Here is a 70282-nt window from a genome sequence, read left to right as displayed (position 1 = left end):
CAAGATTATTAGTATACACAAACTCAATTCCATCATGACTGTGCTTTAAGATACTAATCAGATGTATTACTGTCTCTTTGGCAGCAGCAGCAGCACAAGTGTGATGGAAAAAGATTTCTCCACCAGGCTTCAACACCCGTGACAATTCCTCCAGCAGTTTATCACCAGGAAAATCTGATGACTTACAGATGGATATCACAAAATCAGTGGATGATGAATCCACTGCCAAAGAACCTGCCACATATCAACGTAAAAAAAAAAATAAGAAACTTGAATCAATTTTAAGCAACACAATAGTGTGCAAACAATACACAAGGTCCTAAAAGAGGTTAAAGACTTGTTAATGCCAGTTACTGAATTACATCATTTAAAAAATAAAAAGCTGGGACCTTGTGGTTTCAGGTCCAAGTTGCAACCAGCAAGCACATGCTGCAATTATAAACTAATGATGCACCATCAAGCATCAATATCTTAAATGTGAATTGTGAAGGTGATATACAAAGTTACAAACAAACAGGGTATGGGACTCAAGATGTAAAGCATATATATTAACAGTTACAGATTAAGAGAATGGTAGAGATGGAAAGGTACTTAGTGATGCAGCTTGATTGATGATCAAAGGATTAAAATCCTCAACCACCTCCTTCTTGACCATTCTTACAGCATTCAAAACTTCATCCAGTGACACCACGACATTGTCAGTGATTGCCAACACACTACCTTGCACAACTTTTGTATCCTACAAAATCAGCAAGCAAAATTAATAAATAAAATCAGAAATCATTATATGTGTAAAACTGTTTCTATGTTTAGATACTATATTCTCTTTCAATATAGTATCCAAACCTGATGTGTAGATCCTGCAAGGGGAATACGGTAATTACAACTGGCCCCACCTCAAGGATAAGCCATGGAGGGAGTTGTCAGCGCATCAAACGGCACATCCATGGGTATGATTTATTCAAAACAGGCAATTGGTAAACTAATGAATTCATCTTTGATCCTTGATTTAAATATCAAAAGCAGTCGAAACTAACGCATAAACCCACATGGATAGAAAATACCGAGATGAAAAAAATCAATATTATAGATATTCTAAAAGAAAGGGGGGTTTTAGGATGGAATCTCACCATTTAAGCACAACCAGTATGGCTTCTGTACGACTGATCAATAAGAAACCAAACGAAAGGCGAATTAGGGCCTGCACGTATACGGATATGAATGCGCGGATACAATATTACGGCAAATTGACGGAGGCGGCGACGGGAAGCGATGGAGAAGGGCAACTTTGATAGGAAAAAAAAGAATGAAAATCTTGGTTGCGTGAAGCCGTTTAGTACTTCGACACATGTACATTAAAGAAATGTGGATATGGCCCGACCCGGAAAGGTTAGACTTTCTTCATAGGATTTTATTTACAAGAATACATAAATTTTAGAAAAAAAAAAAATTTTGGACAAAATTTCACAAATGTTCTTTGTAGTTTTAAATTTATCCTCAAAATACTCTTTTCATTTTTTCCATAAATGATCTCTAACTATGGATTTTGGAACGTTAGTTAGCGATTCTTATAACTAACACTATTAGTTTTTGGACTAATACTCAGAAAAACCCTTAATTTTCATGAAATATTCGGTTTTACCCTTTTGTATATTTTAGGTTTATTATAGCGAAATTTTGTATAGATTTTAACATTCTTGCCCTTTTAACATAATACATCGTTAGTAGCCATTTAACTATACATGTGGCGTGCCACATGGCGCCGAATGGGCTGACATGCGCCATATAGGTGCTAAGATGGATTTCCCTAAGCTAACGAATGGTTGATGTCGTTACTCCTGAAGTTTAATATATAATGTATATCGCTGACAGATTTTGAATATTATTATTATTATTATTATTATTATTATTAGTGAAAGTGTACATGTAATTATAAATACGTATTTAAATGTATAACTTACATTTTTATATGGATTTATACATTTTAAAAACATATAAATAAATATAATTATGTTTTTTAATGTATAAACATATATAAATACATATAAATATGTTTCTAAAATTTATAAATACATTTTTAATATGTATAAACCGTATATATTATTATTATTATTATTATTATTATTATTATTATTATTATTATTATTATTATTAGTGAAAGTGTATATATAATTATAAATACGTATTTAAATGTATAACTTACATTTTTATATGGATTTATACATTTTAAAAACATATAAATAAATATAATTATGTTTTTTAAAGTATAAACATATATAAATACATATAAATATGTAAATATGTTTCTAAAATGTATAAATACGTTTTTAATATGTTTTTAGAGGATGTCCAAAGATATTAGAAGACTCAGATCCACATTTGCGCCAAGAAGAGGGCGCGCGGACATTTTTAGGTCTGCAGTATTAAAAAAAACAAACAGTCTGCAACGGCTAATGTCTGCGTGTTACATTTTTATACGGATTTATACATTTTAAAAACATATAAATAAATATAATTATGTTTTTTAAAGTATAAACATATATAAATACATATAAATATGTAAATATGTTTCTAAAATGTATAAATACATTTTTAATATGTTTTTAGAGGATGTCCAAAGATGTTAGAAGACTCATATCCACATCTGCGCCAAGAAGAGGGCGCGCGGACATTTTTAGGTATGCAGTCTTAAAAAAACAAACAGTCTGCAAATGCTAATGTCTACGCGGCACAGACAGAAAAGGCTACGCGGATCTGCAGACAAAAAACAAACACTACCTTAGACTTTCTTCATTGGATTTTATTTACAAGAATACACAAATTTTAGATAAAAAATTTGGATAGAATTTCACAAATGGTCTTTGTAGTTTTAAATTTATCCTCAAAATACTCTTTTCATTTTTTACATGAATGATCTCTAACTATGGATTTTGGAACTTTAGTTAGCGGTTCTTATAAATGATATTATTAGTTTTTGGGCTAATATTATAAAAGCCTTTAATTTTCATTAAATATTCGGTTTTACCCTTTTGTATATGTTTGGTTTATTATAGCCGCAATTTTGTATAGATTTTGACATTCTTGCCCTTTTAACAGAGTACACCGTTAGTAACCAATTAACTATACATGTGGCGTGTCATATGGCGTTGAATGGGCTGACATGCGCCATATAGGTGCTGAGATGGATTTCCCTTAATATAAAAAAACATATAAATAGGAGGAAAGCAGAGGGATTTGAAGTCGAAACCTACTAGCACTATCCTACAAGACCCGAATGACCTTCCACTAAACTCACGAATGGTTGATGTCGTTACTCCTGAAGTTTAATATATAATATATATCGCTGACAGATTTTGAATATTATAATAATAATAATAATAATAATAATAATGATAATAATAATAATAATAATAATAATAATAATATTATTATTATTATTATTATTATTATTAGTGAAAGTGTACTTATAATTATAAATACGTACTTAAATGTATAAGTTACATTTTTATATGGATTTATACATTTTAAAAACATATAAATAAATATAATTATTTTTTTTATTTATAAACATATATAAATACATATAAATATGTAAATATGTTTCTATAATGTATAAATACGTTTTTAATATGTATACATTTTTATATGGATTTGAACTCGGGACCGTATCGCTTCCGTTTGTTTCATCAACCTTGCAGCTTGCGGATATTTTTATGAATTGAAGGCACTATTGGCTTCTCGGTTTCGATTGTTGTGTGACAAACTCTCAATGCTTATTGATGTGATATTGTGAGTTTTAGGGGGATGTTAGCCTATATATTATTAGCCCACTTGTTTATGGGTTCTTTAGCCTTTAGTCCATTAGGGTTTTGTTTATATCCGCTTTATTCTTTGTAGTCTTTATGTTTTCATTGAAAACCCTTGTAATTTCTCTTTATCATTAATCATATGGCAATGTTATCATAAATCACTTGAATTTGTTTTAATCAAGTAGTTGGAGTTGTGTTGGAGATACTTATTTTTTCCTAATTGAAGGTTAGATGTGATGTTGCTATGGTTCCTAAAAATATTATCATTGTGACAATTTTGCCCCTGGAGATTGTACTTGTTAGTGTTACTATTCGCCCCGCGTTATAAACAGACCCTAGTATTAAAACCTTGGATACCAAATTTCTTCGAGTACTCTAGCAGTCTCAGGTTAGTCATTTCTCTGATCATTGTAATTTTTTAAAATTATTTATTATTATTTTATCGGGAAAAAAAAAAAAGTTGTGTTACCCCTTACAAAAATTTATGGGTCCGCCCCTGATGATGATGGTGAATTTTAGAGCTTGTGTTTGTGAACAATAAACAAACAGGTCAGCATATTGTATATATGATGATGTTTCTTTCCAAAATGTTTTGGACATGACGGTTAATTGGAAAAGTGACAGAGGTTGTTAGAACAGGTGAATTAGGGTGCCTGCTTCTTTTTGATTTAATAAACTTATTCTTAATCTGGCAAGCTAAGCTATATTATATATGAAGTTGATAACTTTATGTAATATCTATCTGTATGATGCAGGTTTAACACCAGGTGAGATGAGAAGCTCCTGGAGTTGTATCATGGGAAATTGGGACAAAATGTGGATCCTGTATTTGAGGAACTTCTGTACTAAGAAGAAGATTTATGTGCTCATTTCTTCTTCTTCTTCTTGTGTATTTTTTTTAAATAAAAAAATGAATCTCCTTTTGGTTTCTTTCTATACTGTATGAAATTATAGACTACATCATATATGTGTTTCAGTGTTTGTTTCTAGGAATAAGCTGTGAATCCAATGATGATCATGGAAAACATGCGAGGTGTTATCATTATTATTGCAGCAATCAGTGAGTGAGTGAGTTGTACCATAACCATTTAATTTAATTTGATCCATCCAACAACTGCAACTGTAGGGTTGAATAACTTCCGAATGAATGATCTGTGTACTTTTGTTTTTTGTAAGTGAACCATTTTTCGTGTTGTATTGTATTGAATTGTGAAATTGAAGCATCGTTATCTTTATGGTACGTTGTTTCTTCCTCATGTAGATATCATGCATATGAGACTAGTATCGCATCCATCAATCCATTATCCGTATGTATGCAAGCAATCTTTAGTGTGCACTACAATTCACAATTCACAAACATATAGGGGAGAAGCCATTCTGCATATGTCCATGTCATGTGTAATCTGACATGTACCCATGTGCATGTGCATCTCATGCTCTCAATTGACCTACCATGTTACTTGTTTACCAATATACTTGTTTGGTTACTATTATTATTATTATTATTATTATTATTATTATTATTATTATCTGCACCCAACCCAGGTTCATGTATGGTGGACACAGTGAAAGTAGCTTAAATTATATTTACATATGAATATAAAGTTGTAAGTTTTTATGTTGTTATGCTCATAATTGGCCTCTTGGTTTAATTATAGAAATTCAAAAAGTTTCTTTTCAGTTGTGATTATTTATTTGATCTTTTACTTGGTTTGGTTTGGTTTGGTTTGAAGAAGTGTATATATTCGTTTTGAGAATTAAAGTGATACTGATGGGAATGAAGTGAAGGCTGACCTTTTAAGAAGAAATCTAAGATACTATTATTCTATATAATCACGACAAAGACAACTTACCCTTATAATCACAATTGCTTTAGATGTTGATAACCCCGATTGATTACTTTATTAATTACAATTACTTGACAAGCCATTGCAACCACACCTACTTTGAGATGCATATTCATATTACCCAACTTGTTAACAAATGATGTGACTACATTAAGTAATGTCCCTATTTTTTTATTTTTTTTTAATTTCTGTTAGGTTGAGTTGCAATAGTCTAAGAATCATTTATGTACTACTTGTTCATGAAAATATGATTAAAGTAATTCTTTGGTTAAACTTGTCATCTCGTTTGGACCATCAATCAAATGTTGATGTTGCCTTTTTGCAAATTAAAGAGAGTATATTCAGTGTCTTTATACATACTGAATAAGCGTATAAATTACGAATCTTTTATTAGACTCACTTGACTCTAGTTAAACATGGCTTACTTATGTCCGTTTTAGGTGATGGTGATGGCACCACAAAATACAAATGGTAAAGGTCTATGATGCCTTCCTTATAAGTTATTTTTCCGATAAAGGACTATCAAATTAATTGACAGAATTTGTTAGTTAACAAGAAAACCATTTCTAATTTCTAGTGATTAACCCTCTTGTACTAAAATTAAGAACTAAGCTTTAATTACAATATACCACATTGGATGCCTTGAAAGGATGTAAATGACCGTTGAATCCTCGCATTGACCTCAATAATTTTTTGATCCACAATCATAATGTAGTGTAGTATATTCTACTCTATACACACTTATTCATTTCTCAAATGTCATTTGTACCCTTTTGCTTTTATTTTTATATAAATTCTACATATCGATACGATCATATATCCTATTTTCTATTTTCATATATGCGATCCCATAAAAGAAAGATCAGTAACTTACAAATTCCATCACTGCTACGCTCAGATCTCGAATCTAATAATTAAAGGTTTTTTTATTTTACACTGTTGTTGGGTTTTGGCTTTTTGTTTCTTCTTATAAACAATTTTTTTTTAATTGAAAGGGCAAACTTGGAAATTCACCATGACAATGTCCACTGCAGCAGTGCACCTTGCTGTCTTCTCTCATGTCCAGCTCATTAAATCCTGATGGGCTTTGGATATGGCCCACAAAACAAAAACACAACCACATGGAAATTATTATTTTAATTTGTTTCTTGAAATTATTCTCCATATTTTATTTTACAAGACGATAAAAATATCAGTGTCTCCATCTCAGACTTTGCTACAAAAACCCATTCCCATTCATCATCCATTGCTCCTTCAAACTCTCCCTCCCTTTCTCTAATTTCCCAGTCCTACTTTCAAGAATTAATTTCTAATCCCATTTTCAAGAAAATGAGAGAAATTCTTCATGTACAAGCGGGACAATGCGGAAACCAGATCGGAGGGAAGTTTTGGGAGGTCGTGTGTGACGAACACGGCATCGATGCCACCGGGAAATATGTCGGTAACAGTCACGTTCAACTAGAAAGAGTGAATGTGTACTATAATGAGGCGAGTGGCGGTAGGTATGTACCTAGAGCTGTGTTGGTGGACCTAGAGCCTGGTACGATGGACAGTCTGCGTACCGGACCATATGGTAATATTTTTAGGCCGGATAACTTTATCTTCGGCCAAAATGGTGCCGGAAACAATTGGGCTAAAGGGCATTACACCGAAGGTGCCGAGTTAATTGACTCGGTTCTTGATGTTGTTCGTAAGGAAGCTGAGAATTGTGATTGTTTGCAAGGTATAATTTATAATGAAATTGTTTTTAAACGGCAAAATCTTATATTTGAAAAAAAAATCTGAAAGACGTTGATTTTCGTTTACAGGTTTTCAGGTATGCCATTCGCTTGGAGGGGGGACCGGATCCGGTATGGGTACCCTACTAATATCGAAGATCCGTGAAGAGTATCCGGATCGGATGATGTTGACTTTTTCGGTTTTCCCTTCACCGAAGGTGTCGGATACCGTTGTTGAGCCATACAATGCCACCCTTTCTGTTCACCAGCTTGTCGAGAATGCTGATGAGTGCATGGTTCTTGATAATGAAGCACTGTATGATATATGTTTCCGTACACTCAAGCTCACAAACCCAAGCTGTAAGTCAACTAAATTGTTTTTTAAGAAAATTATTTTTAAATGGTAGTATTTCAATACATGTGTTTTTATTAAAAGATAATTAATTATATTTATTCTAAACTGTCGGTGACAGTTGGAGACCTGAACCACTTGATTTCAACAACGATGAGCGGCGTCACCTGCTGCCTCCGGTTTCCCGGTCAACTGAATTCCGACCTCCGCAAGCTCGCCGTGAATCTCATCCCATTCCCTCGCCTCCACTTCTTCATGGTCGGATTTGCACCGTTAACCTCTCGAGGATCACAGCAGTACCGTGCCCTAACTATCCCTGAGCTCACTCAACAAATGTGGGACGCTAAGAACATGATGTGCGCCGCCGACCCCCGCCATGGCCGTTACCTCACTGCCTCCGCTATGTTCCGTGGAAAAATGTCAACTAAAGAAGTCGACGAGCAGATGATCAATGTGCAAAACAAAAACTCTTCATATTTCGTGGAATGGATCCCTAACAACGTGAAATCGAGCGTCTGTGATATCCCACCCACCGGACTCTCGATGTCGTCGACGTTCATGGGGAATTCGACCTCCATTCAGGAAATGTTCCGGAGGGTTTCTGAGCAGTTTACGGTGATGTTTAGGAGGAAAGCTTTCTTGCATTGGTATACAGGGGAAGGAATGGATGAGATGGAATTCACTGAGGCTGAAAGTAACATGAATGATTTGGTGTCTGAATACCAACAGTATCAAGATGCTGTGACCGATGAAGTTGAAGAAGATGAATATGATGAAGAGGTTGAGGAGAATTAAAAGTCACATTTTCTGAAATTCAAACTCAAAGGTATGTAATATTTTAAAGGGATTGATTTGTTTGTGTATTTTGGCCTATTAGGCATTCTCCAATGTTGTTATTCTTGTATAATTCCTTTCTTTTATCCCCAATAAAGTGTTCCACTTTTATCTTCTAAGTAGTTTGACTTTTTGGGATGCAATATAGTTGACCAAGGTCTATATGGGTAACATTACGACCGATACTAAAAAGTTATCAGTTTTAACCCGAGCCGATATTACCATGTTGACCAACTTGCTCTAAACAAACAAATCAAAATAAGATAAATCAAACATATAGGGCGAAAAAAAGTTAATGGTGCAGTTTCATAAGAGTATGAACAAGCCAATATTATCCACTGTCGGTAGATTACAGCATTGCAAATTAAACATCTACAATCAACACAAATTTGAATCGACAGTTGAATCCTTTATCTACCCAAGATTTCTGTATGAACTCAGAGATCACTCACTTGGCATCAAGGGTAAAGATGTGTCATTCAGCACCTTGATAACACAATGCTAAGATAGTAAAAAGAAGATACAATCAAATCAAGCGCAAACTCAAACTCAAACATTATAATCACACCCTTTTCTTTCATCAAGCTTTCTTTGTTACGTAAAAGTGACGCCTTTTTCTGTCAAGAATCAGTTTTCTATCAATCCCCTTTTGATGTTTTCTTGGATAATGTAAAGGGCAAAGAAAGCATGGGGGAATTTATAAAGTTTTTCAATTAAAAACCATCAATTCAAGTGATGTTCTTTTTCTCTTCAAGGACTGAGGCTTCTTTGAGTGCAATTTGTGCTTCATTTTCCCTCTTCAAAGCGAAAAGCGCAGCAGCTTGTAGGTAGGATGCTATATGCCAAATTGGGGATATGACTTGTGTTTGTATAGCATCATTGAGTGCCTCATCTGGCATATCACTCATAAGATATGACAAGCTTCGGCGAGCATACACTGTTGGTGAAATCATAGTTCCTGCATCGATGAACTGAAGAGGAAAACACTTGCAGATTAAATCCAAATACTAAGCAATGTTCAATTGGCTACTTTTTTCAAAGTATAATCACCTAATATGAAATTAACTGAAAGTAGGATCATGCCATAATACACCAATAAATGAAACTATGTTGCCATTTCTTGCCTTTAGCCTCTTAACCATTGTTTTATGAAATAAATCACCATTGAGGGGTATTTAAGGCATTTGTTAGTGTTCAATTTTTGCAAGAATGATGATTTGCTCATAATAAAAAAGCCAAGTAAGACGGTTTCTTTTTGCACTATTGGAGGAAATTTTAAGACATTTGCGATAATTAACCTGAGTATAGTAGTCTATTGCAGTTTTGAATTCTTTATGGCGAAAAGCCACATCCCCTTTCTTCTTGGAATTCAATGTGTCCTGCATCTGACTTGTCCACATATGGAATGAGAGCTGCAAGCCAATTTCAAAAAATCATGACTCATGAGTGCCATGAAAGTTGACTTTGAAAAGAAAAGGTCAAACCTCAGCTGTTGCTCCCTCATCATCTTTGTAGGCTAAATTTTCCAAGATTTCATGTATGGCTGTCAAATCCATTCTCAAGCAGGCTTCACCGAGAGGGGTTAGGGGCATAGCAGCAGCAGCACCACCTTGTGTTATCCCCATTAATAAATGAGAAGGTTGCTGTGAAGTGATATTTAACATAATAAGCGGTGAATGGATAAAATAAATATAAATGGTGTTGAAAAGATACCTCTGTTTCCTTTTGTAGAGGAACCAAAGCAGAAACCAATGACTTTGGATTTGGGCGCTCACGTGGCTCGTATTGTAAGCATCTTGAAGCTAACCGAACCAATTCGGTTCCCTCATCATTAGAAAATTGCCCTTCTAAGCAAGAGTCAGTAAGCATTTCAAGGTTCCTGTCCCTTATAAGGTCAAGAGCCTGATAAATCAAATCCACATGCCATTCGTTCATTATTAGATAATAAATCGATTGTAACATTTTCAAAAAGTACAAAAATTAAATCACCCAAATATACAAAAAATTTGGACATCTAGAATACATACATGGCTAGGCGGAATGTGTTTTCCACTTAGTAGGTCAAGCAAAAGGGTGCCAAAACTATACATCACACTTTCCGGTGTTACCCTCCCTATAAATTCAAGGAAAACAAGTGTTAAAAAGATCGAGAAATAATAAATAAAGAAGTTTCTTATAGAGGTGAGGAGGCAAGACTTATCTGATAAGCTATAGATGAGTGTGTGTGTGTGTGTATTACTTAATGCAGAAAGAACGACTTAATAAATAAAGAGAGCCAGGAAAACGAGGCTTTCCCCATTAAGTCCTAAAACTTGTTACAAATTTGATCCCATTTATTTGTGCCATAAGTAAGAGGAAGTACTAAGTACCAGTCCTTAAATACTCGGGAGGGGTGAAAGCCAAATTTGTACTGTAACTCTTTCCGTCTCTACTGTTCTTCATCAATCCAAAGCAAGAGAGTCTAGGGTTTGCATCCTGTAACAAAATACACGGGTCACATAAAATAACCATGAATCGTATGGGTTATATAAAAAAGCAACAATGAAAGGGTAATAACTAATAACATAACATACATCATCAAAGACTATTCGATACGCATTCAGATCATGGTAAAGAGCGCGTCCTTTACTTGTACAATATTCTAAAGCTTCTGCAAGATATAACGCCACCCTTAATCGCATTGCCCATTTCATAGGCTGTGTTTCCCCTAATTCAAGAATCAATATGCAAATGTAATAAGTAAAAAAATTGGATCAAAACAACGAGAAATATTTTTTTTTTAAATCCACAGCACTTACAATGAAACAAGTGCTTTGCAAGTGTTTCATGTGGCATAAACTCAGCAACAAGTAGTCTTTCATCGCCTTCACAACAACATCCAAGTAGATTCGCCAATCTAGGGTTTCTGAGTTGACCAACTGCTCTTGCTTCATCCTGTTATATTTTATGCAAGAATGAATGATTTTGAACAAAAAAGGTTTTTTTTTTTGGGGGGATTTATATTTTCAAAAACATACAAAATAGAATCTTGTATGGTATAATGGTACCAAAGATGTACATACCAAGAATTGCCTGGAATCAGGCCATGCAGATCTATTGAAACGTTTGATGGCAACCTGTCTTTGGTTTTGCAGCTTTCCTTTATAAACAACGTTAGGGGCTTTTTCACCATGTTCAGAGACTATATTCTCAACAGCAAATCCAGATGTCGCCATTTTAAGTTGTTCGATGGAGAATTCATGAAATGATGGCAAATCACTTGCCTCGTCTGCCTCTTCTTTTTCTGAAACAAAACAAAAAATGGTCAAAAAAAGTCTTTTAGGCAACAAAAGGAGGCAAATTAGGAAGATTTGCATACCGACATCATGGGATTTGGCAATCACTCCATTCGGTTCTATACTACAGCAACAGCAACACGCGCAGAGTCTTGAAAACTCACAGCCCATTGCAGAGTAATCTTTTAAACTTCCAAATTGATCGAGTTGAACATCAAAACTCCTGCTGAATTGGATGGTTTATTCAGTTGTAAAAGAAAGAGACTTTAACTTTACGCTCGCTTGGGCGTAACCCAACTTTTATGTACCAGTTCTTAAAAAACACCTTTAAATTCAGAAAATGACCAATAACACGCACAGATTGATCAAGTTGATTATGATTGTCAAAAATCAAAGCATTTCACACTTCAATTTTCCAAATTAAAATCCATTTCACATTCACATGACACGTCCCCATCATAATATCTGGAAATTTGCATTAATATCAGATAATAGAGCGTACACGTATATCAAGTACCTTTATCAGCAATCAAGAAAAATTAAGTGGAACTGCAGAAGTACCAAATTAGGGTATTAAAGTCCAAAACCCAGATCAGCAGAGCTTCATCTTCCAAAGAAACAGGCAAAAATGAGCTCCTTTAAGCTGAATAAGATCAACCACGTATGGGTAACTATCAAGAAATTCAAGAAAGGGAGAAAAATACGGACTTTTTCAAACCTTTTGATTCAATTTACATGAGCCGCTGCAGCTCATGGACCCAGTAGGGTAAAAGTCTCAAAAGGACAAACTGGGTCTTTGTTTCTCTCTCCTCTCACTAAAATTATATGCGTGTTGAACGAATCAAAAAGATGATTGGAGAAGAAATTTGGGGGGTTTCAGAATATTAATAAGTTAAGCAGTGTTGTAGATGAAATGAGATGCGTACGACCATTAAGATTTGCAGATCTCTTGCCACTTGATTTCAAGTTTGCACTCAATTACTCTCTTTAATTTTCCGTTTTCCACCGACTTGATCTTTTTAATTTGTAATTGTCCTGTCTGAGCATTAGCTTACAGAAACAACCCATGACCATGAGAGGTACTTGTTATATTTTAAAATAATTGAAGTGCTTTTTATCATGTTGTTTGGCAGTTTTTGGCTTTTTCCCGTGAAATACTCCAAAATAATCTAATAAAAACCATATTTATGATCTTTGTTAATTAAAATCACAAAGTGAATTTTGTGTTATAAAAATTAAGGAAATTGAGTAATCTAACAATTTTTTTATTGTTTTTTTAAAATATAACAATTTTTTTTTAAAATTGAAAAACAATCATCTAGTTCGGAATGAACCATTCCTGAGTGAGGTTATCCAGCACGCCCGTCCATTCCGTATTAGGTTCCGGAAAATACATACCATTGGTACTATATAATTCATTCTATAATACATACCAGAATATCATAATATTTCAAAATCAGTGGACAAATATTAAATGACATCCGATCCCAATGAATGTTTGGTTTTACAGGTAAGTTCTTGACGTATTTATCTGTTCTTAATTAATTTTCTTATTATAAGTTTAAAAACTTTAGCTGGAAATGCGAAGAATTTGCCCAAAATACACACACAAAAAAAATAGAATATTATGTTAATTAGTATCAGATGCCTTAACTAGGTAGTTTTATAATATTGCTAAGACTATGATTATTAAAATCATATGGATCTTTTTGTGGTGCATCGGTGGTTCATTTTTTGATAATTTGTGTGGTTTTGATCCCTATGGTTGGCATTTTTGTGTGATTTTTGTCCAGACCCAACAAATGATGAATATGTCATTCGATAATTATAACTTTTTAATTATTTTTAATATTTTCTTATTATTTTAAATAAAAAAAAATCTAACCTACCCAAACCCTCCTAAGTCACACCCCACCTCATATTCTTTCTCATTTTGGACGTCACCACCACCATCTGCGCTACCCTCTTCACTGAAACATTACATCCTCACTGGAACACCGTCATTCTTATCACAAACCTGGAAACAAGACCAACCCCCTCTTTCTCATTCCTAATAACATAAGCTTGGGTTTCCACCAACACCGCCAACATTAGGGTTTGTAGGTGTGCCGCGGAGATGAACAGATCGACCAACATCGCTACCCCAAAACCAGTAATTTAGGGTTTCCACCAACACCACACGACTAATTGGCGTTCCGACTTGTGCTTTTATTGTGAAGCATAAAGAAAAGCCAAAAGAGAATGCATTTTGAGTGGGTTTTATCATCGACGATTGTGATCGTGGGGATTTACTGACATAGGGTTATAGGTAGATTATAGATTTTTGGTGGTGGTTGATATTGATAAGTAGAGTTCACTTGAGTTGTTGGGTATTCCAACAGTTCTACGACAGCAATATAAAGAGAATTGATGGAGAAGAGAGGTTTCCAATGGGATTGAGGGAGATTGTGGTTGTATGTTAGAAATGAATTTACCAATGGGAGAAAAAGAATGATGAGATTTGGGTTTGTAAGTATACGACAACGAAGATGAACCCTAGTGTAAGAACCAGAAATCTAGAGAAAATTGACTTTTAGTAAAACATCGACCAAAATGGCAAATTCATCAGAATCATATGAGATTATGAAGTTGTGACTTCATGAAAATTGCCAAAAAGAGTTGAAGTCGCTTAGAAGATGTTAGATGAGTAAGCATGGAAAGATGCATTTTTGTCAAAAGGGTAAAATGGGACCAACTTTGTGACTTAGTAAAGTAAGGTCTCGTTTGATAGTTTCTGTCCCGGAAAGTGTTGTTTGCGTAAGTGTTGTATGTGAAAGTTTTCTGATCGGTAAATAAATCATGCTGTTTGATTGTACATCTGATTGATTGTGCTGAATGATGAAAAATTGGTAATATTACCTTGCATTTCTATACTGTGATTGATCAAAATTATACAATAATCATTTAAAAATCCAAATAAAATGTCGATTAAGTTGTTTTTAGTTTATTGTTTTTCAAGTTGATGTTATATTATTATTCTTTCTAGCAATTTTTGTTTTTTTATAACTCAACGTGTGATTCTTGACACGGTTTATATCCGACAATGGTGGGATAAATGATTTTTTTTTAAATATATTAGGATGATGGTGATGCTGTTAAAAAAATAATCCAATAAAAATGAATTATAAAAAATAACTAAAAGAAATTAATAATCCAATAGAGTAATAATTCAATAATTAAGAAATTAAAAAATATTTAAAAGAAATTAATAATCCTAGAAAGAAAGATGCAGGGTTTGGAGCACAAATGTCTTTCCGGCCTATTCAGCCAGAAATCTATGGTTTTGGGGTTTTATGGAAAAGACATATCTTACCGGGAAATACCTATTTTTTGTGCATATCAAACAGTTTTTTCCGGTCCATTCAGCCACAAATATATGTTTGGACCTGGAAATATGTCTATCAAACGGAACCTAAACAATTTACACTTGTACTAGTATTGAATTATTGATGAACAACGGTAAAACAAAATATATGATATGTTCTGAAACCTTTCTATTGATATTTATATTTGTACTAGTATCGATAAACAGCGTTAAAACAAAATAAATGAAACATTTCTATTTTGCTAATTGCTTTAATTATAGTTTTTTTTTTTTTTAAACTTCGTCCTACGCGAAGCAAGGAAATATCTCCTAATTTCATTCAATAATCGTTGCTTTTTTAAGTGTTGTATCATTGCATATAAAAGGGCATTTTAGCAAAAGACAATTAACAAGATGAATCTCATTTCGGGTTTACATAAAAAAGGCATCTGATTTCATGTTTGCATAAAAAATTAACAACAATTGTTTTCACGAACCCTAGAAAAGACAATTTCATGAACCATAGAAATTTTGATTTCATGAACCCTAGAAAAGTTTAAGGCGCTTACCTGACGGGGGAAAAAGGTTGGAACGAAATATACAGTGGGAAGAAGGAGGCGAGCTTGGGCCTGAGTCCGACCAAGTCGAGGAGGCTGGCGGCAGGAGCCGACATAAGCAGAATCGAACAAAAGGATGAAGACGGAAACAGTTCTGTTTGGATGGCGGCTACATACGAAGGAGACGAGACGTTGAAGAAGACCGGTGGAGGGAGACGTCCATGGTGAATGGTGATGCTGGAGGCGCTGCTTCTGAAAGAGAAAAATAAAGCGTGTTTTTTTGGTTTAGGTATAGAGTACAAACCTTAGAAGACATTGTTTCATGTATGTGCCAAGAAGACCTCGCGTAGATTTTTTGAGGTCTGTGGACTTCCGAAAAACCAACAGTCTGCCATGACATATATCTGCGCATGGTCTGTGCGGCGCATATAGAAGTGGTCACGTAGATCTGCAAGCAAAAAACAAACAACACCTTAGTTGGAGAATATAAAAGACTATTGCATGAATAAATTTGTACTTTCTATTTTAATCACACAACATAATACGCTAAAGAGTTACATTATATAAACAAAATATAAAGTTAATATATAGTGGTATTTAAAATTTTAGTTAGACAAATTATTATAATTTTTTATGAATTAAATCATACCCGCCTACGAATAACAATATTTGAGATTTTTAGCATAAAAAAATTTCTTTTAGCCCAATACAACAACTCAAAATCAATTGGGACGGGGGTAATTAAGAACCATCACGTTTGCCTTTGTTGACATCCATATTCAGACTAACTACTTCATCTATTATATGAAAAAAACAATTTAATTGATCGAGTATACAAGATACTACCAGTATTTAAACATATATCATTTATTAGTTAAAAAAAAACAATGATATGAGAGCCATTGCATAGTTAATGTCATAAAAACTATTATATATAATCTTTATTTTCGTTTTCTATTATGTTTTGAAAAACTTTTTATTTTCTTCTCGTTAGTCGGTTGTTCATATAGGTGTGTGAGTTTGGTTGATATTTTTTTAACAATAAATTTAATATACTCATAAACTACTCATTAATTTTTTTTATTTATGTCAACGATGGGACTTGAACATTCCACCTCAATGGGGGAGGGTAACATCTGATACCGTTAAACTATAAGACCTTTGATGGATTTGGTTGATATGATGTTTATTTGTCATTATTCTATTTTAGCCCCATTTTTTTCATATTTCATATTATTTATTGATTTTTTTATTAAAATCACTCTTCATATGTCTTTATATGCTAATTTGTTATTATTCTGTTTGACATTTTGACTAGATTGATATATGCAAGTAAATTGTGATAACCGTCAAATTCTGGTCAATTCAAAGTCAAATAAAATCAACAAGTCAAACCGATCAGCTCAACTAACCCTTGTGTACTTGGACTTACGTTCAGTATTTACTAAACAACTCGCTATTCTGATAAGAAAACATAAATCGAAAAGTAGTTACAACTAGATCTCTTTAACCTAAAAACTGTAGTACGTGGCGAGCCAAACCGATAAAACAATGATGCTTACTCATCGGGAGTGTGTAAGATCCTTAAACGAGGCTTAACAGGGTTTACGAACCATGCATTGCGATGCCGGACACTTACAACTGTCCCACATGGAACCTCTCTCAATCCTTTTCACTCTATCTCTCTCTATGTCAAATCTCTCCCAAATCTCTCCAAGTATGTGAAATCTCTCTCAAATATCTCTCGGTAATAGAAATCTCTCCAAGAATGTCAAATCTCTCCCAAATCCCTCTAAGCATGTGAAATCTCTCTCAAATATCTCTCTGTATGAGAAATCTCTCCAAGAATGTCAAATCTCTCCCAAATCTCTCCAAGTGTGAGAAATCTCTCCCAAATCTCTCTCAAAAGTTTCCCGTAACTTTTTGGAATCATTCGGGTCATTCCGACCCTTAACCGGGTCAAAAACGGCTCAAAACGAGGCGAAAACGAGAAAAAATAGGCTTTAGGAACCGAAACCAAGAGAGAAGCTTCTTAGGACCCGAAGGTCCTCTTAGGGACTGAGAGCAAGAGGAGCCGAACCGAACCCTCCTGAACCGAACCGAACCCTTCTGAGCCGAACCGAACCCGAAGGTACTGTTCACCACTAACCGAAACCGAACCCTGCTCAAGAGGAACCGAACCGAACCTCGCCCTGGAAGAACCGAACCGAAGGTACTGTTCACTACTGTTCACTACAGTCCGTTCGGTTCTGACTTCTCGCCTTTCATCGCCGGACCGAACCCTCGCCTTCGCCTCTCACTTCCGGTTCGCGCCTTCTCGTTTCTCACCTCCTCGCCCCTTCGTTTCCCTCTGTTCGTTTCCGGCTACAATCCTCAGCATGGACCGAGTCTCGGCCTAGGGACCGAACCTCGGCCTAGGACCGAGAGGTCTCGCTGGGAACTCATTTTCTCCCGGTTTTCGCGTAGTTTTGCGTTTAAGGCCCGTTTTTAATTATTTTAACGTGGGAATTTCACCCAAAATCATATTTTAACATAATAAACCCTAAATATTCACAATTTAATCATATTTTCATAAAAATCTTTATTTAGATAATGAAAGCAAGTGGGTAAAGTACAAAGAGGTGGAGTGTTGACTTTGCTTTACCTTATAACACAAGCAACCACTCCCACACCCACTCTATGACCAGCCACACCTCCCCACCTTACCTAGGTCACATCAATGTCCTTTCCACTCAATTATCACTCTTTCCCACGTTTTTGAGAGCTGAATATTCATCCTCTCTCCTCACTTCTCTCATTTGCTCTCATTTCACAAGAAGATCAAACTCTTTCCTCTCTCACTTTCTCTCTCTAGAAATTCGAGATTCAAGGGCTGATCTTGAGTTTTTCCTCCACATTTGGTAAGCATAATCCATTCTCTTTATGATTATCTCACTTATTTCCACTCAAATCATGGATATCTTAAACAAACTCTCTCATAATTGTGTTAGATCTTCGAATCTTCAAGTGATTCTTCAAGTGTTCTTGGGTTGAACACTTATCTTCTTCAACACTTACCTACTGAAATCACTTAAGGTGAGTCCATACCCCTACATTTTCATGTTTTATCAAGTTTTCAGGGGGGGAATACAAGTTAAAACATCAAGAACATAACTAAATATTTCTAACAGCCTTCATCAGAAAAGTTCAACTCCATTCACGGACTGTTTTGGGCATCTTAAACATTTTTGTTTTCAAAACTGTACAAGGTGCAAATAGTTCAAGTTTGTAGCTTTAAAATGACTACTTGCACATCTCCATACGATTTTTCTACAATTTATGGTGATTTTTACAAAACTGCCTATCATTTCAAACAACAATCCGGACCAGTCTGTGATTATGGACTTTTTCACCCAAGTTAGAGGTCATTAAAAATTGTGATAAAAATTATGAGCAAACTAGACACATTTTGTGAACTCTCAGAATTTACGGATCTAGTTTTCGACTTCGTATGATTTTTCCAAAACAGGGCAGAATTGCTAAATTTTGCCAACAGCATGTAAATATCATAACACTTTGTATTATGTTGAGCAAAGTGTATAATCATAAGTTCTAATATTTGAATGTGTTTCCTTGCTAGTTTATCATTATGAACTGAAACTAAGTCATTCATATTAATATTATTCATTCATTTAGAACACGTATTATGTAACTATAAAAGTATAGTTTGATAAATTCACAACACTAATACATTTCCATAAAAGAATTCATACATATTATATACATTTTAGATGAACTATAATAGATATAGTTTATGATACATCACTCAACACACTTATACAAAAAGGGGTACAAATACAAAGTGCCGGGTCTCTATATAAAAAGGGGTACAAATACAAAGTGTCGGGTCTCTATACAAAAAGGGGTACAAATACAAAGTGACGGGTCTCTATACAAAAAGGGGTACAAATACAAAGTGCCGGGTCTATACAAAAAAAGGTACAAATACAAAGTGTCGGGTCTCTATAAAGAAAGGGGGTACCGATACAAAGTACCAGGTTCACTTAAGTTAGTTATTATGATATTAAAACTATATTGCATCTAGAACTGTTAGACTTCAACTATAATCGTTGAGCGTACATGTTTGAGTCCTATAAGAATTTTGTCTCGATTGGCCTAGAATTAGTGATGCCTGCCTCATCTCCTGTTCCTTGTTTGGTTGTGGACCTAGGGCAGACCCACTATATTCAACGTTTTATCTAATTTAAACCTTATATAACTTATATACGTTGGACGATTATAGAGGAACTCTACGGGTCATTCTAGGGTTCATTAATGCATCATATAGGAATATTTCTATTCACACTTAACTAAGAAAATATTGGATTTTCTGGAAATCAAACTATATCGATTTTACAAGGAAAACGGTTTCTACTTCAAACAAAACTCTTATGAACTCACCAACTTAATTGTTGACACTTTTAAAACTACTTGTATTCTCAGGAAATCAGTGAAACAAGAAAACTTCATCGCTTTGAGGATGGGACGTTAAACCGTCAACAATTTATTTTGTCATCATAATGTAATTGCTTTTGAAACATATAAACATATACTTTGGTGTAACTTTTGCAATTATATATATGGTGGTTGTTTTTACTTTGAGCACTATTATACACGTTGTTGTGATACTGTACATGAAGTCCTCCACCCCCAGGCGTTTCCGTCATCCTTGGTTTGGGGGTGTGACATAAATAAAATTAAATACCGTAATTTTACAAGTTGATGTTTTTGGTGCATTTTAACACCTAGTTTTCATGATGTTTCTAATTTCGGGATATCGGATCGTAATTTGATCGAATAAAGGTATTGGGTTTCAAAGGAATAGAGTTTAGACCCTATCGGATATTAATAATGTTGGTTAAAATGATTAAAGTCATCGAATTATGTGTAACGCCCCGTTTATTTATTTAATAAATAAATAAACTAATGAGCGAATAGTAACCCTAAAATAAATAATTATATGTAAAAGGATTGTCTCCCAGGGCTAGTTGTCATAAATTTAGAAGTTGAGGGCTAAAGGGTAATTTTTGGACCTTAATTGAAAAGAATTTGTCAAGCAAGGGGAGGTTTTGTAAATTCTTGATTAGTTTTGTAAAGATTTTAGAAGATGGGGGCTGTCTAGTAAATCCAGACTTATTATGAAATAAATTTATGGATTCAGGGTTTAAATGGTAAATATTGGCCTTGCTTTGAAAGAAAATGTGGATAGAGGGACTAATTGTGGAATTATGGAAAAATGTTTATGGGCATCGGGTATATAAGGAACAAACCCTAACCCTATCGACCATTTTTGCAGTTGCCAACCTTATGACTCCTACCGACGCCACCATCCTTCCCCCACCCCCTCCCCCAGTCACCTTCTATCCTCATCTTCCCTCTACCACATCAACCCAACCGTCGTTGAGTGCCGCCACGTTCATGTTGTTGGAAATGTAAGTGAAGTCGGAAGCTGCCAAGACCGTCGCTGCTGCCATTGGAGGCTGTCAACATCACCGATAATCATTGCTGCTTGAGTTATGAACAACGGGAGGCACACAGCGGGATAGTTGTAACCCACTTCTTCTTCTCCTTCATTGTTTCTAGTGTGCGTTACGTAGAGGACACCTTTACTGTCGTCGTCGGCCTCAACCCCCGCTTCCTCTAACTCCAACGCTGCTAGCCGCCAAGTCGATGGCTGAAGGCCACTGTTGCGCGTCATTTCCATCAGGTGGAGATGTGTTGCTGGGGCAGAAAAGCAAGAGGGACCACTGCCACCATCGTGAGATGGTGGCTATCATTGCAAATCATCATCGTGAATCGTTGATGTCGCCTTTTCGTGGTACAGGTGCTTTTGTGTGTGTGTGTGTTTTTGTCGAGTAAAGTCGTGAAGAACCACCATGGCAGCTCCATGGTGGCTGCTGATGTTACTAACCGCCACCAGGAGGGTAGCTGGATCCGTTTGCAAACAAGAAAGTGTGTGGGTGATTATTTTAGCTGTGGTATGTGTTGTGTGTGTAGTTTGTTTGGCTGAAAAAAAAAACTAAGAACCACCACCACCACCACCTGAGGTGGTGGCTGCCACCATGCACCACTGTGTGTATGTGTGTGTTAGTAGGTGTATGTGTTTATTTGAGATTTAGCATTGTAAAGTGTAATTACAAATTGGAATAATGAAAGGAAAACTAAAAACCACCACCGTGAGGTGGTGTCTGCCACCACCGGTCGCTGTGTCGGGTGGCGGTGTGCTTTGATGGTGTTTTGACTCGTTTAGATGGTTGGACAGAGAGACTAAGAAACCTTATTGGGCCTAATGAGGCTTAATGGGCTTAATAAACCCTAATGGGCCCAATGAAGCTTAATGAACCTAAAAGCCCAAACAGATGACTAATAGACCTAGTGAAACCTTAATGTGTATAATGAACCTTAATTGATCAAAAGACATATCAATTAGGCCTATTGGGCTAAGATGGGGTTGGAAACCCTAATTAGGGTTTAGAAAACCCTAATATTGGATTTATGGGCTTGGACTTATTGGGACCCACTTTTTGGCCATTGGAATGGAATTGTGTAACTAAGTCCAATCACACCATATGACTTATTTAAAAGAATGATGGACTTAATGGATTAAGTCCTTAATGGGTTAAGTGAGAAACACTTAACTCTAATCGTCATTTTATGTGAAAACCCTAATTTCACTAGGGTTTATTGTTGGGCCTTTTATTGAGCCTTGATGATTGGATTATTAATGGGCCATCCAAGATCAAGCAAATAGATTAGAATAATTAATGGGCTTTAAGGTAAGGCCCATGTAAGGAGTTGGGCCCAATTTGGAAAATTGGACCATAGTTTGGGCCTTTATGATTATGTGATATTGGGCCATTAGAATGTTGAATGTTGCACTGGACTAAATGGTTGGTCCTTATGGTAAGACCTTATAAAGGTTTGGACCCAATTTGGAATTTTAGGCCATGTGTTGGGCTTTGACTCATAGTTGACTTTTGGGCCTTTGCATTGGGCCTTAGGCTTGAATAAAGCTAAGTTATGGGTAAAGTAGTATTTACCCCCAAGTATGTATTTATGGTTATGTGTTGGAACCCAATTATTAATTGGGTGATGTTTTGATATTGACAGTTCGGGAATCTGTCATCCAGCAGCTGGGGGTTATGTCTTCGGGACTTCGTATTTAGCCCTCATGATGCCTTGCATTAACATAAAGCTAGCAACTTTACGTGGTATTTCAATCCTAAGTGACCATATCTATAGTTTGGGGCTTTGGTTTTTGCTTAGAAGTGTCTTAATGCATTAATGATAGGAAAACTCGACGAGTTGCTCTGCCAACTCAACAAGTTGGACTGAGTTTTCCTGTTTTCTGGATACTAAGCGAACTTGGTGAGTTGACTAGGGTTTTCTAAACACTGAAGGAACTCGACGAGTTGCTAGATGCACTCGATGAGTTATGTCAACATGGACTGTTGACATTGGCAGTTAACTTTGACTTTTACCATGGTTGACCAAGTTTGACTAAAAGGGGTATTTTGGGCATTTCAAGATTCTTATGGAATTAGTCTCTTGGAGTCAACACTATTTGTGAGGTAAATTTTTCTCACTATACTTATGGGTCGAAGGTACCAAGACCAACCCTTTGGATTGTTATCCTGGTTATTATATGATTGTATGTTGTTATGATCTGTTAGATCGGTATCCTGGTAGATAGGATGTTGCTATGTTTGTTATGATTTGTTAGATCGGTATCCTGGTAGATAGGATGATGTTATGGTTATTGATCTATATGATTTGTTTTTGTCTGCTGATTGATTATGTGGTTATGAGTTATGTATATGTCGATATGTGTGTGTGTGTGTGGTCGGGTTGAGGCGGTCCTGCTTTGTGCTGAAGGCCAACAGACCCAGGGCGACCCGGATAGACTGTAGGCCCTGCGAGGCGGTCCAGTCAGGCCGAAGGCCCGACAAACGGTCCGGATAGGCTGTAGGCCTTGTAAGGCGGTCCAGTCATGCCGAAGGCTCGGGAGCAGTCCAGGTAGACTGTAGACCCTGCAAGGCGGTCCAGCCAGGCTGAAGGCTTTGTATGCGTATTGTTATTTTTATATGTTATCTATTGGGTGATGGTACTTTGGGAGAACTCACTAAGCTTCAGGCTTACAATTTTGGTTTGTGGTTTCAGGTACTTTAGATGATCGTGGGAAGACGAAAGCTTGATCGTGCACCTCCTCATATTTTGTGTTATGATTTATGGGAATTACTCTGATGACAAAGTATTTTGAAAACAATTTGTAATGATGGTGTTTTTGGATGTTTGAAGAAGTTAATTTTTTTTTTTTTTTTTTTTTATGAATTTTATGGATGTTACAATATGGTTCCCGAAAAATTGTATGCAAGACCAGGGTTTTGACCATGATAGTTCTATGTAGGATGCTAGTTGTTTCTGTGATGTTTGCATGGAAGACCATAAGGTGACTCTTGACACTTGTTTGTAAGACCCGGGTTTTGGCCCCTGGCTTGGCAATGAAAGGCTATGATACAACTCATGAGTCATGACATAATAGTGATTGTAAGACTATGGTTGGCACGTAGCATTCTCTATTCTATATATGATATATGATATTTTGGGGAACTCATTAAGCTTTATGCTTACAGTTTCATGTTTATGGTTTCAGGTACTTCCGGTTCCAAAGGGAAGAGCTCGACGTGACTGCACAACATCCCCAGAGTTTTCCGCATCAACTATTTATAATTTTTACTTTGATGTTTAAATGATATATTCACTTTGATCGGTTTTGGAGCAACTCGTTTGTATGATTTATTGTTTTTAAAATAAAAATTTTACTATGAATTTTTGGGACGTTAATAATGATGCCAACAACATTGATGGCGAATTTCAATGGCGAATTTCAATAAATTATAGGGTTAATGTTTATTTGTATTTTAAATTTTTTTTTATAGGTATTTCTTAATAGCACCCTACCTTACCACTTGACTAGTAAAAAGCCATTGTACTAAAAAAAATAGGAATTAACTTTTAACAAATGAGTAAATGATAATAAATAAATTTTCTTATTGATGTCTCTGAGCATTATTGAATTCCATTGAATGAAGTATTTTATGGTTAAAAGAGTATTAAATTTTATTATTGATGTTTGGGAGTATTATCGAATTCCATTGAGTGAAGTATTTTATGGATTTTGAACTACACACTAATTTATATGAATTAAATTTCAATTAAATCTTATGAAGTACCTTCAACCGTATGGTTCTAAGTATTCAAATTAGCATATGCAAAATTTATGTTTTCAAATTAGTAGACATATAATTGTTTTTTGACCTTGATGAAATTATATATCTATTAATTTGAAGAGTAAACGTTTTGTATATGTTAGTTTAGAAACAATCATATCACAAACAGTTCAATCACTTATAAGTTTTCAAATTAACATATACAAAAAATTATGTTTTCAAATTAACTGTTTGTCATAAAATTGTTTCTAAGTAAACATATACAAAACATTTAGTCTTCAAATTAAAAGATATATAATTTAGTCAAAGTTAACAAACAGATAACATTCGGTTTCCAAATTATCAACCACAACTACAATTGAACTTTCGTATTCTTCATAAAAAAAACATCATAAGCAACAACAATAATAAAAGAATTATGAGGTAAAATGAAAAGTCGTTCCATTTTTTTTTTATTACCGCTAAACCTACTTAAATATTAGAATGGACTTTTTTTTTTTTTTTTTTTTTTTTAAATTTAAACATAAAAAAATCCAAAAGTATAATTTTAGGTTGCCTTATTTATCCTCACATAGTTTATTTGACAACTTAACACGAGAGGAGTGCTTAACAGTTAACACGAACTCACGAAAAGTACAAAACATAACAACATGAAGATCGAAGAGTAATGGCTGTTTTGTAAATTGTTTCAAGTTTAGGTCTTGAAGTCAAATATCTTCGTTTACCGCAAACCTAGAACCAACGAGCAAACTGCCGATCACGACACAAAGAAAACGAAGCGAAAAACCACACAACACTCTTCGACCCGCACCTAAATTCCTGTTCTCAAGCATCTTCTTACTCTAAAGTCGCTCAATTCGAAGCATGCATAGAGAAAGAAAGTGTCTTCGGCATTGAACAAATTAAAGGTGAGTCTATAATTTACTGAAATTGCTTGGTAGGTTAAAGGCTGTTGTTGAATTTTGAGAGTGATATATACTTTTCTGTGTATGGATTGATTCAACTTGATGCGGTTGTTTATCTAGAATCTTATGGTTTGAAGATTAATTAAATGGGGAAAAGTAGACCTAGGGCTGCAGAAAAAAGGGTTTTAGGGCAAGGGTCAATTGTGTTAACATCAGGCTCCTCGTTAGCTATACCACCTGCACCTGTTTACACCCCTACGGAAGAGGAGTTTAAGGACCCATTGGCATATATTTATAAAATCAGACCAGAAGCCGAGTCATATGGGATTTGTAAAATAATTCCTCCAAAGAATTGGAAGCCCCCTTTTGCCCTAGATTTGGATAAGTTTTCATTTCCCACAAAAACCCAGGCCATCCATCAGCTCCAAGCAAGGCCTCCGGCTTGTAACTCCAAGACATTTGAACTGGAGTACAACAGATTCTTGGAGGAGCAATGCGGAAAAAAGGCTGTGAAGAAGAAGGTGGTTTTTGAAGGAAAGGAGCTGGATTTGTGCAAGCTGTTCAATGGGGTGAAGCGCTTTGGGGGTTATGATAATGTTGTGAAGGAAAAGAAATGGGGAGAAGTATTTAGGTTTGTGAGGTCAGGCGGGAAGATATCCGCATGTTCAAAGTATGTACTATGTCAGTTATATAAAGAGCATTTATACGATTATGAAAACTATTATAGTAAGTTGGATCGGGTGAAAGAGAAGAGTTGCAAGAGAGGAGTACAAGGAGAGAAGAAAAGCGGACAGCAAAGCTGTAAGAGAAGTCGAATCAATGAAGCAGGCGATAACATTAAACTACATCATAAGGGAAAGGATGAAGAATACGATCAGATATGTGAACAATGCAGAAGTGGATTGCATGCAGAAGTAATGCTTTTGTGTGATAGGTGTAACAAGGGATGGCATATACACTGTTTGTCACCACCTTTGGCACGGGTCCCACCTGGCAACTGGTATTGCTCCGAGTGCTTCAACTCTGAGAAGGATAGCTTTGGATTTGTCCCTGGTAAACAGTTGACCTTGGAAGCTTTTAGGCGTGTGGCTGATCGGGCAAAGAAGAAGTGGTTTGGTTCAACATCTGCCTCTAGGGTTCAATTGGAGAAGAAGTTTTGGGAAATAGTGGAAGGATCTGTTGGTGAAGTTGAAGTTATTTATGGTAGTGATCTTGATACTTCTGTTTATGGTAGTGGCTTTCCACGTACAGCTGATGAAAGACCATCATCTATACAGCTGAATGAATGGGATGAATACAGTGATAGTCCATGGAATCTTAACAACTTGCCCAAGTTACAAGGCTCCATGCTTCGTGCTGTCCATCATAACATTGCTGGTGTGATGGTGCCCTGGCTTTATATTGGGATGCTGTTTTCATCTTTTTGCTGGCACTTTGAAGACCATTGCTTCTACTCCATGAATTATCACCACTGGTATGTATAGCTTGAGTGCATCTATTATGGCTTAATCATAATAACAATAATTCAGTTTTATATTATCTTGAAATGTGATCTCAATTATTTTTCATATACTTTCAGGGGAGAGCCTAAATGTTGGTACAGTGTCCCTGGTAGTGAAGCCAGTGCTTTTGAGAAGGTAGGCCATTGGCATTTCCTTTTAAATAAAAGTAAAGTAATTACTGTTGCTGACCTGGAATTTCCATTTTACTGCAGGTAATGCGGAACTGCCTTCCTGATTTGTTCGATGCGCAGCCTGACTTGCTCTTTCAGCTGGTTACTATGCTGAATCCATCTGTCCTGCAAGAACATAATGTTCCAGTTTACAGTGTATTACAGGTTTGATTAGCAAAGTCAATAACTTACTACTAATTCATTATAAACGACTCTTTCAATTATTACTTTTTGATATTTTATGGTGTATCTAATTTTTTTTTTGTGCTTCTGGTAGGAACCTGGGAATTTTGTTATTACCTTTCCTAGATCTTATCATGGAGGGTTCAACTTTGGTGAGCTTTTATTCATTTAGAAGTTGAGTTTTCTAGATTTCATCTTTCTTTTTTGTTTTATCAATTACCCCTTGGTCTTGTCAGGCTTAAATTGTGCAGAAGCTGTGAATTTTGCTCCGGCTGATTGGTTGCCTTATGGTGGTTTTGGGGCAGAGCTTTATCAGCATTATCGCAAACCTGCTGTGTTGTCCCATGAAGAGTTGCTTTGTGTGGTAGCAAAGGTCAGCAGTTAGTTACTTGTTCTACTTGCTCTGTCTCTATTGCGATTGAAAATCTTTTTTATACGTAGACATTGCCTTGTATTTACAGAATGATTTTGATAGCAATGCGATACCTTACTTGAAGAAGGAGTTGCTTCGGGTATACAATAAAGAAAAGAGTTGGAGAGAACGGCTTTGGAAGAATGGCGTTATTAGCTCTTCAGTCATGGCTCCTCGGGAGCAGCCAAATTTTGTTGGAGTTGAAGAGGTAGCTTGAGGTTTCCGAGTCATTTTTTTTTTCTCTAATGTTCTGAAACATTAACATAATGGTAGTAAATTCTATGAAATTTGTGAACTATGTGTGATGTTGTAGGATGCGACGTGTGTCATATGTCAGCAGTTCTTGTATCTGTCAGCTGTAGGATGCAGCTGTAGGCCTTCTGCTCTTGTTTGTCTGGAGGTAAGGGATATTAACTGTTCCCATTCAGACCATATAATAACTTTTTTCCCTGTAATTGTAATCAACAAATTTACATGTGCAGCACTGGGAAAACCTATGTGAATGCAAGCCCCGCAAACGCCATCTTCTTTACCGCCACACACTTTCAGAGCTAAATGATTTGGTCATTATGATGGAGAAGGATACTTCTGAGGAAACAACCCAAAAGAGAAACACACGAAAGCTTTCCACTTGTACCAAGGACTCACCCTCTTTATCAAAGAAGGTTTGAAAACCAACCGAATATCTCTGCCTTTTAAGTCATGAAGATATATTTTATAACTGTTTTATTGGTGGTTATATAAATATTTAGGTTAAAGGTGGCCATGTTACACTGGCACAGCTTGCTGAAGAATGGCTCGTAAGATCTTGTAAAATTCTTCAGATGCCATATTCAAGTGATGCTTATGCCAGTGCCTTGAAAGAAGCACAACAGTTTGTTTGGGCTGGTTCTGAAATGGATCCGGTAAGATTGAAGTCTCTCATTGTTTTTCCAGTTTCCTATTTTTATTCTTTGGTTAAAAAGAGTCTGCATTTATGTCACAATGTGAATGAAAAATAGGTGCGAGAACTGGCAAAAAACTTGGCTGAAGCTCAGAATTGGGCAGAAGGCGTAAGAGATTGTCTTTCAAAAATCGAATTGTGGACATGTCATGATGACTGTGAAGTGGAGAGAGTAAAGATGGAAGATGTGACCTCTTTGCTTGATGCCAGCCCTGTCCCTTGTAATGAACCTGGACATCTGAAGTTGAAGGTGAATGTTATTTCAATCCATTATAAAAAAATGTCCGTTTTTTTTTACTAAATAAGTGTGTTTTCCTTCATAGGGTCATGAAGAAGAAGCGAGAGTGCTGATTCGAGAAATATGTGCTGCTCTTTCAATATCCTCCAATGTTTCTGTATAAGACCTCTCATACTACTTCACTCCAGCTCTTTTTAAAAATTAAAATTTGGTGATCTCTTTACTTTGTTATATTTTCTTAGATTACTCATCCTTGGTTGTATTTTCAGATTGTTGATTTGGAAACCTTGTACTCCAAAGCTTCCAAGTCGGCTATATATGTAAAAGAGAGCGAGGATCTATCAACCAAGCTGTCAGCTGTGAAGGTTAACTTTGTTACTTAACATCCAACCATAGATGTTTTATTACTTTCTGACATATTCTTAATTTGTCACTTTAGCTGTGTCTACAAACTGTAAGAAACTGCATCTCAGAGAAAACTCCGGGTGTGATCGAGGTTGATGTCCTCAATAACTTGAAATCAGAGGTGACTAAGATATAGTGCTTTCAACCTGTTGTTATATTGTCTCTATATCTTGTCGTATGTAGACATTCATTGTTGTATGTTATTTCAGATTGTAGAGCTTCAACTCCAAGTTCCCGAAGTGTCCATGTTTTTGGATTTTGCAAAGCGTGTTGAATTATGTCAATCTCGATGTACTGAGATGTTGAAAGGTTCTATAACACTAAAGGTTGGTAATTTAGTGATTTATGCTAATAGATAAGTATGAATGAATGGTACCTTGTATAATATGGAACATAATACATCATACATGATGTGCAGAATCTTGAGGTGCTTGTCCAAGAATATGATGGTTTTACTGTAAATGTACCGGAGTTAAAACTTTTGAGGCAGTATCAGAATGATGCCCTTTACTGGATTTCACGGTTTAATAACATTTTGAAGAATATTCATGAGCGGGAGGATCAAGAAAATGTTTTTGATGAGTTGATTTGCCTTGAGAAAGATGGATCATTGTTGAAAGTTCAAGGTCTGCATCTTGCCTATTCGCATGCTTTTTACTTCAATCATATTAAATATATAGCTGTCACGTTTTGTTTTTTTCTAAGTATATGGTCATTTTGTTTGCTTCTTTTTTGGATGTAGTTGATGAGTTGCTTCTTGTTGATGTGGAGTTAAAGAAGGCTTGTTGCAGGGTAAAAGCTTGGAAGGTAAACTTCATACTACGATTATTATCTTATATTTTGTTTAACTCTCACTCTGTTCTGTTCTTAATGAATCTGCTTGGTGTAAGCTTCTTCTTTTTACACTTGTGCAGGTGCTCCGTAGTAAAATGCCTTTGGAATCTATTCAGCAAGTAATGGATGTTGCCACCGAGTATGAATTCCTGGATTAATGCTTTTAGCTATATCTTTTCTAGTTGTTAGATATCTATGATTATTAGTAAATATATGCTGATGTCATTCAGACTACAAATTGGGAATGAGAAGGTGTTCAGGGAAGTTTCTGATGTACTTGCTCGAGCTGTGTGCTTGGAAGAAAAAGCAAAACATGTTCTTGCGTGTGAGGTTCAGATGTCTGAATACGAGGATGTTTTAAGGTTTGTTACAACTGCAATCTGAATGTGCTGTGGTACAAATGCAAGACTCATAACCAAATATATACTTTCAGGATGTCGGAAGATCTTTGTGCACTTGTACCTTCTGTTGATGGTGTCAAGGAAGCTTTGTTAATGGCAAAGTCTTGGTTAATCAAGTCTAAACCATATTTAGTCTCTGATCTCTCTGTGATGTCGGATGCAAATTCTTTGCTTAAAGTTGATGATCTGAAGGTTTGCACTATATCTTATCTTGTCATGATGGTTGTTTGATGCATCATGCAAGAGTGGTTTCTGAGTCAATTCTTTGAACATATGATACAATTCTGCAGGAGTTGGTTTTGAAATCAAAGTTACTGAAGATGTGTCTGGAAGAGCGATCTTTGCTTGAAGATGTTTTACAGAATTATATAAAGTGGGAGCACCATGCATGTTCTGCACTGCATGATGCCGAGTCATTGTTGAATATTCTTGATGTCAATCTATCCTATGATATTGTCTTCAAAATTGGAGATCAGATTACTAAGATGGAGTCCATAATGAAAGCTGAGTATTCACTTCGTTTTGACTCCCTTGTCATTCCAAAACTACAGGAAACTTGTGCAATTCTCCAGTGGTGCTTTATAGCTCTTAATTTCCATGCTGTTGATCCAACTCTCAAGGTGAGTTAAATTTCGACATGCAATGTGATTGCTTCCTTTTTTTCTCCTAATTGGTGTCATGTTGATTTTTGTTAGCCTGTAGGTACCATGTTTCCTAATGATATTATCTGATCTTTTTTTGATCATTTTGCAGGAAGTTCTAACGTTATTGGAGGATGCAGAAAAACATCATGTTGCATATGCATCTCGTCCTTTTTGGAGGTCATTGGTTGATGGTATGAATTGGCTTAAGAAAGCCTTAGAGATCCTTGGTCCATGCAATGACAATAAAAGGTTTGATTTGAGTGACGTTAAAGAAACTTTGAGACAATATAAGGTATTAGTTATTATTCTCTCCAGTGTTAATATGCGATTAGTGGCAGAAACATTGTTTATTTTGTTCAAGTTTATAATAAAGAAAAGAGGGCATGCTGTTTATCCTTTTTCTTTTTTCTTCCATGTATTTTACTTATGACATTTTTTGATGGCAGATGATTAAGATTTCCTTTTCGTTGATCGTTGACCAATTACTTGATGCTGTTAAGAGGCACAAGTGAGTTTCACCAATCATCCAAATTCTCCTTTAGTTTTTTGCTCTCTTTTTATTAATTGTTTGGATTTAATCTAGATATATAAGTTGATGGCTATAGCTAAAGTGGAAGATTTCTTGTAGTAAATATATGTGAACTATAAAATTATTGAAAAAAATTCATAAAATCAGAAAGGTACTTTTTGTTCTTCTACTATTAGATGGTAATCTGCTTTTCGGTTATTGCAATAGTTCTGATTGCTGGATTTTAAATGCTCGTATTAACCTAGCACTACATTTTCATATGATGCCATAATGATGGGTACTTTCAACTACAGTTCATGTTGCATACCTTCTTAATATGTCATTAATTTGTGATCTAACAACTTACATTACATTCATAACCCCTGGAATAGCTACCTCAAATACCGAGGATCCTTGGCCCATGAAGATTACGCTCGAATTTAATACTAAGGGAATTGTTTATCCCCTAAATACAAGGGATTAACCAAACAATTGGATTGAGATTATTATTAGTTTTCTCTAGGCTTTGGATGAGACAATCGACTTCTTGGAAGACTAGAGAAGCTTTGTGTTTGTCATTAGTTAATTTAATTCAATAAACTTGTTTGGATCCTATTTAAATAAATACTTATACTTGGTGGAAACAATTTAACTAGAATTGACATTGAGGGAATTGATAGAAAAAAGAGATACTAACATAATGTCATATTTTCTTGTGCTCTTCATTTTATTTCTTCTTCTGGAATCCAAATGAAACGAGGCACAATGTGACCAAGCATTGCCATCTCCTGCTTGAGCCCCACATTTACACTTGAGTAATAAATTAACCATTATTATTAATTTGAAAGAATCAATAAGAATGTGAACGTCTATTTAATGGGCAAAAGAAAAGGTTTGACTTGTCACGTTATATTAAATGATAATACTAATTGTCATATACTGTAACATTTATAATTATAAATTCTTATTAATCCAGTGGTAATTATCTTTTTCAAGCAACATTTTGGCTTTGTGCTGTGCAGTGTATGGGTGGAGGAAGTGAAATCTTTTTTCAACTGCAGCAGTGGAGATCGATCATGGTCTTTGTTACTGCAACTTGAGGTGATGTTTTTTTTTTCTTCTTCTTGAATGAAGTTATCAATAGAGAACCAGTAGTGGTCTCTTACTGTTGATATCTTGAAAGCGATCCATCTATATTTGTTTTAGCCTTTTAGGGTTGGTATATAATATATGTAGATGTAGATGATAGTAATATTACATTTACTGAACCAATGCAGGGAGTTGGAAGCACCGATGCTTTCAGTTGTACGGAGATGGAGATGGTTGCATCTCAAGTACAAAAGGTGAAAGAGTGGAAGCAGAGAGGCAGGGACATTGTTGGGGTTAAAGCTGGAGAGGATAATCTGCTACTCGATGCTCTATCTCAGGTACGCATGTTAATGTTATATACTTTACTTGTATTGATAAATAAACTCTTATAGATGTTTGGTTTGGACATCATAATGAGCCTAATATTAACCTTCTCCATCATCTTATTCTTATATATATGTTTTTCTTTTTTGTGCAGATATTAGATAGTCTAGACAGATCTTTAGAGTTGTATAACACGACTGATGGCTGCAATCAAAACCAAAGAAGGTTTTGCATGTTCTGCTCATGTGAGTCTGGGAATCAGGAACTCTCAACTTGTTCAGTGTGCATGGAATGGTAAGAAGCTCTCATGCTTTCTTTGTGCTTCTTTGATTCAAAAAAGCGTCATTTTCCATATATATATATATATATATATATATTTTATACTCACTGTTATTAATTATTATGTTGCATGCAATGCAGCTATCATATGCAGTGCATAAAACCAAGTTTAGGATGTGGCACAACTCAAAGTCATGCATCAGCTCACATGTGTCCCCATTGCCACATCATTGAGAGTGGCAAAATCTCTCAGCTGGTACGATTTAGTTACTTTGATTAAAGAAAGTTTTGAAATTATTATATATTTTGATTTGCATTTGGTTTTCAGAAAATTGATGCAAAACGTCCCGAGCTGGATATGTTTGTGAAGCTTCTATCAGATGCTGATAACCTATGTGTCGAGTAAGTAAAATCAACAGAGCATGAGTATGAGTATGACTGCTTAAACAACAAATCCATTCATTCATTGATGTTTGCTTTGCTTTGTAGGATTGAGGAAAAGGTTTTAATTGGTGAAATTGTAGAGAAAGCTGTGGCATACAAAGATTGCTTGACTAAGATTGTAGAATTTTCCTTGGCTTCTCTAGGCAATGACCCAAGTGTTGTTTTTTCTAAACTGTCCACTGCTTTAAAGGTAACTTATATAAAATACAGGTTTCAGTTGTTATTATATACTGTAGTATTTTTTTTAAAAGGTTTTTATGTGTAATGTTTTTTATTTTTTTGGGTGCAGGCAGTAGAGGTGGCTGGGGTGTATGATGGTGAAAGTAACAGCAAATTTGAGTTTGCATTAGCAAGAAATTCATGGAGAGTTCGAGCATCTAAATTATTACAACCCTCCTCCTCCTCCTCACAAAAACCTTCAATCCACCAGATCCGCCGCCTGCTAAAAGAGGTATTACTACTACTACTACTACTAGTCATTTCTTGATTTTGTTATTTTTTTTCTATCTATATTTATGGAATTTGGATATAAGAATATGATTTGGTTTGGTTGCAGGGGGTGGCTATAAAGGTTCCTTTGGAAGATTATTTGTGGAAGAGACTTACGGAAATAAAGGAAATTGGTTTGCAATGGGCGTTGAAGGCGAAAGAGGTTTCTGCTGATTCTGGTGCACTTGAATTGCATAAAGTTTTTGAATTAATAGATAAAGGCGAGAATTTGGCTGTGCACTTTGACAACGAACTTAAGGTAAAAGTAGAATGAATAATAGGGTACCTCAATTTGTATCTTGAAAATTCTCTCCTTCCAAAACATACATATTTTTCCTAAAATAAAATAAAAATAAAAATATTGTGCAGTTATTACGAGAACGCAGTATGCTCTACTGCATCTGTAGGAAGCCATATGATCGGATACCAATGATTTGTTGTGATAAATGTGAAGAGTGGTATCACTTCAAGTGCATCAAGTTATCATGGGTGCCAAAGGATTACATTTGCCCTGCATGCAAGATAGATCTACTAGATGAGATTGAGATTGAGATTGAGGATAATAGATGTACCTCATCATCAATAATCCAACAAGACAGGCAACTCTCTCTCTCTCTCTCTCTCTCTCTCTAGCAACCTACTTTCATTTATTTGTAAAAAAAAAAAAAAGTAGCAACATAGTAAATGTTTGACTTTGACTTTGACAGGTCAAATGTTAAACTGAAATGTGAAGAAGAGCCTCAGACCCCGTCTCCAAGACCAGTGGAGTTGAGAAGGGATGCAGAGAGCAAGGATATTAGTAGCAGGCGACGCAGTGGAATCGAACGCTTGTTATGGAGAAACAGAAAGCCTTTTAGAAGATCAGCTAAAAAGCGAATACAGCTTGACATTTTTTCTTCATTTTTTCATGTACATTCTTAATAAATTATAATAAGTCATAGCCATAGTTTTGTTGTTGATCCACTTAAATTGGGAATCTCATCATTTAATTTATTCCCAGTTTTGTCATCTCATGATCTCATGGTCTTTAGTTTGGGTCTGATGTTGTAGGACATTTTTCAATTATTTGTATTGTTGTACCAACTGCTAATAACTAATCCCAGATTGCATCAACTCTCAACATGCCAAACGTATTTACTATTTTTATACCCTTTTTATTTCGAATTTCCTCGCTTTCTCGTGTTTGCTTGTGTAAATAAATTCTGCTTTTGTATAATTAATAATATTATATTACTTGCACAAAACCGTTTAATGAAGGCTAAGGTAAAATACTTCTAATCTTATTTCCAAATATGTATTTTTTTTAATAATATTATCCATGAACACTAGAATAACTTGTACACGACTATCTTTGCTTATTGTATTTCAACAAATTAAAAATAAACATCCGAATGCCAAATAAATAAACATGTTAGAATCAAGATAGATATAAGATTAAAATCGCAAATAACACAATCAGACAGTTTTCCAATGCCTGGCTGCCAACAAAGAATACGTTGTATCTTATGTAGTTATAAAATACTTTTTTTAGATGATAATTTCAAGGGTACCCTAATTTCAGAACTTGTCAAAAGTGTTATTGTGCCAACATAAAAACGTTGATACCAATTTAAATGATTCAAAATGAAAAAGTCCTACATTTTATTCAAAATTTGAGTAATAAAACAACATTTAAAAAATATTATATATATTGATATAAAACAATTTATTAATACATAGTTGAATAAAAGGTCAACATATATATTTTATAGGCTCAAATTAATTAGGGCATTTTCTTCGAGTATTATACTTGTTAATTACTATGTCCACCTCGTATCTTTTTCTCGGTGAAAAGTGAAAACTCAGCAGTCAGCATATTTGAAAGTCTCATATCGCAAAGAATAGATTTCATAATTTAAGGTATGCAAACATTATAAATATGTAATACACAATTTATTTATTTTCTAAAAAAAAAACCAAACACCTGTAGAAAAAATTTAAAGGTATGCAATTGAAATCGAGTCGGGAGGCGTGAAAGGGAATCTGTTGTCCGAATTGTTCATGTTCTTTTAGCTTGCACGATCGATGGTAAGGAGTACAGTCATAGACACGTTGATGTTTTGGTGCCCCTCCTCTGCTTCTTGTTCTTTGTGTTTGTTGAATGTTGATGCTCTCCAACTGTTTGTACAAATGCCTGACCTACATTTTGGTGTTTCGATCTCAGCTAATTTGATTTCAGCTTGGTTACCTAGTTCCCGTCTAGCTTGCTTGCTTAATTTCTTCTTGTAGTTCTGGTCTCTTGGGTTTACTTTACAATTTACATGCCTCGCTCGGTTCTGCTACTTGCTACTGCATAAAAGTAAACTATTATCGGGGGTCAGTCTTATATGATTTCATATTTTCTCCTTGTACTTGTCGTCAAAGAGAGTGGTAGTGGTGCCCCTTATATGATTTCAAATGTTATTGATAAAACTCAGGGTAGTCAGAGTTTAGAATCCGCTTGAAAAGATTTCAAATGCATATAAAGAGCTAATTTTTGAATAATGAATTGACAGATGAAGCACATGAAGCCGCTGAGTCTGTACCAGAAGTTGCTGAAAACGCCTGCTGGAGAACGAGGGCGGTTGCTTGGTTTAGATGTCGGTGATAAGTATGTTGGCCTCGCGGTTTCAGATGTTAACAATAAAGTTGCTTCACCTTTAAGGTAACTTATCAACATGTTTTTCATAAATGCTTCTTCTATATTGATTTTATAAAGTCACTCCACCTTCCAGTTTATGTTTCATACTTGTTTGTAATAACTAATATGCATCAGCATGCGATAACAGAGTAGGTTGTTTTCATGTTGCAGTGTCCTGGTTAGGAAGAAAAGCAATATCGGTTTGATGGCTATTGATTTTGAATTTCTGGTTAGTTTGAACCCAACCAAAATGCTCTCTTTTATGTAATTTTTTTGCTCCTTATTATAGTCAGTCACAAGGGAGTAAGCTTTTTGTTGTTATAAAGACTACTGTTTTACTTTATTTGGGATCATTGAGTAATTTGAGGGTTTATTTTATTCTTGTTTTTGTGTGCAGATATCAAAACTGTCTTTGTCGGCTTTTATTGTTGGGTGCCCATATGACAGACAAAGAAACTGTCCAGAAGTATGTTATTTTTAATGTAGAAAATTTATTGACTTTGGAATTTATGACTGAATTTGTTCACTTGTGTTAGGCTACCCAAGTGAAAGTATTTATTGACAGCCTTTGTAAAACGGGGAAACTTGAAGGTGTTGGATATACATTTTGGGACGAGTGCTTCACATCAAAGGTGTCATAATATGTTCTATCACATCCCCCATTTTCTATTGAACAATATATCTATTATTTTTTTTTTTGACATTTATCTCACAAATGTTGGCTTATTCTTGAAAATTTGAATGTTGTCACACTGAAAATTGAATCGGCAACAGAATGTGGATCTATTGTTGGAGCCATTGAAATTCTCCACAGTGGAAGCAAAAACAATAAATGACAAATTTGCGGCTGTTGGAATACTGCAGGTATTCAAAATTTTTAAACCCATAATATAATGCAGTTGTTGAACAAGAGAAAAAAACATGTATCATGCTGATGTTTTTTTTTGAAAGAGAAATAGTAATCTGAAATGAGGATTCATTAGTCATTTATGGGTGTTGGCAGGGATATCTGGATTATGTTAACAGGAATGTGGAGACAGAGCAAAGCCAATAAAGATCCCTCCTTGTTCTAGACCATCACTATGATGATTCAAATATTAAATTACAAATCCTACAATTTGGGTTGCATTTCAACTTTGAAATGTAATGTCAATAGAGGAGTTATAATTTAGATCATACCAGTAGCTTAGTTTGGCCTGATTATTGTATTCCTTCTTCAACAATTATGTATGTAATAATAGATTCTTATAGATAGATATCTCAAAGACATATTATGGAAGGTCTTATTTAATTTGTGTATCAAGTTTTATTGTGGGTCCTTTTTTGTATTTTGACAAGGGAATGGTTAAACACCCAATTTACTAAATAGACATCTTTTACTAAAAAAACACCCTTAATCAAATGTCATAACTATACTAATTATTATTAAATAATAATTAAAAAACACTTTTTAGTTAAAAATACCTTTGGCAATTGGGATTTTCTAACATGTACCAAAACCCCTAAATGAAAAATTCTTAATTATGAGAAATATTATCATAATTAAATGTGAAATACCTTAATTATAGAAATATATTTCATTAAAAAATGTTAAATATATTATGATTATGGAGAATATTTTTTATAATTAATGCATTTCACATTAAATTATAGTAATATTTTCCATAATTAATGGGTATTATGTGTCTTTAAACCATCCATTATATTCATCACAACTACTATAATGGTGAATATTATTTATCACCACATCCAACTACTAAACCTATGAGATATCCACCAAAAAAGGGAAAATGATTTATAAGGGTAAGAATATTATAAAAACGTTAAAAAAAAAACCATTGAAGTTTTGCTTGTTTAAAAAATATCATCCAACTAAAGTCATTGTATTAAAAATACCAGCCAAGTTTAAGTTTTGTTCAAATCCAACCTCCTGGTAACCTGTTATTATGGGTTATAAGATGAGTTGGATTAAAAATAATTTAGATAAGATGTACTTTTTCTGAGATAAGATGACACTGTCTCCGGTTGGTACGATTTCAATTCACAAAAAATAATTTAGACATCCAAGATCTTGGATGGCAAAGGTGTTCCCAAGTTGAGTAACAATATTGTTTATCGCATCACTATTGTTGCCTGTGAGGATTATGTCATCAACGTAAATCAGCATGTAGAGGAGAGTACCACCTTGGGAGTAGATGAAGAGCGAGGGATCTGTCTTGGATCCATGAAAACCGAGAAGAAGCAGAGCTTGAGTTAGACGTTGAAACCAAGCCCGGGGGGCCTGTTTCAGGCCATATATAGATTTTTTAGCAGACAAACGTGATCTGGGTGCTTTGGATCCACAAGACCTGGTGGTTGTTTCATATATACTGTTTTGGCAAGAGTTCCATGGAGAAAAGCATGTCTGTGACGTCATTCAACAAATCTATTTTGAGCACTTGTGTGGGGATAAGAACGCTGATGAATAATACCTAGATTTGTAAAAAGGTTGGATAGAGGGCGGAATTCTCCACCCCAGTCAGGCTGAACACGCTTGAGTTTTGTGGAAAATTGTCTTTCAACCATTGTAATAAAATTTTGAAAGATGTTGAATACATCAGATTTTTGAGACATAGGGAAGAACCATATATAACGAGAAAAATAATCAACACATAATAGAAAATAACGATGACCATTAGATGAAAGAACGGGAGCAGGCCCCCACACATCACAATAAACTAAATCAAGTATTTTATTACTACGAAAAGAAGATACATGTAAACGTAATTTTGAAGATTTTTCCAAGTTGACATGATGAACAAAAACTAGAAGAAGACTTGTTTGTAACAGGAAGTGAAAAATTAGAAAACATAAAATTTAAAAGACTCTGATGAGGATGTCCAAGTCGTCGATGCCATATGACAGGAGATGCACGGGCAGCCGAGAAAGCAACAGGAGAAGTAGACTTGGACCGGAACGACTGAGGCTTGAGCTTGTAGAGACCATCTTCACTGGGGCCCGTGAGAAGAGTAGTGCGTGCAGACATGTCCTTAATGACAAAAAAAGAAGAGTGAAATTCAAAAAAGACATTATTATCTAAACAAAATTTTTGAACTGAAAGAAGTTGTTTTGTGATGTATGGAACGTGTAAGATGTTTGTGAGCTGAAAAGTTTTGTTTGGTGAGAAGATACGAGAGGAACCAATGTGGAGAATAGGAAAACCCTTACCGTCACTGACATGTGGATTGTCATTACCCTGGTACGTGCGAGAATCGTCCATGCTGGCAAGATCAGGCGTGGTGTGAGCATTGGCACCGGTGTCAGGAAACCATGAGCTGGAGCCTGCGGGGATATGACTCTCAACAAGGTTGGCAATGTTGCGCGGACGGATAGTAGATGGATCTCTGTTTGGACATTGTGATGGAAGATGACCAATGCCACACCGATTGCATGTGCCATAGACGGTGTTTTGGTTTGAAGCCCAGCTGAATTGGCGGTCACCTCGTGCACGATTGCTGTTAGGGCGAGAGGATCCATGTCTTCCACGAGTGTAGGAGCCACGGTTGTTGTTTCGAGATCCATAATAGGCTTGAGGACCTGTTGGTTGAGAGCCAGAGATTGAGTTTGGTACAATGTTGAAGCCGAGGGAGTTGAGGGAAGTAGTATGAGGACCCAGTTGAGCTGCCAATGTTGATGCATAAGGTGTTGAGGTTGCATTTGTAGTTGTGTGGAACGCTTGAACAACTGGTGTTGTAGGGTTCCGTGTTTTTCCTATCATGAAGTCATGATCACTAAGATGAGCATGTAGTTGAGTGAATGGGGTAGGAAACTGTCTGGCTGTGATTGTAGCTTTAAGACTGTTGTATTCTTCTCTTAGACCAGAAACAACAAGCGTAACTAAATCTTTGTCCGATACAGGAGATCCAATAGCCGCTAAAGCATCAGCATATTCTTGAGCGCGATTCAAATATGCATTAGTAGTTTCATCTCCCTTCATCTTGATTCTCAATAATTGTGTTTTGAGAGTATATTCTCGAGATGAGGAGTGTGGAGCATATGCACGTTCAAGAGAAAGCCAGAGTTCTTGAGAGGCGGTACCTTGTACGTGTCGAAAAGATGCTTCTGAGATTGTGGAGATTATCAGCATGCGTACGTGGGCATCATTAGCGACCCAAATAGAGTAGTTTGGGTTGTCTCTTGGTTCAGGTTTCAGATCAGCAGCTGTGGCTGCTGCAGGAGGAAGTTGTTTTTCAGGGCACATAATTGTACCGTCTACATAGCCATAAAGATTGTTTGTAATAAGAAAGGGTTTGATCATGGCTTTCCAGTATGCGTAATTGGTTGGAGAGAGGGTAAAAGCAAACTTGTGAGTATTGTGAGAATGCTTCTCAGCAGTAGTGAAGCTAGCAAGAAGAGCCATGGAGGATGATTAGTATCTGCTTGGTCAATTGTAGTAGAAGATTCATCGGCAATTTGTGTGGCCGACAGAATTGTTTTTACGGTTAGGCTAGATCCCATGCTCTGATACCATTATGATTTGTAATTATATTTTGATTATTAAAAAATTGTACATGGTTTAATGTATATATATATATATATATATATATATATATATATATATATATATATATATATATATATATATATATATATATATATTAATTACACTTAGATACCATCTATTATAACTATACTATAAATATGTATAATATCACAGATTGAAAAACATGTTAGACTGAAATAGTTTTGGTCTAAATTAAATGATGTCAATGTTTTTTGGTTATTTATTTTGAACTTACATTCACAGGGGCAGTTTGGTCAAAAACTGTTAAAGTCACTCATTTTTAACCAAAAAAAATTATATACAAGAGCAGTTTGGTTACAAACTGTTAAAGTCATTCATTTTTAACCATATATATATATATATATATATATATATATATATATATATATATATATATATATATATGGGCAGTTTGGTCACAACCTATTAAAGTCACTCATTTTTAACCCAAAAAAATTGTAACATGGGCATAAAACAGAATATAAAACATTAGATGTACAAACAAATTTAAAGGGCATAAAAAGTAGATGATATTCATTACAAACATGTGCGTAAGGCACTATGGCCCGATTTGGAAGACAATAACACATATCACGACATTTATCCCTTATCAAATTTCGAATGTAGATAATGAATTCCTTGAACTCCATGTTTCGTAAGTCCATCCCCGTAACAGAATTCTTATCAGAATTGAAGTAAATCAAAGGCTCAGGAACAAACATTTCATTATGATAAACATGTATACTAAGCGCACCATCTGTTGAGAACAACATTGAAAAAAAGTCAAAGTCAAGTTGTTGAAGGTTTAAGCACTGCAAAAGTCAAAGCCAAAGATTAGCAAGTCACATAATCACATTAGAGAGAAAGTCAATATATAAACTTAACATATGCTAAAATGACATAATAATTACAACAATGTACTTTAAACACCTTTATACTCTCGGTTCACATTTATACTAATGACAACAATTTACTTTCAAGACCACTTGTAATTAAACTAAAACTACAACTTAACAAACTTAAAATCATCGAAAAAATACCATAATCTGAGTTTTTAAGAAGCTTTAGCAACCACATCACAAGTCGTATGTGGACTAGGAAAATCTTTAAAAATCGAACTAAACCTACACCTTAATAAGTTAACTACATCTTAATGAGTATTTGAAGAATAAAAAAATTACATAAACCCTATAGACATTTCTTCACAATCTGGAATAGAAATCGATTCAAGATGAGACTACAACTTACATGAAGATGAACATATCCGGTTGTAGAAAGAAATCGGCTTCACATTATGTTGGATGCACTAATGAACGATCGAACCCTAAAAATTCTTCACTGAACCCAAGACGATTCTTCACTCTCTTCCTGTAGTTGTTCCTCTAATTGACGAATCTGAATAGAAAAGCCTTTAATCCACGTACGCTCCCTTAATCGAACATATCAGGTTGCATAGGTCTATGTCATTTATTTTTCCTTGTCACCGGTAAACTCTAAAAGTTAACCTACACTTGCCGGTTACATAGGTAACATTTGATCAAAAGAAATAGTCTGTTGGTGTTTTTCACTATAAAAGCTTTAGTTGGATGGTATTTTTTGAACATACAAAACTACAATGGTTTTTTTGAACATTTTTGAAACATTCTTACTTTTATAAGTCATTTTCCCATAAAAAATGTATATTTTAATTAATTAAAATGTAGAGAGAGGTAGAGAAAGATAAAAAGATGATTGGGTGTGGTGGTTAGTGTTCCCCACCACAATTGACCACAGAAATATCTCACCACTAGTCAAACACATTGACCACAGAAATATCCCACTACTAGTCAAACACCTGGGATAGTGACAAATAATCATGAATCCCCTGATGACAAACATACTGTATGGTCTTATGCTATAGGATGTGATAGTTTTTTTGTTAATGGTATAAGTGTGTCACATAGGATGCCACGTAAGCGTTTGTTTTTTTACCAATCTTTGCGTATGATAAGGGTGTTGTCATATTTTTGCCTATGAAATTATTTCCTAACCATAACCATATACTACCACTATTGTGTATTTTTTCAAATGCATCAAAGTACAAACTATTGATGCAACTCAACAAAAATGGGGAGTGTTTTATAACAACAAAAATATGTCTCTTCAGTGTCAATAGTATGTGGGATTTGCAGCCGACAACAAAATTGGTTGCGGGGGGATGTTTGCAGCCGCAATATGTGCCGATGGCAAACAAACGGGTTATCCTTAGGCTAAGAGGAGTGGGATACAAACCCACACATGAAATCCTACATGCCATCCCAAAAAACTAGTGAACACCATCCCAAGGTTTGGTGACTTGGTGTGGCTAGAGTGCAAAGACTGGCCAAGACAACCAATCACAAATAAGCAGTAATAGTACCAGTAACAGTAACGTGACTTTCATCTATTTTCTTTTAATTTGTAGTTACATATATGGTCTCTGAAAATGTATCTTTGTTTCTCATTATACCCTTGAAATTAAGCCTTCAACTAGCTCTCTCTCTCTCTCTCTCTCTATATATATATATATATATATATATATATATATATATATATATATATATATATATATATATATATATATATATATTAATGAAATATGGTTTTATTATTCTATGTTTTTAAAATATATATATTTATGTTTTAAATTATTTATTTATTTAATTTAATCATAAAAAAGTAAAAAATGAAAAAGAGATAATTGTGGAGTGGTAACCATTTCCTATGTGTAGTGAGTTGGTGGTGAAGCTGACGTGACAACACTTTTTCGGTGGGTTGGTGGTGACCACTTCCCACAGCCTTAGGACTCATATTAAAATGCATTATAATTAAGTAATAATTGATTTTTATTTTTAATTAATAAATTATTTTTTACATATACATCTTTGTCTAAGTAATGATTTTTTTTTAACAAAATTATCTTAATTTTTTTTTTCAATTTTTTAGTATTCTTTAAGACTTGCATTTTTTTTTTTTTTTTAAAATCTATTACATTTTTATAACACTTTTTTTTTCACTTTTTAATTTTATTTTTTTAACATTTATGCAACCATTTTTAACTTTTTATAAATTTTTAAACTTCTTTTAGATATTTTTTAAGCTCTTTTAATATACTACGAAGGTTTAAGAAGGATCATTTCTTTTTAGATTTTATTAAGGGAAGTGATTCGTACACCACAGTTTTTTGCCGTACACAACAATTTATGCGTTATAGAGTTGTACAATACAACACTTTAAAGCACAAATTGTTGTGTATGGAAAAAAAGTGTTGTGTACGAATCAGTTCCCTTTTATTAAACAGTTTAAAAATGTTATCTGAACCTTAATTTTTGTAAAGTTTTCATTTATTTATTTTTATGACGTTTCAAACTTATTAAATATTTATATTTATATTTTTTCAACAGTTGTAAAAAAGTTTAAAAAGGTTGTAATTCAATTTAAAAAGGTTAGTAAAGAAAGTTAACAAAAATATGTTAAAAAGTTTAAAAATAGTGTAAAATAATTTATAAAAGGGCTGAAAATGTTAAAAAGATTATATGAAAAATTTTAGAAAAAAATTGTAAAATAATTTTTGAAAGAGCTATATTATCATGTTTAAAAACATTAATTATATTTTCATACGAGCAAATAACTTTTTTTTTTGAACATCGTAAGTAACTTTCTGGAAAAGACCAAAATGACCATGGGTAGTGTGTGTCCGTCTCCTCCTACCAGGCAGCTGAAAGGGCTAAACATGGAAAACGAAAAGTCTCTCTCTTGTTTTATAAGATGTATCTAATGCATCGACACTTTCAGTCATGTTTACATACTTCCAAATATGGGTTATTCAATGGGTATGTGATATTCGTCTTTGAAAATTGTCTTTCTTTATACGGGTGAGTGAAAAGTTGAGTCTATTTATGAATTGCAGGTTCATACAAGCTAAATACAAGTGGTGTTAGCAGTGGTGACCAGGGATCAAGCGGATATGGTGGAATCTTGAGGGATGAAAATGGGCGCTGGATCAGAGGGTTTACAGGTCATCTTGGAACTGGTTCAATGTGCATTGAAGCTGAATTATTGGCCATTTTAAAAGGAGTCGACTTAATTGATAGCTTAAGATTACAAAACACCACATTGGAAACTGATTCTTTAGATGCTTTCAAAGCTTATGAGAAACCTGATATGTATACAAAAAGTTCAGTTTGGATGACAAAGATCTCAGATTGCCAAAAGCTGGTCAAGAAAAACGAAATTACTCTGAGTTCCATAACTCCTGAAGAAAACAAGTGTGCAAGGTTTCTTGCAGAACTTGCCATGGATGAAGAAGAAGATGATGATGATGATTATGCAGATGTGCTTGATGCTCCTCCAGGCATTGAAAGTCTCATTATGGCTGATAAGCCCAAATTGTCCAATGATTAGATTTAGTTGTTTATTGGTTAGTATTTTTTTCCTGGGAAGATGTTATAATGCGTTTTGATTCTCTTGAAATCTGGATTTTATTCTTTTCTATATCTTGGTCTCAATCACATTTGGTCATGCTTCCTAGGAATTAAATTTGTTTCAAGACCATATACGTGTTTTTTTTGTTAATCTCTTTTAATCTTTTCATAGTAATGTTTTTAAAATGTATGGCTAGGTCGGCCCTAGAACGTGGGGGCCCTGAGCAACAGCCCCGGGCCATGCTAAATCCCCAAATAGTGATTAATACTATATATATATATATATATATATATATATATATATATATATATATATATATATATATATATATATATATATATATATATATATATATATATATATATATATATATACACACACACGAAAAGCTTTTTATATTAAGCTTTGTTCGTGTTCCTCACGCATAGTTTTGTTTTGGCGCGTCTCAGTTTCTCCTTTTCCATATTGTGCGCGTGGGGATGGAAATTTTCATAAATAAGAATTCAACCTTCTTCCAAATGAGTCATCTGCTCTTCATTATCTTAAGGAAGACACGTTTCATGCAAAAGGACACTACTTTCTCTTCTTTCACCATTCCCAACACATACCTAGAGATCATCGTCTCCTTCCCTTCTCCCTCTGCCTCTACTTCTCTATTTCTTTTCTCCTGCTGTTCCTCTCTCTAGAAAGCGATTCAGACATTCAAATTGACTGGACTCTTAAAATTGTTCAACTTCTCTTCTCTTTCTATTCCTCAGGTATTAAAACTCTATACGATCTTCAATTTCTATTTCCTTTATTCTATTTCATGTTCGTTTATCTATGATTTCTATTTGTGCAACAATGTTGAGAAATCATCCTTCAATATGGCTAAAAAAGAGGAGGTGAATAAGAGGTATGTATAAACAATACACCATCGTCTCTCTCTCTCTCTCTCTCTCTCTCTCTCTCTCTATAACTTCATTCCATGGTTATCCGTCATCTTTATCTTCTTGCATCAGATTGAACTTCACCTATTCTGACAATTTTTTTCTTTTTATTTTGTTTATTTCATCTCGTTTTTATCGATTCCTGATTTGGTGGTCATGTTGATGGGAAAAAAGCGCATGAAATTGATGGAGGGTTCACGAAGTTTGCGTTAAGGCTAATGTTTCTCTCCTTACGAGAACTTTGATATCATCAGTTTAATGGATTGGCCTCCATCTTCTTCTATCCATTGAAAAACCGGCGAATTCTTCTAGGTTGAGGTAAACTCTCAAATGGAACCAACTTCTTGTTTGATGTAATCGATTTGGATGTTTTAAATCATGCGGTTCTCACTTGATTTTATTTGTTTCTGGTTTCGTTTTTTCCTGGGGATTGTGGTGAATGCGACGATAGGTTTTCTATGCTCCGATGGGGTAAAACTTAGGTATGCTGCAAGCAGTCTATGAAATTGAGGCATGTGATTATCAATACTTTACTTGTGAAGTTGTATTTTACGGATTATTGTGGATTTTATTTGAATTTGAAAACTGAGTAAGAAAGCTTCATAATGAGATGTGTACTGAAATCAATAGATTCAAAGGTGTGAAAGCATCTTCTCACCTCCCGTTCTTACTTATGTCAAACGGAGGTAAAAAAGAGGCAAGGCAGGTGCCCTCAATTAACTGGTAATTTGAATTGCCTTCATTATAGGGACTCTGCAGATTGAGAATTTTCAGAATTGCCTCCATTATAGAGACTCTGCAGATTGGAAGAAAATTAGTCTCTATTAGGAAACATAATAATTAATACATCAAAGTTGTCTTCTCCTGAAGGCGATGTAATATTGAGAATTTTCAGAACTAGCTTTTGCTCGTCGACTTAGGTTTTAATTTTCAACTGAACTTATGTAATAACTTATCCCACTCGCATTGTAACCTTTTCAATTGAATCCAATATGGAGTTTTTTAAGCATAGTTAGAACAAGCATTTGGTGGAGGTTTGAGGCTACGAACAAAGGTAATCCCGTTTTTTTTTCCGTAATCTTTGTAATTCGAGTGAAATGATATATTGATTTGGGATTTTAGCTAAATAATTTACTGAAATATGGGGCTTATCAAGTTTATTTACCAATGATATCCAGAAAGCTCTAGCGTGATAGCTGCTTGAGTACTTTTTAAATCTTAATCTTGTCATCTGAATGTGGCTGGCTGGTTGAACTTTATTACATAAGTTAATGCCAATTTGAGCTCATAATCAGGTTTGTGGAGTTCAATTTCGTCATTTTTTTTTTAAGTATTATAATTTGATTCTGATTGCGGATTTGTTTATATATTATATAATATGATCTGTTGATTGTATTCTGATCGTCATTGTGAAGATAAAATGCCATGGGAGTAGAACCATGTTGTAGCAAATGTAGAAGAGGGTAAGTAAAGTTCAAATATCTTTATGAATTCATCTTCCATTACATAAATTTTTTCTTCTTCACACCTGTAAATATGGTTTTAGTGTCGATAAATGCAAATTAATCATTTTAACATTATTATGCCAGTGACAACTTCCTAAAATTGAAAGGTATATTAAAATTTTAGTTCTTTTAGGTCAAATAGTCAAATTTTGAGAAACAGTCGAGAAGTTAAGTTACATTAAGAAAACTCAAACTTCTTAATGATAAGAACACCCCCTTTATTATTTTGAAATTTATGTAGGTCAAAAAATTTCTAACTTATATAAGATTATCAATCCATGTCTAGATTATCAATCCATGTCTGACATTTTCAATCCATTTCAACTTAATGGTTTTGCTTGCTTGTGCAGTTCTTTCTTTTCGATATATAATTGTTATAAGGATATTGAAGACACGAACTACTAGGGTGAAATTGTAGGGAATGGATGTCTCAGCTCATTTACCGGTTTTTTGAATTTAAACCATTGTGTCAAATTTCCATACATTGTGTCAAATTTCCTATTCTTGGGCCGTGCTTGTAAACATCCCTAGTATATATATATATATATATATATATATATATATATATATATATATATAGTTTTGAGATAATAAAAAATATATTTTCCCCTAAAATAACAAAAGACCCTTGTAATTCATCTGGTTGAACTGTAGAAATGTATCTATATGGGGTTTTGCGTTCGAACCTTGTACAAATCCAGATTAGTTATATTTTACTCAAATGTTATGGCCCCTCTAAAAATGCAATGTGTATTAAGCTTGTAAATTTAACAAAATTTTTTGAAGTGTGGCAGTGAAGGGTCTTAACTTTTATTTTGCCCCAAACCTCAAATCGTCTTGGACCGACACTGACCGACACTGTTGTATGTGCACTTTTAATTGGATTAAGCATAGTAGTAATGCCAAGTTGATAGATTGGCCTAGTTGGTAACTTAGTTATATTTGGCTTGAGCTCCTTGCCTGTGCTTTTTATTTTATTTAACGATACCGTTAAAAAAAACGACCCACAATCAACTAGTAAATATATTTATTAAAAGGAAAGTGAAATATTAAATTAAAATGCAACAATGTTATCTTTTTTTCCGGTATATAAAGTAGCATTTACTGTAGCTATATTTAGCTAATAGAATAATTTAATAAAGAAAAAAAAAAAAAAGCTCAAAAGGTAAAATGTTAGTTTTAAAGTTCTAATAAAATAAAGTGACAAATCAAATCAAACTTAGATAAAGATAAAATTCTTACATATTGTGAGAATTATAAAATATAATATTTGTCATAATTTAAAGAAGAAATCACACAGTCGGTCTTTGTGGTTAAACTACATATTTAATACTTTGAGAACAACATTGAAAAACGTTGTGTGGCCTATATGGTTTCTAATTTTTTTTGCCCTTAGTTCTTTTTTGTATTTTCGTTTAATTTTAGATTTTAGTCTTGTCTATGTACCCCTCATATTAGGGTATATCTGTTATTTCACTATGAGTTCCCCAACTTAGTTTAAACCCCCTTCCCCACCCCAAAGACAAACGATTTCATCACTTATCTTCTTCCCAACGCAATATGGATACAACAAAATGCAATGACATTGTTTTAATCAACATATAAGCAAAATAAACAACAAAAACATCATCATATATTGCACAACCATGTATCAAATATCCATGACATAAACCTAAAAAAACTATCAAATAACCATTCAATTGTTTTGACAAACATAAATGATGGGATTTATACAAAACAAAATCACATCTTGTGCAGATAAATAAAACCCTAAGTTTGCATACATCCTAAGGATATAGGTTTTCACTATTGAATGCAATAATCAATTTGATTATCAAGAACCCTATGATTTTCGAAAATCATAAATGGGTATAAAAACATACCTTTTGATTATGCTAGTAGATAATCAAAGTAGAAACCTTCTTGAAATTGTTTGAAGCTAGCACCACAAATGTCGTGCCTCTAATGGTTCACACCCAACCCTAGAATCAAGGAGGCTTAAAGAGAGAGAATATGGGAGCTCAAAATTTTGGCCTAAGCTTCTTGGAAAGGAGTGGTCAAAAATATGAGATCAAGGAGGTCTTTATGTAGTTGAAGGAAACTTGGGCCAAAGCTAAGGATTAAGGGATAATGCCTAGATTAATTAGTATAATAATCAAATTGTCTTATCTTGTTATCCTTACCCTATGGATGCAAATTCTAGGATATTCCTAGCCTACTTTTGTCCACCTCATTCCATGACGATTTAGAGCGTTCCTGCTTCAACTTTCAATAAATAACCAAATAGTCCATGCATTTTTAATTAATCTAATTAATCCCTCCCATAAAGGATCTCGAAGGGAGGACGGTCAATGTTGGTGCGGTAGCTATTATTGTAGGAAAACTCTGCGAAGGGAAGGTAAGTATCCCCGCTACCACCGAAGTCTAAGACACATTCCCGCATCATATCCTCCAGAGTCTGGATGGTTCGCTCACTCTGACCATCCGTCTGCAGGTGAAAATCCGTGTTAAAGTGCAGACGAGTGCCCAGCTCGTCATGAAATTTCTTCCAAAATCTGGAACTAAACCGTACATCTCGGTCTGAAATCACTGAAACTGGCACCCGTGCCAAGCTACTACCTCCCCGATGTAAATGTCGACCAATTTATCGGCTAAAAAGCTCTCCTGGATCGGAATGAAATGGACACTCTTGGTCAATCGATCCACGATGACCCAAATTGAATCCACTCCCTGTGCAGTCCCAGGAAGCTTCGTGATAAAATCATTAGTAATATCCTCCCATTTCCACACAGGGATATCTAACGGCTGTGTCTTGACATAAGGCGTTTGGTGCTCAACCTTGAACTTCCTACAGGTCAAGCACCATTCCACGTACCAAGCTATGTCCCACTTCATGCAGGGCCACCAATAATCAGGGCGAAGATCCCGATACATCTTCGTTGCCCCGGGATGGATGGAGAACCTCTACTTGTGGGCCTCATCCATTAGTACCCGGCGTACCCCTCCCCAATAAGGAACTCAGACCCTCCGATGTAGGGTCAGCAACCCACGGTTGTCATAGTCAAACGAGGCCACCTAGCCTATGATCCGCTCACACTTCCGGCACTCCCCCTTCATACACTCAACCCACGCCTCTTAGATTTGCTCCAAAAGTGGAGTCACCACTGTCATCCTTAAGCAAATGTCTCTGATTGGTGCTGTCTTGCGTCTAAGTGCATCGACCATAACATTGGCCTTCCCCAGGTGGTAAAGGATCTCACAGTCATAATCCTTCACCATATTTAACCACCGACGTTGTCTCATGTTCAGATTCGGCTAATCCATGAGGTACCTTAAGATCTTGTGGTCCGTGTAAATGGTACAACGAAACCCATAGAGGTAATTCCGCAAAATCTTCAGGGAGAAAACAACCGCCCCTAACTTCAGATCGTGCGTCGGGTAGTTCGTTTCATGAGGCTTCAATTACCTCGAGGCGTAGGCAATGGCGTGCCCTCTCTGCATCAATACTGCGCCTAATCCCGAAATAGACGCATCACAATACACCAAAAAATCCTCAACACCCTCTGGCAGGGATAAGATCGACGCCTCGCACAATCTCTTCCTTAAAGTCTGAAACGTTGCCTGCTGCTCAGGCCCCTATCGAAATACAACAACCTTCTTCGTCAGCCGGGTCAGTAGTACCACTATCTTGGAGAAATCTTGTATGAGTCTCTGGTAATAGCATGCTAAACCAAGGAAAATCCGAATCTCGGATGGACCCTTCAGAACCTCCCATCTCATCACGACCTCCACCTTGGCTAGGCGACCAGAATACCGTTCTGGTTGACAAGGTGCCCTAAGAACTTCACCTCGCGCAACCAGAACTCACACTTAGGGAACTTGGCGTACAAGCTCTCCCTCCTCAGGGTATCCAACACATCTCACTAGTGCTCCTTGTGCTGCTTCTGCATCTTGGAGTAAACCAAGATGTCATCGAAGAAGGCTATCACAAACCAATCCAACATCGGTTTGCATACGCGATTCAAGAGGTCCATGAACATGGAAGGAGCATTGGTGAGCCCAAGCGGCATCACCACGAAATCGTAATGGCCATAGGGAGTTTGAAAAGCAGTCTTTTGCACATCCTCCTCACTGAATCTCATCTGGTAGTAGCCTGAACGTAAATCGATCGTGGAAAACCAAGATGCACCATGTAGCTGGTTGAAGAGGTCAATCCTCGGGTGTGGGTAACGGTTCTTCACCGTTACCTTATTCAACTCCTGATATTCTATACACATCCAGTGGGATCCACCCTTCTTCTTCACAAATAGAATCGGGGCACCCCAGGGTATACTTCTTGGTCTAATGAATCCCCTGTCCAATAGTTCCTGAAGTTGTATAGATAACTCCTGCATCTACGGAGGAGCCAAACGATATGGGGCTGCAACTATCGGAGCCGCGCCCGTATTTAGGTCAATCCTGAACTCCACCTGTCTCTCTGGAGGTATCCCAGGAAAATCCCCCAGGAAAACATCTGGATACTCCCACACCACTGGCACATTATTGACAGTCACCTTACCCTTCTCCCGGGTATCCATAACATAGGCGACATAGCTTATGTATCCCTGCTGGAAGTAGCATCTAGCCCTCGCTGCTGAACACATAGTCAGCCCGCACTACGGCCTCTTGACCTGAATCACCAACTCTCCCCCACTTAGGGTCCTGGCACATACCAGTTATTGCGCACAGTCGATCACCACCCCCATTAGGGCTCAACCAATCCATGCCTATGATGACCTTGTTCCCACGCAAAGGGATGGGAACCAAATCCATGAGGTAACGCTCATCATACATCCTCAAAACAAAGTCTCTGTAGACCTCCGATGCCCAGACAGATTGGTCGTCAGCAATCTCAACCTATAAAGGACAAACCAACATGGGTGAAGACTTAGCAAACCTCTTGCTGAGTGTGAGAAATACAAATTATTGGGTAGCCCCCGAATCAAATAACACTTGAACTGGGATATCGTTCTCATGGAACGATCCTAAACAAAACACATAAAACATAAATATCATAACTGAACTATAATAAGAGTTGGGGAAAAGAAAACATACCGTCAGCACATTCGGTGCGGCACGTGCCTCCTCGACGGTCAATTGAAAGGCTCGACTCCTCACCGCTGGAGCATCTACCTTGCCCTGTCATCCATCTGTGATCCGCATGGTCGCTAAAGCTGGCGCCACCACTAGCGTTGCCGGTACCAATCTCGGGAAGTTGTCCTTTTTATTTCCTTTTTGATTGTAATGAAATCAAATCAGGTCTAATGTCTAAAGGGTGGGGATAGGAGCAGTACAATCCCTACCATAGTGCCCAAGATTGCCGCACTTATAGCATCCTGATCCCCCTAATCTGCAAGCTCCCTCATGTGTCTTGCCGCATTTCCCACAGCGGCTCTGGCCCTGCTGGCCCTTCGACCTAGAATCGAATCCCTTGGGTTTCTTCCTAAAAACCCCAGTCGCCTGCCCAGTCTTCGCCTTCCTCTTCCTGAGGTGCTCTATATGAATCACCCTCTCCCTCGCCCTGGCTATCATATCCTCCAGATTTGGACATGCTGAGTAGCTGACATGTTTCTGAATGTCAGCTCTCAACATGTCATGGTACCGGGTCTTCTTCATCTCCTCATCTCCCATGTACTGAGGCACCAGTAAGGCCTTCTCCCTAAACTTGGTGGTAATCTCCGCCACCAACTCAGTAGTCTGCCTCATATCCAGAAACTCACTGGAAAGCTATTGAAGCTCCACAACCGGCGCAAACTCAGCCCTAAACCTTGTCACAAAGCCCGACCAGGTCATAGCCTCAGTGGCTGGGGCTCCCAATGAATCACTGACTGCATCCCACCAAGCTCTAGCTCTGTCTCTTAAACATCCTGCAGCATACCAGACCTTTGACTCCTCAAGGCAGAAGCTCGTCAACTATGCATACTCGATGTCTGCAATCCATCTCCTAGACACAATAGGGTCCTTCACCCCGTGAAAGTCTAGATCACCACATGCCCTAAAGTCATTGAAGGAGAGTGTGTGTGTCCCTGAATGGCTAGATGCCATGTCACTCTGGAATCCCCTGAGGCGATCCTCTATCAGCTCAATGATCCCTTCCTTGATTGACCTAAAAATCACCAGGGTCTCCTCAAGGATGCCTCTCACAATCTCATATGCGATGAACTCGCGTAATCCATCATCAACCGGCTCGGAATCCGAACATGAACCTGATCCAGACCCTGAACCTCCTGCTTCGTGACGTGTCACCACCATTCTGTAACAAAACACAAAATCGTCAGGGTCATACATAATCTCAAGAGGTCACACACTATACAAGTTCCCTGATTCTATCTCAACCCTCCTTGACTAGAGTATGTATCCTCTGCTTTTAGTAGTACAGGCCTATACTACCTTCCACATCTATCCGTACTTTCCTTAAGGATTTCCTTGACTTCACCAAGTCCCTTTCACTACTACTGCTCAATGCACTAATCTCATCCTAGGCTTATCCTAGGGTAACCTCCAACCCACTCTCCGCCATCAGCTGCATAGGAAGTCCCTGATATCTCTCCCTAACTAGCTCGCGAATACCATTACATATCACTAAGACTAGATAATTCTTCGAATGAGGGGTCTTACCCTACTATGGTTGGACTGAGACAAGAGCTATGAAATAGGGCTAGACCTAACCTTCTAAAATTATTTAGTCCTCGCAATATGTAACTTAACGTATTGGTTTACTAGTTAAATAAAGAAAACTAGGACTCCTAAAAGCACAAAGCGTGTAACATTCGGGCATTGAGTAACCCAAACTAAGCATATCCTAATCAGGCTATCATATCACTGACTACTTAGTACTATCATGCAGTTCAGTAAGCACATACATTAGGTATATCAGGCATCTTCCTAGATCCTTCGCCCTAATCTAGCATGCAGTTCTCATAATCGTACAGTAGGCATACAAGGCATCCTTCCTAGACCCTTACCTCTAATCTAGCATGCATTTATTATAATCATATCATATATCATAACAAACATGTATGGGTATCTTGGGGAAACTTACTTGAGCTCAGTCGATTACACACATCACATACCATATTCTTTCTCAAAACTCTTTATTTTAATTTTTAGAAAAATTATTTTTTTAAAAAAATCTTTCAAACCCTCGATTTGAGTCCAGACACACTCGAAGGTGTGTCCGAATCCCTCGAACCAAGACTCTGATACCAACTTGTAACATCCCAAAATTTAAGACCAAAAATTTCATTTTTACATAAACAATTATAAAACCATTTGTTATGAAAACAACCATAGAACTACTCATATCATAAACCAATGTATCCATAATAAAAAAATATCATGACTAAATAATATCAGAGTATAGATCCCATAGATCTCATGTACGGAAATCCGGGTGTGATGTGATGCAGTCAAGTCGGCTCCTTTCCTTTCGAAGAGGAAGTACCTGAAAACAAAACAGAAAACCGTAAGAACAAATCTTAGTGAGTTCCCCTATCATACCACATACCATACAATAATGTATTTCCTAGCATATTGGGGTGCTAGCATACCCCTTCGGTCTCTTCCAATCGGTAACCGCCTAGCATATCTGGGTAATGGCCTACCCCTTCGGTATCTTTCAACCGATAACTGCCTAACATATATGTGTGTTGGCCTACCCCTTCGGTCTCTTTTAACCGGTATCGAGGGACTATTTCACACCTTACCACTACTATAACACCCATAAAATTCAAGCCAATTTAAAGCTTTTTAAAACATTTAAAACCATTAAGTTTATTATAGTTTGTTTTTAAATTAGTTTAATCATCAGAGTGTCCCCAGAGTCAAATCATAAAATCATGAAATATGAGGAGCTGTATGATCACGCCTTCGCCTTCCCGTGATCATCAGACGTACCTGAAACAATAATCGATAAATGTAAGCTCGAAGGCTTAGTGAGTTACCCCCAAAATACCAACACCATACAGATATAACCATATCATATAAACATATAAGCAAACAATATGCATAATAAGCCATCAGTCTGAATGGACCGACTCCCAGTCCTCGGTCTATCTGGACCTCTCTCCAAGCCCTCGGCACGTCTGGACCGCCCTCCTCAGGGCCTTCAGCCTATCCGGACCGCCTTCGATCTGACTATATTTTCCCGACCCGGGCCTGCAGTTTACCTATTCCGCCCGGGGTGTCTTAGCTTACTGCACACAACAAGACCCGCCTGTACCCTTTCCCCCAAACCAACAAACATGTGCACATACATATAAACAATTAAGCATGTGGGTCTAATATATCATTAATCATGGCAACCATCCTATACCCAGGATACCGATCTAACCGATCACTAACATAACAACCATCCTATAACCAGGATACTGATTTAACCAATCTATAACATAGTAACCATCCTATAACCAGGATACATATCATAAAGCGTAAAGTGCAATAACCCATATATAGATTCGAAAAGGGCCGACATTGGTGCCTTAGACCCTATTGATATAGTGAGGACAACTCACCTGGCACTGCTGAAGTCCCGCGGATAAAACTCCAGCTGCTGGTTGACAGATTCTCGAACTGTCAACATCAAAAAATACCCAATTAATAATTGGGTTCCAAGCCCAAGGTCCAACTCACACCCCAAAGACCCAACAGTCAACTAATAGGTCAAAGCCCAACATATGACCTAATTTTCCAAATTGGGCCTAGACCTATACATGGTCGTTCCTTAAGTCCCATTCAATTATTCTAGTCCACTCTTGGTATTCTCATAGCCCAATATCACATAATTATCAAGGACCAGTTATGGCCTAATTTTCCACATTAGGCCCAAGTCCATCACATGAGCCTTATCCTAAGGCCCATCTAACTATTTTAGTCTATTTACTTGTTCTTGGATAGCCCATCAATAACCCAATCACCAAGTCCCAAAAGAAAGGCCCAAATCAAGGCCCGAGTGAGATTAGGGTTTTCACATGAAATGATGATTAGGGTTAAGTGTTCTTACTTAACCCGTTAAGGACTTATTCCATTAAGGACTTAATCCATTAAGTCCAATATTGCCTTAGGTTAATTTGCACCTGATTATTAATTATTATTTTAGGTTTACTACATAATTCTCATGCGGTCCCGATCAATCCCAAAATTAGGTTTTCAAGGCATTAGGGTTTTCCAAACCCTAATTAGGGTTTTCAACCCAAATACTAGCCTGTTAATCAAATGGTTGGGCTTTTAGGTCAATTAGGGCTTTATTGGGCCCATTAGGATTTTATTTGGCTCACTAGAGTTTCATTGGGCCCATTAGGGTTTCATTGGGCCCAATTTGTCCAAGCATCCCCAAACGAGTCAAAACGCAAACGAGGCACACCGCCACCCAACATGGCGGCTGGTGGCAGCAGGAGGCGGTAGCCACCACCTCACGGTGGTGGTTATAAGTTTTCTATTATTATTTCGGACGATTACAATACAATTTACAACAACATCCAGCTAACACACACACACATATAATAACACACACTCACACACACAGCCGCCCTGTATCGGCAGGCGGTGGTCGGAGGTGGCTGTCTTAACTCACTGGTGTCATATTGTAGGTCATCATTGTTAACAATGGAAAGTGGAAATGGAAACAGCGGTGCTAACGGCTTGACATCCATAACGGCGGCGGCGATGAATGGTGGCGACGACATCGGAGACGAGATGAATGGTGGCGACGACATCGGAGACGAAGAGGGAGGGTGACAGCTGCATTCCACCCTTAGGGTTAGGGTTACCGGAAGAGTTATATACCCGACTCTTCCAAACTTGTTGCCATAATGGCAGAAATGGTCCCTCCCCATAACATTTCTTTCAATCTTAATCCAGTGTTTACCATTTAAACCCTGCCTTCCATAAACTATGGTGTCTTCCCGGTCCCCATCGGTCTTCGATAATACGGACAACAAGAGCCACCAGTGGTTGTTCAATGGTACTAAGTGGTTGGAGAATGGACGAGATGAATGGTGGCGACGACATCGGAGACGAAGAGGGAGGGTGACAGCTGCATTCCACCCTTAGGGTTAGGGTTACCGGAAGAGTTATATACCCGACTCTTCCAAACTTGTTGCCATAATGGCAGAAATGGTCCCTCCCCATAACATTTCTTTCAATCTTAATCCAGTGTTTACCATTTAAACCCTGCCTTCCATAAATCCTTTCATATTATGTCCGTATGTTACCAAATGGCCCTCCACTTTGAGAATCTTTTGCAAAACAAATCCAAAAATTACATTCTAACCCCCGAGACTCTAAATCATGTCATTTGGCTTCCCGAAACCAACACTCCATTAATTATTATTTGATTTTGGGCTAAAATAATATAAATACTAAAAATCACCTCTCGTGTTTCGGGTTTATCATTTAATTATTCTATTTTAAATGGGATGTTACAACTACCACATAATATCCTAGCATATACATATAAATCTCCTACTACCTAACATATTTGGGTGCTAGCCTACCCCTTCGGTCTCTTTCAACTGGTAACTTCGTAGCATTTTTGGTTGTTGGCCTACCCCTTCTGTCTCTTTCAACTGGTAACCAGGGACTATCCTACCCCTCCTACCACTATCACATAATATCATAGCATACTAGCATATAAAGCATAACAGATAGTGGCATACAAGACAATTATCACAAAGACAATCATTTCAATTATAATCAGCTACTAGTGGGCCGACATTGGTGCTTTCGACCCACTAGAAAGTAACTTACCTCGATAACTGGGAAATAGCTACAAAGGCTCCTGCTTTGAAATCGACCCCTCTTAGACTCCTACACATAAGCATTTCCTTTAATTACCCTTTTTATACTCATAACCCCTTTAAGGGTCAACTTTGGTCAAGGTCAAAGTCAAAGTCAACATCCTGGTCAAAGTCAACATCCTGGTTGACACAAGTTGCTGAGTTAATCCACCAACTCGTTGAGTTCCATGAATCAAGAACCCTGAATCACGATCCAACTTGTCGAGTTCTTTCACAACTCGTTAAGTTCCTCCTATCCATAGAATCAGGACTTTTGGCTACAACTCGTTGAGTCCTTCCTTGAACTCGTCGAGTTCTTTAATCTTCTAAGCCTGGAAACCTTAACCAACTCGCTAAGTCGTCTCCTAGACTCACTAAGTTTGCTCAGGAATCAGAAAAGGTTTGGGATCATGATACAACTCGCCAAGTTACATGAACAACTCGTTGATTTCTCTTAGTCTACACCCATTCAATCATTTCCAGTCGAGTTCAATGCTTCCAAACCATAGATCTGGTCCCTTAGGACTAAGTTACCACGTAAAGTTGCAAACTTTACGTCCATACATGGTGCCATGAAGCTAGAAACACTAAAACTAAGCTATATAAGAGATCTAGGGCATGGGGAAGGGCTAAGGCTTTATAAAGCTGGAAACTTTAAGCCTCATAAGCTCACGAGTGCCTAGATCCGAAGTCACAACTTCATGATATACTCAAATCCCAAAAATGACTTCAATATAGCACAAAAGTGACAACATGCTACCCTAAATGGAGATCTAAGTAATAGAAAGCCAAGGTATCAACTTTATACCTCAAATGAGTCAGAAATGCAACTCAAACTCCGTATCTACTAGCTTCTTCTTGAATCCCCAAGCTTTTCCTTCCTTCTCAAGCTTCAAAATCACAAAGGATGCACAAAATGGCTCAAAACTCTCCAAAAGCGTATTAGGGTTTCGTGGCTAGGGTTTGGGACGATGGAGGTTGCAATTGAGGCCAACCTTTGGAGGTTAAGGTGTTTAAATAGGGTGCTAAACCCTAAAAATTAGGGTTTCAATCTGGCAGCCCTACTCGTCAAGTTGAGTCCCTAAACTCGTCGAGTAGACTTTAGGTTCCGCGTCCAAATTTCCGTTCCTACTCGACGATTTTGGGGCCTCCAACTCGTCGAGTTCTTGTACAAAAATGAATAAATTGATTTAAAATACATACCAGGAATGGGGCATGACAATATTAATAAATTCATTTTGATTTCTAATTAATTTATTAATCATATAATAAATTAATAAATCAGTCTCTCTCTCTCTCTCTCTCTCTCTCTCTATATATATATATATATATATATATATATATATATATATATATATATATATATATATATATCTATCTCTCTCACTCTCTAAAAGTCATCAAATTCAAATACTAGGTTTGAATGGTAACCCAAAAGGACTTTGCTAATAATTCAATATTATACTAATTTAGTTATTGAATTAGACACCTAATCCAACAGTCTCCCTCTTAGATAAGTCTAAAACTAATTACTTATATAACTTCTAGATTAAACAATAAATAGTGCTTCCTTAGGAACTGCCGAACTCTGAAATAAACAGACATTGGTCCTAAGATAAATGATCAACTATTCATACGTTCTACTAGATATCATGCGAACATGAAACATGGATTATAATCAATCTCAATGTCCAATTTTCCCCCCGATTTCTTGATTTGTGATGACGACATAAGACTTCAAATTGAACACATCAATTGAGTCCTGGTTGGGACCAACACTAGTTATCTGTAACATCCGAAAATTTAGAGCCAAAAATTTCGTTTTTAAATAAGTAGTTATAAAACCAATAGTATGAAACATCAATAGTGTTAACTCATTTCATAATCAAAAAACAACATATCAAATAACCCACAACATATCATAGAAAAGTAATATTAGAGTACAACTCCCAAAGATCTCATAATACAGAAATCATTGTGTGATGCGTTGTGATCATGCCAACTCATTTCCTTTTGAAGAAGAAGTACCTGAAACCAACACTGAAAACCATAAGCACAAAGCTTGGTGAGTTACCCCATCATACCACATACCATACAATACACATACTGCCAAGCATATACGGGTGCTGGCCTACCCGTTCGATCTCTTTCAACTGGTAACCGCCTAGCATATATGGGTGTTTGCCTACCCCATCAGTCTCTTTCAGCTGGTGTAACGCCCGCAGATCCGGGCTAGTCAATTTAGAGGCAATATGGGTTGAAAATGACTTTTCGACAAAAGATTATTTAGAATAAATAATCTTAACCAAATTGTAGAATATGTCACAAGGTTTCCGTACATATAAAGAACGCCGAAATCCGAGTTATAACGAAGAAGTTATGACCCGTCGAAGTTTTACGGCAAAACCGGCACGGCACCGGGAAGCGTAAATAGTGAATTTACGATAGAGCGAGATTTATCCTTAGCAATCTAAACCAAAGTCGTAGAATATGTTAAACTAAGAGCGTCGATAAAAAGAACACCCAAATCTGACTTCGTATGAGGAAGTTATGATTTTTCTAAGATTCGGCTTAGCAGTGCACGACCCGAAACTCGAATTTTAGTTCGAGCGGTTTTTGGCTTACGTGACCTAAATGAGAGTTCAAGATCTCATTAATAGGAACTCAACGGTAAAAATACAGACGAAAACGGAGTCGGTATGAAGGAGTTACGAATTCTTCGCGGTCATTTAACAGTCTAAACGCCTCGTACTGTTAAATTTAAGATCGGTCGAGAATTAGCCGACGGAGTCAAAATGAAAGTTGTAGATATTATTTTTACCTACGCGTGGATATAAAGAACGTCAAAAACAGAGGTCGTATGTGAAAGTTACGGATTTTAGAAGTCGGAAGTGTGCTATGCGAAAATGGGTGATGTGGCACAATCTTGGCCATTGCTTTCTCCCCAAGTCTTGCCACTAGATGGTGACATGTGGCACCAAGTTCAGCCATTTTCACCCTATAAATACCACCTCTCCCACCCTCATTTTCTTCACACCTTTCCCATTCTTTCTTCTCTTTACTCTCTCTCTAGAACCTCTCTCTAGCCCCGAAATCCCCCGAAAAGCCTAGGGAACCTCCCTAGCACGAGGCGGAAGCCCCGGAGTGCTCGACGGCTCCGAGAAGAAGAGCTTTTCGGCTCGGAAACGCTGCTCCAAGCAAAGCCTGGTTTTCTATAAAACCCGTTGTAAGTGAGCTACGCCTACGCTATTTTTAATATAGTTTTTATTTAATTATATTAACGTTATTAAGAACATATAATAAATACTTGGGCTATTATTATGGGTTATATAAGTATTTTTTTAACGCTTATATAATAGTAATAATAGCTAGACTATTAATTAGTCTCGGCGAATAATAGACTAAAATCTATTGGTGATAATACTAGGTTTCGTCGAAAGAAATTATTTTAAAGTAAACGAAGCGCTGTCCGAGTACCGAGTCACCACCTTCTCAGGTGAGTGCATGGTCCCTTTCATCTTACACATAGATATGAAGTATTTATTATATAATTTACGTGTTGTGAGTGCATAGTCTCTTTCATCTTACACATAGATATGAAGTATTTTATATAAACTACGTGCTATGTGTGCATATTATCTGAATACTTGCTGTCTATGCTGGATGAACGTTTTATACATGTTTTAAAGGATTTAAACTGTATACGTATTTTATATATACGAATATGTTGGGTATGATGATGGGTAGATAAATGATGATAGATAGAAGATGATGTGAGTATACATTCGCAGCTATAGACTTAGTGCCTATGGGACAAACACCGGTAGCTATGGACTTAGTACCTGTTAGACGTTGGTAGCTATGGATTTAGTACCTGTTGAACATTGGTAGCTATGGACTTAGTACCTATTAGATAAAGACTGGTAGCTATGGATTTAGTACCCGATGAATAGACTATAGCAGCTATGGAATTAGTGCTTTATGAACGAACATTGGCAGCTATGGATTTAGTGCCAGTCCTAGAACCCTGGAAGTAAGGGACTTCGGAATAAACGAATGAAGAATAGATGACTCTTAGGATAAATCCTTAAAGAGTAAAAAAAAAAAAAGATAACGGGGATGGGTAATTGGGTTGATTCTTTGATTGAACATAATAATTATATTATTGTGGGTTGAAAACCCTATGTACTCACCAGGTTTCCCAACCTGACCCACTCAGTTTATTTATATCACAGGTGTTGATACGAAGTCACTTTACACTGAGAGATTTAAAGAGATGTAGATCACTAGTGTAAATACATGTAAGTTCTGTTTATGCTTATGTTTCTGTATTAACGATGACATCCCAAACGTTTTAAATGAATAAAAATACGTTTCTTCGAAAATGTTTTAATAACGTATTTATCGTGTTTTTCTGGGAACAAATTCCGCAACCTTTTTATAAAATGAAGTACTCTGATTTTTATAAAGCATAAACAAAATCGGTCTTTTCTGGCCGTGAAAATGGGGATGTCACAGTTGGTATCAGAGCATTAGTTTAAGCGAACTAGGAATATGAATCTATTTCTAGACTTAAACTTAGAATGCTAAGCGATGATTGTGAGGTGTGAGCACTAGCTTATTTTAGGAATTATGCCTAAAATGCTTTTATGTGCTAAATACTTGTGCCTGATATGCTGTTAGTTGTTCGGATCTATGGTCTGTTGCCGACCGGATCTGGAAACCTTATGTGTTTAGGATTCTAAATGTACGACTACGATATTAGAACTAGCATATAAACGTTTCGGAGTGATAAGGATGATTTAAGACGTCAATCCTAAATTAAGATCTAGATTCACCTTATTCGGTGTATAGATCAAGATGGCAAGAACCCGTAGCGGAAACGTAAACGCAAATGGGAACAGGATCCAACCCCCAGTGGTTCAGCAAATACCTATTGTAGAAGAAGTTGCGCTTGATCCAGTCACCATGGCTGGAGTTCAAGCCATGATTCGGGCTATGTTGGCTGAACAAAGGGAAGAAATGAGACAAATGTTAAATAGGGACGAACCTACCGTACATGTTGAACCGACAGAGCCAGTTCCCGAGCAATCAAAGGAAGGGAACTACAGCCGCCAAGTGAGTCAAGTAGGGACTCAAGGTGAGCAAAGGGATGACCCTTGAATGGGAGAAACAACAAGGATGGGCGGATATACAAGAATTTCTTGGGTGCGAAACCCCCAAATCTCTCAGGAAGCCCGAAGCCGGTTGAGATTATGGATTGGATCTCTGAGATGGAGATGGTGTTTGAGAGCTGCAGCTGTAACGAGAAACAGAAGACTGTCTTCGCAGTAAGACAGCTGAAAACTGGAGTCTTGAGCTGGTGGAAGCTATTGGCAGATACGATGCCACGAGGAGAAGCCTTAAGGATGTCGTGGGAAGAGTTTTTGGAACAGTTGAAAATGCAATACTGCTCGGAGATAGATCTGATAGACCTAAACAACGAGTTTCAGAACCTGAAGAAAGGAAAGATGAGTATTGACGAGTATGCCACCGCATTCACCGAAAGGATGAAGCTATTCCCCTACTTGGTGCCTACTGAACTCTCCAAGATTGATAGGTTTGCTAACGGACTACCCATTGACTTTGGCCCAATGGTCAAAATGGCAACTACTTTGAAAGCAGCTGTTAGGGCAGCTAAGAACGTAGAGGCCCAGATAAGAGAAAAAGGTCTAGAAAAAGATAAGGTAGGAGAGAAGCGGAAGTTTGAAGGATCTTCGAGGCCGAACAAGGAAAGCAAATTCTCAAAGTTTGGAGGAGCAAATGGAGGTGAAGCAAGATGGTGTGATAGATGCAAGAAGAAGCATGGTGGAAAGTGCAACGAAGAAGTGACTTGTTACAAGTGTGGGAGGACTGGTCACTATTCCAAAGACTGCACGCATAATGACAAAGTATGCTATAGATGTGGAGGCAAGGGGCACATGTCCAGAGACTGCCCAAAGAAAAATAAAGCAGCAAGACCAGAAACGCCACCAAGGCCAAGGGCATTTCACATGATCCTCGACGAAGCAGAGAACCATGCGAGGAATCAAGAATGAGGACTTCTTACCCGAGGATCGGATTATGCAGTAGTCATAGTTTCGTATGATGTAGCCTAGTAGAGGCATAGTCTAGGGTGAACTTGAACACCTATGTAATCGTTTCAAGAAATGATATAAAACCTTCGTTTTGTTATCTGATGTGTTGAATGATTGTATGAATTGTTGCATGGTGACTTGGGAAACTGCGGGACAATACTTGGGACGAGTATGAGTAGGTGTGAATGGTAGTAGAGGCCTATACTACCGGAAGCACAGGACTCACACTTGGATCAGGGAAAGTCACAAGGTTACCAAGAAGCCAGTAATTGATTTCGTTTTATTCAAGTATGCCGTTACCATTGTTTCGGTAATGACTAAGAAGATTGTTGTTATCCCAACCCTAGTGGTCATGTCACATTGAGTCCGACTACGATGAGTAGGTTACATGGTTCAGAGAACCAAGTTTGATATAGCGTCCGACTTAAACCAAACGATTAAAAATCAAAGAGACCAATAGAAGTATCGGCTCGACGCTAAAGAAGTTGGTAGCTAGAAATGCTACATGTTAAAGTGTGATTATATCACATTAGAACGTGAAGAAAGGAATAGTTTATTTCAGAATTTAACTCTAAAAGACCTAAGTCTAAACGAGCATCACATGATGATACGTCGTAATCTGGAGTCTAACCTGAAGAAGATAGCAGGTGCACAATTAAGTACTACTTACAGACAATAAGTCTAAAAGATAGACTCGAATGAATAAAGAAGTTATAATTATTACCTAGGATGAAGAGATGACGTATGGAGTCAATATACGAGCCCTGTTTCGTTGATGATTCCGGGACGTAATCATCCTAAGGGGGAGATAATTGTAACGCCCGCAGATCCGGGCTAGTCAATTTAGAGGCAATATGGGTTGAAAATGACTTTTCGACAAAAGATTATTTAGAATAAATAATCTTAACCAAATTGTAGAATATGTCACAAGGTTTCCGTACATATAAAGAACGCCGAAATCCGAGTTATAACGAAGAAGTTATGACCCGTCGAAGTTTTACGGCAAAACCGGCACGGCACCGGGAAGCGTAAATAGTGAATTTACGATAGAGCGAGATTTATCCTTAGCAATCTAAACCAAAGTCGTAGAATATGTTAAACTAAGAGCGTCGATAAAAAGAACACCCAAATCTGACTTCGTATGAGGAAGTTATGATTTTTCTAAGATTCGGCTTAGCAGTGCACGACCCGAAACTCGAATTTTAGTTCGAGCGGTTTTTGGCTTACGTGACCTAAATGAGAGTTCAAGATCTCATTAATAGGAACTCAACGGTAAAAATACAGACGAAAACGGAGTCGGTATGAAGGAGTTACGAATTCTTCGCGGTCATTTAACAGTCTAAACGCCTCGTACTGTTAAATTTAAGATCGGTCGAGAATTAGCCGACGGAGTCAAAATGAAAGTTGTAGATATTATTTTTACCTACGCGTGGATATAAAGAACGTCAAAAACAGAGGTCGTATGTGAAAGTTACGGATTTTAGAAGTCGGAAGTGTGCTATGCGAAAATGGGTGATGTGGCACAATCTTGGCCATTGCTTTCTCCCCAAGTCTTGCCACTAGATGGTGACATGTGGCACCAAGTTCAGCCATTTTCACCCTATAAATACCACCTCTCCCACCCTCATTTTCTTCACACCTTTCCCATTCTTTCTTCTCTTTACTCTCTCTCTAGAACCTCTCTCTAGCCCCGAAATCCCCCGAAAAGCCTAGGGAACCTCCCTAGCACGAGGCGGAAGCCCCGGAGTGCTCGACGGCTCCGAGAAGAAGAGCTTTTCGGCTCGGAAACGCTGCTCCAAGCAAAGCCTGGTTTTCTATAAAACCCGTTGTAAGTGAGCTACGCCTACGCTATTTTTAATATAGTTTTTATTTAATTATATTAACGTTATTAAGAACATATAATAAATACTTGGGCTATTATTATGGGTTATATAAGTATTTTTTTAACGCTTATATAATAGTAATAATAGCTAGACTATTAATTAGTCTCGGCGAATAATAGACTAAAATCTATTGGTGATAATACTAGGTTTCGTCGAAAGAAATTATTTTAAAGTAAACGAAGCGCTGTCCGAGTACCGAGTCACCACCTTCTCAGGTGAGTGCATGGTCCCTTTCATCTTACACATAGATATGAAGTATTTATTATATAATTTACGTGTTGTGAGTGCATAGTCTCTTTCATCTTACACATAGATATGAAGTATTTTATATAAACTACGTGCTATGTGTGCATATTATCTGAATACTTGCTGTCTATGCTGGATGAACGTTTTATACATGTTTTAAAGGATTTAAACTGTATACGTATTTTATATATACGAATATGTTGGGTATGATGATGGGTAGATAAATGATGATAGATAGAAGATGATGTGAGTATACATTCGCAGCTATAGACTTAGTGCCTATGGGACAAACACCGGTAGCTATGGACTTAGTACCTGTTAGACGTTGGTAGCTATGGATTTAGTACCTGTTGAACATTGGTAGCTATGGACTTAGTACCTATTAGATAAAGACTGGTAGCTATGGATTTAGTACCCGATGAATAGACTATAGCAGCTATGGAATTAGTGCTTTATGAACGAACATTGGCAGCTATGGATTTAGTGCCAGTCCTAGAACCCTGGAAGTAAGGGACTTCGGAATAAACGAATGAAGAATAGATGACTCTTAGGATAAATCCTTAAAGAGTAAAAAAAAAAAAAGATAACGGGGATGGGTAATTGGGTTGATTCTTTGATTGAACATAATAATTATATTATTGTGGGTTGAAAACCCTATGTACTCACCAGGTTTCCCAACCTGACCCACTCAGTTTATTTATATCACAGGTGTTGATACGAAGTCACTTTACACTGAGAGATTTAAAGAGATGTAGATCACTAGTGTAAATACATGTAAGTTCTGTTTATGCTTATGTTTCTGTATTAACGATGACATCCCAAACGTTTTAAATGAATAAAAATACGTTTCTTCGAAAATGTTTTAATAACGTATTTATCGTGTTTTTCTGGGAACAAATTCCGCAACCTTTTTATAAAATGAAGTACTCTGATTTTTATAAAGCATAAACAAAATCGGTCTTTTCTGGCCGTGAAAATGGGGATGTCACAGCTGGTAACCGCCGAGCATATATGGGTGCTGGCCTACCCCTTCAGTCTCTTTCAACCGATAACCGCCTAGCATATCTGGGTGTTGTCCTACCCCTTCAGTCTCTTTCAACGGCTAACCACCTAGCATATCTAGGTGCTGGCCTACCCCTTCGGTCTCTTTCAACCGGTAACTGCCTAGCATATCAGGGTGTTGGCCTACCCCTTCGATCTCTTTCAACTGGTTACGAGGTCTATTTCACCCCTACTACTACTACACAATATCCTAGCATATATGCACATATATCACATACTGTGTCGCACCCCAAAACCGAGAATGGCAGAAACAATCTGGGGCGGAGGACGTCATGTAACGTATCACAACACAGTAAATGTAAATAAGCAAACAACATCATCCATTGCATTAAATATATAATTTTAATACAAGTGTGTTCTGTACATTATAGACACCAAAAATAACGTAAATCAAAATAATAAGATGAGTCTTGGATACGCTCCATCTTCTCAAAAGCTGGCCTCGGTACCTGTCTACTGATGACCTGAGAATACAAGTTATTTTGAAAGAGTTTGTCAGCATTAAGCTGGTGAGTTCATAAGTGTTTTAGTGTCGATGTTTGTTATCAAAACGTTTGAACCTTTCACAAATATGAGTTGTAAATGTATGTAAGTGTTTGTAAAAGTTTGAATCTCTCAGAAAAACCTATATTTTCTGTTAAAGTAGCCTTCTACCAAGGCTTAACTGTTTTGTATGCTCGTTTGATGTAAAAGTGTGTAATTTCCCAAGTATAACTATCTTTTAACAAAATATAGTTTGTACATTAAAGTTTAAGTGAGGTTATCACTAAAATGTAATGGGTAAATCATTGTAGTACTGTAGTTTTGTATTATAAGAACTACTATTATACTAACTACCGTGAACCGGGTTTATATTAAGGTATCATGTGATAAATTGCACCATACTATCGACTGGTAACAACGACAACGTATAGTCGAAAAATAAGGTATGACGTTTGGCACCCGCAGACCTGTCGGTCCCGCTGTAGCTAGCAGCGAGGTGTAGGATAGTCAATCCAGTATAGATCTATACGCAAACTCACGCTCTCCCTCCAAGAGACTCTGGCTACAACTCCGGTCATGACAATTATGACATGCTCCCATACAGTGGATCACAATTGTTAACGTATTCGTGTATATGCAATATAATGTTACTTGTTCTAGTATCATTGTATATGTTCTCTTAGTAATAAGTATTGACTCCTGAATGAACTGACTCGTTGATCTAGAAATTGTAGTAGTATGATCCTGTGTTACCCTGATGGTAACTTACTAATGATGTACTGATAAGTATGAATATGGAAGTACTTTTATGTCTATACATGTATA

At 36.4% G+C, this 70282-nt stretch overlaps 6 protein-coding genes and 2 long non-coding RNA genes across 13 annotated transcripts in view; 6 read left to right on the top strand and 2 right to left on the bottom strand.

Moving 5' to 3' along the window:
* Window positions 1–1323, bottom strand: part of LOC145034354 (Cytokine-induced anti-apoptosis inhibitor 1, Fe-S biogenesi) — a 2588-nt gene extending 1265 nt beyond the window's left edge. Inside the window, exons 1-3 of the mRNA XM_078982744.1 lie at window positions 1131–1323; window positions 592–739; window positions 71–234 (exon numbers count right to left, since the gene is read on the bottom strand). Of these exons, the coding sequence (XP_078838870.1) occupies window positions 71–234; window positions 592–739; window positions 1131–1133 (315 nt within the window). The 5' untranslated portion in view covers window positions 1134–1323. The remainder of the gene's footprint in view (window positions 1–70; window positions 235–591; window positions 740–1130) is intronic.
* Window positions 1324–4091: 2768 nt separating this feature from the next.
* Window positions 4092–5006, top strand: LOC145034355 (uncharacterized). Of its 2 annotated transcripts, XR_013678050.1 has the most exons (3): window positions 4092–4197; window positions 4359–4448; window positions 4565–5006. It is a non-coding gene; the product is annotated as an uncharacterized LOC145034355 (long non-coding RNA). The 2 variants fall into 2 exon arrangements; XR_013678049.1 differs by lacking the exon at window positions 4092–4197 and having other exon boundaries at window positions 4204–4448.
* A 1878-nt stretch (window positions 5007–6884) lies between these two features.
* On the top strand, window positions 6885–8679 carry LOC145034353 (tubulin beta-7 chain). Its single transcript, XM_078982743.1, has 3 exons — window positions 6885–7379; window positions 7465–7734; window positions 7848–8679. Exons 1-3 carry the CDS (start codon window positions 6986–6988, stop codon window positions 8519–8521), a joined length of 1338 nt encoding a protein of 445 aa, XP_078838869.1. The 5' UTR covers window positions 6885–6985; the 3' UTR covers window positions 8522–8679.
* A 158-nt stretch (window positions 8680–8837) lies between these two features.
* LOC145034352 (serine/threonine-protein kinase BSK7-like) lies at window positions 8838–12908 on the bottom strand. 2 transcript variants are annotated; one of them, XM_078982742.1, is made up of 12 exons: window positions 12554–12908; window positions 12353–12478; window positions 11919–12061; window positions 11623–11843; window positions 11359–11494; window positions 11134–11267; window positions 10930–11035; window positions 10588–10673; window positions 10274–10462; window positions 10045–10203; window positions 9859–9972; window positions 8838–9531 (listed from the first exon to the last, which is right to left on the bottom strand). In XM_078982742.1, the coding sequence occupies exons 3-12, from the start codon at window positions 12004–12006 to the stop codon at window positions 9289–9291; spliced, it is 1476 nt and encodes a 491-aa protein (XP_078838868.1). In that variant the 5' UTR covers window positions 12007–12061; window positions 12353–12478; window positions 12554–12908; the 3' UTR covers window positions 8838–9288. The 2 variants fall into 2 exon arrangements, with proteins under 2 accessions (XP_078838868.1, XP_078838867.1); XM_078982741.1 differs by having other exon boundaries at window positions 11919–12058.
* A 12778-nt stretch (window positions 12909–25686) lies between these two features.
* LOC145034351 (transcription factor jumonji (jmjC) domain-containing protein) lies at window positions 25687–35887 on the top strand. The gene is made up of 33 exons (XM_078982740.1): window positions 25687–25912; window positions 26030–27383; window positions 27489–27546; window positions 27624–27746; window positions 27859–27916; window positions 28001–28137; window positions 28226–28384; window positions 28490–28576; window positions 28659–28841; window positions 28929–29081; window positions 29178–29369; window positions 29443–29514; window positions 29627–29722; window positions 29797–29883; window positions 29972–30088; window positions 30181–30388; window positions 30505–30569; window positions 30677–30735; window positions 30827–30958; window positions 31030–31189; window positions 31288–31617; window positions 31751–31933; window positions 32088–32149; window positions 33172–33250; window positions 33427–33576; window positions 33717–33856; window positions 33983–34097; window positions 34170–34243; window positions 34331–34475; window positions 34575–34736; window positions 34842–35033; window positions 35144–35373; window positions 35482–35887. The coding sequence occupies exons 2-33, from the start codon at window positions 26056–26058 to the stop codon at window positions 35693–35695; spliced, it is 5550 nt and encodes a 1849-aa protein (XP_078838866.1). The 5' UTR covers window positions 25687–25912; window positions 26030–26055; the 3' UTR covers window positions 35696–35887.
* A 688-nt stretch (window positions 35888–36575) lies between these two features.
* On the top strand, window positions 36576–38742 carry LOC145033389 (Polynucleotidyl transferase, ribonuclease H-like superfamily protein). 3 transcript variants are annotated; one of them, XM_078982023.1, is made up of 8 exons: window positions 36707–36841; window positions 36978–37129; window positions 37309–37457; window positions 37605–37662; window positions 37831–37899; window positions 37970–38065; window positions 38208–38297; window positions 38437–38742. In XM_078982023.1, the coding sequence occupies exons 3-8, from the start codon at window positions 37309–37311 to the stop codon at window positions 38485–38487; spliced, it is 513 nt and encodes a 170-aa protein (XP_078838149.1). In that variant the 5' UTR covers window positions 36707–36841; window positions 36978–37129; the 3' UTR covers window positions 38488–38742. The 3 variants fall into 3 exon arrangements, with proteins under 3 accessions (XP_078838150.1, XP_078838148.1, XP_078838149.1); XM_078982024.1 differs by lacking the exons at window positions 36707–36841; window positions 36978–37129 and adding an exon at window positions 36576–36673; XM_078982022.1 differs by lacking the exon at window positions 36978–37129 and having other exon boundaries at window positions 36694–36841.
* A 7081-nt stretch (window positions 38743–45823) lies between these two features.
* Window positions 45824–46398, top strand: LOC145035167 (uncharacterized). Its single transcript, XM_078983757.1, has 2 exons — window positions 45824–45827; window positions 45905–46398. Exons 1-2 carry the CDS (start codon window positions 45824–45826, stop codon window positions 46396–46398), a joined length of 498 nt encoding a protein of 165 aa, XP_078839883.1.
* A 475-nt stretch (window positions 46399–46873) lies between these two features.
* Window positions 46874–49400, top strand: LOC145033388 (uncharacterized). Of its 2 annotated transcripts, XR_013677518.1 has the most exons (7): window positions 46874–47177; window positions 47271–47314; window positions 47523–47666; window positions 47800–48402; window positions 48527–48643; window positions 48764–48811; window positions 49204–49400. It is a non-coding gene; the product is annotated as an uncharacterized LOC145033388 (long non-coding RNA). The 2 variants fall into 2 exon arrangements; XR_013677517.1 differs by lacking the exon at window positions 46874–47177 and having other exon boundaries at window positions 47184–47314.
* The last annotated feature ends 20882 nt before the right edge of the window (window positions 49401–70282 follow it).

The sequence above is a fragment of the Lactuca saligna genome, chromosome 3 (genome assembly GCF_052625555.1).
Source record: "Lactuca saligna cultivar CGN05327 chromosome 3, ASM5262555v1, whole genome shotgun sequence".
Taxonomy (NCBI): Eukaryota; Viridiplantae; Streptophyta; class Magnoliopsida; order Asterales; family Asteraceae; genus Lactuca; species Lactuca saligna.
The sequence above is the reverse complement of the archived record's forward strand: the minus strand, read 5'-3'. Positions and strand labels throughout refer to the sequence as shown.

What these genes read in the sequence shown, in the direction of transcription:
- LOC145034353 (XM_078982743.1), top strand. Translation starts at nt 6,986, where the DNA reads ATGAGAGAAATTCTTCATGTACAAGCGGGACAATGCGGAAACCAGATC. An exon ending in GAATTGTGATTGTTTGCAAG is followed by an intron (nt 7,380 to 7,464) that starts GTATAATTTATA and finishes TTTCGTTTACAG; the next exon opens with GTTTTCAGGTATGCCATTCG. An exon ending in CAAGCTCACAAACCCAAGCT is followed by an intron (nt 7,735 to 7,847) that starts GTAAGTCAACTA and finishes TGTCGGTGACAG; the next exon opens with TTGGAGACCTGAACCACTTG.
- LOC145034351 (XM_078982740.1), top strand. Translation starts at nt 26,056, where the DNA reads ATGGGGAAAAGTAGACCTAGGGCTGCAGAAAAAAGGGTTTTAGGGCAA. An exon ending in CAATATCCTCCAATGTTTCT is followed by an intron (nt 29,515 to 29,626) that starts GTATAAGACCTC and finishes TTGTATTTTCAG; the next exon opens with ATTGTTGATTTGGAAACCTT. An exon ending in GATGCTGTTAAGAGGCACAA is followed by an intron (nt 32,150 to 33,171) that starts GTGAGTTTCACC and finishes TGTGCTGTGCAG; the next exon opens with TGTATGGGTGGAGGAAGTGA.
- LOC145034352 (XM_078982742.1), bottom strand. Translation starts at nt 12,006, where the DNA reads ATGGGCTGTGAGTTTTCAAGACTCTGCGCGTGTTGCTGTTGCTGTAGT. An exon ending in CTGATTCCAGGCAATTCTTG is followed by an intron (nt 11,495 to 11,622) that starts GTATGTACATCT and finishes AAAATATAACAG; the next exon opens with GATGAAGCAAGAGCAGTTGG. An exon ending in CAATAGACTACTATACTCAG is followed by an intron (nt 9,532 to 9,858) that starts GTTAATTATCGC and finishes TTTCCTCTTCAG; the next exon opens with TTCATCGATGCAGGAACTAT.
- LOC145033389 (XM_078982022.1), top strand. An exon ending in CTATTGATTTTGAATTTCTG is followed by an intron (nt 37,663 to 37,830) that starts GTTAGTTTGAAC and finishes TTTTGTGTGCAG; the next exon opens with ATATCAAAACTGTCTTTGTC. An exon ending in CGGCTGTTGGAATACTGCAG is followed by an intron (nt 38,298 to 38,436) that starts GTATTCAAAATT and finishes GGGTGTTGGCAG; the next exon opens with GGATATCTGGATTATGTTAA.